Source organism: Hirundo rustica, chromosome 3 (assembly GCF_015227805.2).
Source record: "Hirundo rustica isolate bHirRus1 chromosome 3, bHirRus1.pri.v3, whole genome shotgun sequence".
Taxonomy (NCBI): domain Eukaryota; kingdom Metazoa; phylum Chordata; class Aves; order Passeriformes; family Hirundinidae; genus Hirundo; species Hirundo rustica.
In genome coordinates, this window is record NC_053452.1 from 108,403,388 (window position 1) to 108,475,476 (window position 72,089).

The following is a 72,089-nucleotide window of genomic DNA, read 5'->3' on the forward strand; positions in this document are numbered from 1 at the left end:
CCTCAGACTTGTCACATCTCTACCTCTCATATCTTTTTGATGGATTATATAAATTGTGGTCCTTGCATTCTCACCCTGATCAGAGTGGGTCATACTCTTCTGTATATTCCTGGTGATTTGCTCCCACCTTCCCCACACCATTTAAGTGATTCCTGTTCAGTGGCATCTTTCTTCATGACTGTATTTCCCCACAAGTATCCCTGTGCAGTTCCTCCATGTTGTCCTCCATTTCTGGGACAGGCTTTGGCTGGTACCTTCTTTCCTGTCTGTCAGTCTGTCAGTCCTCATCTTTGCTTTGACAGGTCTCCTCTGCAGTGATAAATTTCCCTCATTAGAAATTAGTGCAGAGCCTGCACTAATATAATTCTATATAATCATATGCATACAACACATCATCTTGTACAGGAGTCTGAGCCACTTTCCCCTCAGTGGCTGTTTCCTTCCATTTTCAGAGCAATGCCTGTAATTTAGTCTGTGTGGGTCCTATCAGCTGCAAAGAGTTAAATCCACATGTAAATCTTAAAAAATCTGGGGGTGCCTTGGCAAGTCTTAGGTTATCTATCACTCTAATCAGCCCAATAAAACTGATTACACATCTTTCAAATAAATAATGATGGGTTTAGGTTTGCCTGGAGCTTTTACTGTTTTTCAATCTGTATCTATCAGTTGAAATTTCATGTGCATTCAGCAATTGTTTTTCTGTTGTTAGGAATTCTGATATTGCTGGCTGCAATAACATTTATTTGAATGCTATGGATGGCAAAGATTCTCTGTTTCTCATGCAGAACTGTTAAATTTTAAGACAGCATTAGTTGAAAAACTGCCATTATTAAGAAATTAAATTCTCTATCATCACCTAAAATTCATATTTGAGAACAGCCAAGTTATAAAATTACTTGATATCATGATTTCCCCCCATTTTTAAAGTTACAAATCTTGAGTTAATTCAGATTAAGCTCTCACTCCTGTATGTGTCCAGAGCTGAGGTGTGTGAAATAATCTGCAAGCATCTGCACATGACATGTACTTGGACATGACTTTTAGACATGTCCATTTACAGAATCACTGCTATAATATTTTTAATTCTACATTCAGAAACAAGTACATCCACCTTTCTGATACTATTACCAAAGCCCCTTACAAACAGAATTGATGTTACTGACGTGAAAGAGACATATGTTTTACAATCTTATCATGTTTAATAAGTGAAACAGTGACTTTTGCACATTGAAACAGTGTCCTTTGGCACATTAGAGCCTGGCCCCCCCAAAAAAGCTCCAAATCTTTTCAAAAGTGCACATATTTATGCAGTACCCGACTCAGGGGACATAGAGGTGGGAGCAGAATGCCATTACTGTGAAGAACAATGTGAGAGTGAGAGTCATGAGAGTGCCATGTATGTCAGGCACTGAGGACTGGTTTCAAATGCTTACTGTTCTAGTTTTGTATCCAGAACTGGCAATCCTGGGAAGAATTTGGGCCTCTGATTGTCTGCTTCATCCAACTGGTGTCATAAATTTTTAGTGAAAAGATGCATCTTGCTAATAGTATTGTCAGGCTCCAGAGCAGCCGAGAACTGTCACTAAGACTGCACAAAGAATTCCTGATGAGATGCACAGTGAGTGACAATCTTGGCTGGGACCTTTATGTGTTATAAAAATTATAAATGTTATTCAAAATGGTGAAGTCAATGGGAAACTTAGTATTTACAAGGAGCTGTGAATCACACCTGCAGACAGCAGATCTGCAGAGCAGCTCACCAGTGCTGCAGTCAGGAGAAAGCAGGCACTAAATCAGTGACACAATACTATTCTGTAGTGAATTATATTGTTGGAGGCATAAAGCTCTTATATAAAATGTAAATGGGGTGCCTGGAGACTCATTATTATTAAAGAGCAACAGACATTTATATTTTTGAGCTATCAGAGGTATTGACTCTAACAGTCTGCGTAAAATCCAAACTATCAAATACTTACCTGAGGCATAAAAAGCATTCCTAATGAAATGCAAAGCTAATAACAATTCAAGTTTTTCTGTATTTTACTACAGACATCAATATGAGCTTATCTGAGTGGAGTAAGTACACATACTTCCAAGTAAAATTAGACGTCATACCCCAAGAAGGTGGAAGAAACATCAAATCCATCTGCCTCACTGAGTGAAAGTGATCACATTTCAACATCTTTCATGTTGAAAGGATGTGAAAATTCATGTTCATTTAGACATTTGTATTGTATTTCCCCTAAACTGTTTAAAAATAAAAAGATGTGAATTTGGGCAAGATAGAGAAGGTATTAGGGGAAAGCAATATAATTTAAAAATAGGAGAATATATATTTTGATTTTTAATTAGATTTCACACAACTTTAGAAAGTGCAGTATTCTCCACATAACTTCCCTTCACATATTTCACATTCTCTAAATCTTTCCATTACTTTCTGGGAAACTATCTGTTGTGGCAACCAGAATGGATTTAGATGTCCAGATAAGCTCTAATCTAGGTCTGCCTATCCTCAAAAGCTGAAAACCTAGCAACACCTGCATTTTGGAACATTAATTTCTCCCAAGAGTCTAAGCACAGTCCCCATTGTACACTCAGAAATAAACCAAATAAGACCTAGATATTTATCTGACATTTAAAAACCACTGGTAGTCAGGAACTGAGGATGGGAGGGCTCCGGTGAATTTTCCAAGATCATACCAAGCCTAAACACCACAGTGTCTGTATTTTCTATACAGATTAAGAGTAACTTTATTCAAACAAGAGAAAACACATTTGAGACTCACCTCAACATGAGCTGATACAGACCCCCAGCTTATATTTCCAGGAGACAGTCCTAACCTCAGTAGATATGACTCATACTGAATTAAATGCAAGATTTCTGGAATCAGGGAGACAACTGGCAGGGAGCATCCAGCAAGATGATGTCCCCCCCCTCGCCAAAAAATTTCTTCTCAGTAGAAGAAAAACTTTCCATTTTATTTCAGTTTTTTCCTGTTTGACAAATATTATCCAGCCTTTGTCTGACCTTCATCACAGATGCAATTTGTTTGCATTTATAACAACGCAGATGGGTCTGTCAGTCTTTCAGAGAAACTTTGTCATTGTGCATTTTGCAAGGGCTGAAAGGCTTTCAGAAATTAGAAATGTCACCTACAATGTCAAGTTGAGTTAAGTGTCCTTTTGTGCTCATTCTCACTTAGTCACTTAGCCTTGGAGCTTTCACTCTCTGCTGTCCTTCTGCAGCTGCAGTGGTGCTCACGTTGACAGGGAGAAATGACAAGATACATAAAGGATGAGCCCAATGAGGTTCTGAAGGCAAATAAGACCAGTGCTTGCAGAGACAGCAGCAAGAGCTTTGAAATAATCTGATTCACTGAGAAGTTTCAAGGGAAGAAAATCTACATGTGCAGAGAATAGTTTGAAATGGTCATGGTGCTGACAGTCTGAATAGGGAAGGAAATGAAATTTATGAGTCATTGAACATCCCAGGTGAGTTCTGGTGATTTGCTGATCAGCACAGCGGTTCCCACATGCTTTAGGCACTGTTCTCCCACTCAGTGCTCGCCCTCTGCATTTTCTATGTAGTATCTCCCTGATACTTTTTAAGGTTAACAAATTCATAACCAGTGATATAGTTCAAAGGAAACAAGACCTCAGGGTTTGGATGACAGGACTCCAGAAATGCAAGTAAGAGGGTTAGTGAGTGATGAATCTAAATGAATGCAGACAGATGAAGCATTCTTATTTTAGTTTTAATAATGACATAATGAGATAGGAGACTAAGTCTAGATCTGTACTGGTTTTTGAGTGCAGTGGTCTTGCAAGCCCATGTTCTAACCTTGGTTTTGAATCTTTCTGGAGGTAAATCAGGGATCATGACTGGATAACCAGAAAACTCTAAGGCAAGGGAAAATCACAGAGCTTGACCCTGTCCTGTCCTTCAGGGCAAGCCAAAAGGTGGCCCTTTCTACTGTTTATGAAAGTCAAATATGTCAAAACTACTTCTGTTGTCAGGGTAGGCTTTGGTTCCTGAAGAGGTTAGGAATCACGCCATCGTTCTGGTGTGTCTTGTTGTGTCTGGTCTCAGTGAAGAACCAGAAACATACATAATTTCTACTGAAAACCTAGAGTGCTTAAATATTCATATCATATACATTTTTAATGTAGAGACCAATTTACTGAATTTAAGTTCAGTGAAAAACATGTTCCTCACTGGGAAAAGCTGAATAGCCACAAAAGAGATGGATGGAGGTTTTTACATCTTGTTGGAAAAAGAGCTTCTTATCGGCCAAATATGAGGCAGCTCCCAGTGTAACAAAAAGCCATTTATTCATGGGCTGAAAGAAAAATCTCTAAATAAAGTGACAGGAAGCTAGTCTCCTATTTAGGGGGGGGAAAAAAAAGAAAGAAAAAAAAAAAAAAAAGACATTTTGGGTCAAAAGTTTCAAATTGTTTTGTCCTTCAAAAGTGGCTTCAAGATTTGGCATGGAAGATTCTTTTCTTGCTTTTCCACTGCAATACCTGGAGATAAAGGAGGAAAGCCACAGGGCACAAAATGACAAATCTGTGTTTTGAGAATGATCCCTCCCTTAATATTCCCCACGTAATTGCCTACCCCTGGATTTACCTAAAGGTCCCTAGAAGTCAGTGGAGATAAAAAGAACCATCTAAGTGCTGAATTATCACACTAAGGATGAATTTCACTTTAGAAGTGCATCTCTTTCCTGACCTATCTGTAAGAGAGCTTCAAGTGGTTAGTTTAGATGCAGCAATGGGATCAGCTCACTAATTCAGACATGTAAATTTAGGATTCTTTGTGCAAACACACAGGTCAACGCTGAAACACAGGTGTCCATCACATGCAAAGGCCCAAGGCACCAAGCAGAAGGCTAATCAGTGCAGCTGCTGGAGTGTGGAGGTAAGTCCACATCATTCTAAATCAGGTGTGAATTCAATTGCTTGCATGGCAGTGCCTGTTTCAGTCGCAGCTGTGACTTTCCATCTTGCAGCAGGCTGATTCTGCACAGGATCCCCTGCAGCACATGTGTTGCGTCTGCCAGATGAATAAAGATGTCTTGGACACCACAGAACATCTTCAACAGCAGTGCAGGTCTGAATTTATACAAATGACCGCTCCCCCCGGTTTCTAGCAGACTGAAACCTATTGAGAAGTTGTCCATAAAGCACAAGGGGAGGTGAGGCTCCAGGTGACCTTCTAGGCACCTTCATTTAGGTGTCCTTAATCCTGAACTGAATTCTTGCTCTATGTTTGCTCAGCTGAATTCCAACGTGGGAGCTTGTTTCAGGTATTTTGTCCTTAAGGCCTGGTTTCACAAAAAGCATTCTGGAAGTTTTGGAACACTCCAAATAGAGCTGAAAACCCATAAAACTCCATGACTTTCAGCTTTAGGTCTGTGAGCTTTGGGGTCAGACAGAGTTCTGTGACAGTGCAGGTAACCCCTCACTGTCGGACCTGCTGAGCTAGACCGCAGCCACGGGTCTGCTCATGTAAATTGTTTTTTTGCTCTTCAAGTAGATGAGCAGCAAGAGTTGAAAAAGATGGAAAAGTGCTCAAAATTACAGTGGCATTAAGGTAGGAAACTGGGCCACAAAATGTCTGTTTCTGTGGTTGCTCTTCAGAATGAAGAGCATATATGGAGCTGTACTTGACAAACAAGACTTTCTCAGGGGCAGAGCCCTGACCCTTCTGCCACAAATCTCTGCCCTAGGAGTGCACAGTGGCAGTACTGGGGCAACAGGAACCAGAACTATTAGAAAAGCCACACATTAAAGAACCACTGAATACACAAATTCTGGGATGGTGGCTTTAATATGATTTAGCATTTTTCTGTTCTTTCTCAGGAAAAGAAAAAATAAATCCCATTATCTTTAGTTTTCCTTGGGGAGACAGAGACATTCTCTTAATCACAGAGGTTTCCCTTTATCTTAGAAAGAAAATATTAGGAAAGCTACTTTGCTCCTGCTGCTTCATCTGTATCTGCCCTGTCTCTGTACTGAACATCTGAGCTTTAAGTTTGCTTAGAAACATATATATACATAAGTAATGCAGAAAAAGACAGTAACATGACTGAAAGCTGGAATACAGACAAGACAATTGATTTCACTGTATCTTTGTCTGCTAAGGTGCATTAATCTTGCAAAAGCAAAATTATATTAATGGTAATTTGAAAGAAAGAAGTAGGTTACTTCCAGACGGATTTATTTCTCTGAGCAGCTTCACTGCATGCTGGTGCATTTACAGCTACAGTCCAAGGACAGTAATGTATGCAGTTGCTGGCAAGCCAGGTAGCCAGACACATTTTTAGCTTGATAGACAAATGTCCATTTTGCCATGACTTCTTTTTTCAAAGTAGTTTCTTTTTATTTTCAACATCTGTTGATGGAACTCTAAATATAGGAATTATGCTAAGTCTTTGCTCTGACTACAATGCTTTTGTGATATGATCTATTGCAGAAATATCAAGCTGAAATTGGATCAGGAAAGAATACTTGCAATTTTGAGCTATCAGAACGATGTAGTGTTGTTATACAGTATAGTTTCAGAAAATACAGTGACAAAAAAGATCGCTGTGGCTATTTTTTAGTTGTGAGAATATAAAAGTAGAGGCTTGCAAGGCTTCTTTTTTTCCAATGCTGCAATTTGAGACTTTATGTTGACCAAAGAAAATATATTTAATGGGAATGAAAAAAAGTACTTTTTAGAAGAATAACTTATAAGAGCAGTTATTTAGGCTAGACTATCAATAGTCAGAGTTATTTTTCTTCTGAGGCAAAGATTCTGAAATGGACAGTGCATTCTTTGCCAATGTTCAGCCCTGTAATGGGACCATTAGAGTAAATCACTACATTTGCTTCCCTGAGTACCCATGTAAATGATTGTGTTAACGTCTCGTCCATCAGCTCAACAATATTCATTACGAAAATGTGTATTTCAGCTCCAACCCACATAAAAGGAGGTCTGATGAAGGAGCTTTTGTGGAGTTCTGTGCTGACAGATCCCCTAGCAGGACTGATATGTGTAACCGAAGGGGGCAAATTATCACTGGAATCGGACATTGGCAGTAATATGTTTCCAAAACCAGGGTTGACTAGATCTAAGACACTACTTCTTTACCTGTACATGGATCTGTTTTCTTTTCCAATGCTCCAAGCCTATAGTCACAGCAAGAGCTTACAGATAGCTATTTCAGTCTCTCCTGATATCTTGGTGTTTAAAAGAATGTGATGTTCTATGTACATGAAAGTTCAGTTTAAATATAGCTAAAGCTATAATGAAAACCATCAAAGAAATGTAAAGTTCCCCATAGAGTCACTCTTAAAATAAGAAATCTTGCTAAAATTTAGTCAAGACCTGCATTGCTAATAAACCAGAATGTCATTTCACAGTAGAATAAGTGAAATGGAACAGTTTTTAATCCAATTTACATTTGAAAGAACATGTGTTAGATCTGCTCTTAAAACTTGGCCCATTCCCACTCAAAATGCTCACCAGTCTGTTACAAATCGTCTCAACACCACATTCCGTGTTTTACTTTGTGTAACTACAGGGTCTGGGTAAAGTCTAGTCAGGATTTTCCAGTTCTTCATGCATCCAAATCTTCTTCTGGGAATCAGAGGCTACAAGGAAGCATTCCCCAGGTCAGCCTTTGGGTTTTGAAAATACACTCTCACCCCACATGCTCACTCTCCCAGCTGGAGAACTCCTCCTTAGAAGATTCTGCATTAATGTCTACTTGGACAGTGCAGGAAGAAGCTGAAAGTACAGCAAAAGGCTCAAGTTTAAAATTCGTCATCTGGTTTGGTGTGAATATCTCTTTTGGACAACATAATAACCTTGCTTTAGGTTAGATGAGATTAGATGGATTGAGCTAATGACATAAAATAAAATACACACGTTGAAAACGAAAAGGAATTTTCAAAGGCATTTGTAATTTGACAGAGATGTATTTCACCATGGCATTTCTTCCTGTAGTCCACTCACTTGGGCCAGGATTTTGCACCATGTCCTGCAAATGCTGTTTTAAAATTTCTGGTTGTCGGACACCAAATATTAGGAAAATAAATAGACATTTAATTATCCTACCACACATACTGAGGGACACGAACTTGAAAGAAAGAAAAGACAGCACAGTCTGCATAGTGTCTTCCATAATAACTTAATTAAATGCAAATAGGACTTCAGGGAGGAAATTCTTCATGGTAAGGAAAGTTATGACAATATGATCTGAAGACAATTGTGCAAAAGTGTGCTGAAACAGTTGAAGGAGAATGGAGATCTTGGTCCTCATAAAATCTAAGTACTCTTGGTTTTCTGCCCCTTGGTTTTCCTTAAAATTATATTTTAAACCAAGCATGTTTTTATCAGTTACAGAAGTTGTGCGCTAAAAAAAATTAAAAATAATAAAGCAAATATCTCACTTCTAATTCCCTAGTTTAGCAGTATGATTTCTTAAGGCATGCATGCAATGCTAACTGAAAGGGGAAAAGACAGGAACCCAGTTTATTCTGGAAACAGCAGGTAGTTTGATCTATTTTTACTGCAGATCATTTCCCAGGACACTGTGATTCTTATATTTTTAATCAAATGTGTGAATCGAAAACTGTGGTGTGACCTTTGGAAAAGGCACTGCAGGACATCGGCTGAAGCTGTGAATAGTTTAAGTGCAAACAGGAAGTTGACTCAGTTGTTCTCTAACAAAAGACTGTGGTAATTTATGGAGTTGGAGTTGCAGTTTCAAAACATTTTTAATTGCTGCATTTGATCTGCTATGCAGTATTGTGTGACAACAGCTAAGAATGAAATGTCAGTGCCTATGTTTCAGCATAAATTTATACAGTGTGAAAGCAAAGAACCCTGTTGATTCCAGCTTTTCTTTCTCTAATTATTTCAGGTTTACCCGAATTACTTTCAGGTTAAATGGGGAATTAAGAGGTCCTCAGTCTTGTAAAGCATTTAAGTAGATGCATAGGTTTGTTATTATTAAGTCTACTTATGATGAAAAGAAAATTTAATATATAGGGGAAATAAATTGAGAAGGCATTTCACAGCAACCTATGTACCTGGGAAAAATCTCTTTGATAAATGGGGCACTTTCCGGACAAAAATATATTAACACTTGTTATCTTTGCTTTTAGTTGATTATTATGGTAACTTGAGCCTAAGAAAATTTCCAGAAGTTTCCTTTACAGGAGTGAAGTTACACATGTACTTACGAGTAGCTAATTTATCTAACTGGAAACAAAACAAAACAAAACCTTTTGTCATATTTTATAAGAGATTGTTTTAGAAAACAAACAAACAAACAAATGGTCCTACAACTATGGGCTCAAAATCTCCTCAAAAGTTTATAAAACAGAAAACTCTTTCTACAGCATACTTTTAAAAGTCTCACTCATTTACTTCCATAGAGGACAATATACCATGCTGGTGGGTGCATGCTGCCTTTTTTGGCAATGTCTGTAGTATATACTGTGGGCCCCATAAACCATGAGACATAAATCCTCTATGAACAAATCCCTGAGTGATTTCCAGAGATATTCACTGATTTTTGATGGCATCAGAAATGTGTAATCCATTGGTAATTTTTACGCAGTAAAATAGATATCCCAGATAATAGATATACTATTAAAAAAATAAACTGATTCTGTCCCGAAATGTGTTAACATTTTCTTAAACAAGGAGGGAATTTTGAAGATAGTTGTCATTAATTATAGACAAGATGATGACTTTTCTGTGGCTAGACAAACTTTTATATTCCTACATTAATCAGGAGCTACATTTTGATAGGACAACCAGGAAATGCATGTGAACATCAAATATGGGGATATTTATGTACTGATGCATATTGTCATTCTCAAATTTCCCAGAGAGCATGAATCATTTCAGTTTTTCCTTATATTTCCTGATGTCTTTTACAAAAAATGGCTTTTGAAACAACGACAAAATTTCAGGCCTTTTTTTATTGTAAACGTTTTGGTCCTGTATTATCAGTAAGTAAATAATGAGAATTTCGGCCAGAAATTTTGCCAATTGGTATATTTGCAATTTAACACTATAGTTAGGACCAAACGCTTTTATACTTGTACAGAAATTGCTTAGATTTCAGTGGGCAAATTTTACTTGGAATGCATTATTCAGAATTAAAGATTTTTTTTTCTTTTTTGTACCATATTTTATAATTAATTTTAAATGGGATACTGTTTTGTCTGTCATTGTTTTGCAATTAATAAATCTGGAAAGCTCTATCTTTTCATTGTGGTGTACTCCATTGCCTCTGTAATCAAAATGTCTAACTTCAGAAATACCTGTTTAAAACCTCAACAAATCAGTTAAAAATGCTGCAATGTATTTACATACAGTAGTATCAACAAGAAGTTTGTTTTAGAGCACCTTTCATATGACAATTCTGTAATGACAAGAAACTCATGAGATAAATTTTTATCAACAGTTTCAGATATTTTCAGACTTGGATAAAGGATTTTTAGTAATTTCTTCTGTACTTGGTCTTAAGGAAAGAACTGGAAGCTATGCTGGACACTTTTGCTTTCTGCAAGAAGAAAAGGACAGTGAAGAAAACTGCCAGCCAGAAAAATGAGATGAACTACTTAGTAATTTTCATCTCGTAAATAACTGTCATGATGCTGAGGAAAGGTTTTTCTCCAGATGAATAAATACAAAACAATACACCTACATTTTATCCATGAAAAAGTCACAGCAATAATTGCATACATTGTCAGTAGCCAGGAATCTCATTTTCAAAATCCTGACTGCAGTGAGAATTTTAATAAACGAAGTCAAATAAAGAAAGAAATGCAAAAGGCAGACCCAAGCCTTTGACTGTCCCCTCGTTTTAAGGAGATCACTGAAAACCAAGGATTATTGTTCATGCTGTTATGCTACTGAAGGGAAATTCTGATGGCTTGTGGCTTAAGACTGTTTCTCAAAAGTTGCATGGAACAATAGGAATGAGAGTTTTCAAAGCAAGTAAGCATTAGACCAAAACTTCTCCTGTGAGTTTCACTGACAAAATATACATGGAGTGCAGTGGGGCATGGTCAGTCCCCATCATGGTGGGTGTTTTTCTGTAGTTCTTTTTTGGCTTGAAGAGTTCAAAATCAGAAGGCAGAGATTTAATCAAAGTATCAGACTTGGAAAAAAATACCAATTTTCCATTAGAGATTTCCAAATGACATTGAAATTCCTTCTGTATAGATGCTGCTACCATTCTGGACAGATCCAATTATTTCAGAACCTTGTTTATTCTTCCATGCTTATCTTTCTTGCTTTTATTCTTTCCCTCACATCTTTGTCATCTTTTTCTGTCCAGAGTTCTTTGCCCTCTAGGCAAAGCACTGTAAGATACTGGACAAGAAGTCATAATTGCTCAGTTAGAAGGAAGGATCTGTTCAGGAAAGTCATCTGTGCTTCCATCATTGAATTCTGATACTTGAAAATAAGGAAGTTCAGTCTAAGGTTAAAAGCCACTTTTGGTGGTCACAGAAGTTTATGTTCTTTAATCCAGTAGAGTTAGCAAAAAACACATAATAGGACAGGGTAAACATATCAGAATTGCCTGGACATTTTCCCAGTGAAATTAATTTTTAAGTAACTTCATTTTCAGAGAAGTGATTTACCAGTCTAAAAACTTAGTTTAACTTTTGTTGAATAATCGACTTCAGAATCCACATGTTATGACAGGTTCATCAAACTTGTGTCAAGGGACTTCCCTCATGCTTTTGCAGTCAGGAACCTTCAAGCCCCAAGTGCTTTTGCTGGATGGAAGGTTCCTGAGTTACTCTCCTGCCTCTGTGTTAGTGATATCTGGAGTCTGAAGTAGCTCTGTTTGAGGTGTGGATTTCCTATAGCCAGGGTCTTCCCTGACTCTGAAATACTCAACTCTATTTAAATTGCCAAAACTTTTCAAAAGCTGTGGAAGAACAGTTAACATTTTTGGAACAAGAGAGAGACTGGGAATAGCTGAAAAGTGTAAGTTCAAGGTTGATTTTAGAGGGCAATAAAATATAATCAGCAATGCAAGGCTGATTATATTTTAAGCAAGCAAATAAATAGAAAAAAAACAAAGAAAAAACAAACAAACAAAACACACAAACAAAAACAAACAGACAAAGTGCCAAACCCCAAACACTGGATAAAAAAAAGCAGAAAACTACTTAAGACTACAAAACATTTTTTTTCATTATAAAATGTGATTAAAATTAAAAAAAAAAAAAGAAATTCCATGTTTCAACCATTTCAAGAACATGGCATTCACCAAGGAAATAGACTCTTTATGAACGATAGTGTGTGACTAGGAAAAGAGAGGACTGCTTCTGTGTGCAGTCAGATCTACCACATTAAATCCTCAAGTACCTCCCATCACAGTGAGATCCCACAGATTTGTTAGACACTATAGTGTTGGAAAAGATGACTTTAAGGTATCTTGTGATGGTTGCCTCAGCCATTGAGTCCCTTAGTGAGATACCTTTTCAAAGAATATCTCTCTTACAGTTCCTAAATGTGTTGTTTACATTAAGAAATTTATAATACTGACATTTAGCATTTGGCAGTGAAATATAATGTTCTTTATGTTAATTACCCTTCCTATACACAGTGACAAGTACTATAAGATATTGTCTGTAGAACAGCTGGGACATTTTGTGGGGGTTTTCAAAACCCTAAATCTCTTGTGAGATGTGAACAATGCTTAGTGTGAGAAATGCTTTATGGCAGTATAGAATTATGTGTTTAATTAAGTGCTGAATACATATACTCTGCACTCCCTCAGCCCCATTACAGCCTGTTCCTTGCTACTGAATGTACTTTTAACATTTAGAGAGATTCGGCACTTACAGAACAACTTCAAGCAGTCGGTAGTCAACGACTTATGGACTGGATCCTGCTCCATTGAAATAATTGGAGTGACTTCCATTGACTTCAACAGGAATTGGATCATGGTTCTCAGCAAGTAATTTCAGTTCAGCAAACCTGCACAGATTGAAGAAAGGTTCTTGAAGCATGTGAAAGTCCCAAAGCTGGAGATTTGTTAAGAAAGCTTTCTGAATCACTCTGAATAAGTAAGGAGTCTGAGTATATGAATCTTTCCTGAACAGAATCCTTAAATTTATTCAAGTAATGAATAAATAAAGAAGAATAAAATGGCAAATATTGAAATATCAGTGAAACAAGTCATGATGCTTTTATACTGTTTTTCTCTTTACATAAAATATGCTTTCTAGATTTTTTTGTCAAAAAAGAAACAAACAAACATAGAAACTTAAAGCACTTGCTGAAAGATGAGTCTCTACTCATTAGTAGTATTAGAAACTGAAATTACAGGATTTAGTCAGCCCAAAAATGCAGCCCTTAGAGGGAAATGAGAGAGGAACAATCATAGATTGTATGTTCTGAGGGTCTCAAGTAGGCCGTCCCTCCCTCTGTTTGCTGCTCCTTCCTTCTGTGACCCCTTCATGTTTATTTTGACTTCTTTCTTTGTACAGCTACCAACTGCAACTGATTCTGCAAGTTGGTCTGACAACCAGAATAAGCTAGAAATTATTAAAAAGCTGTTAGATGATTAGCATTTCTGACTAGCTTCCTTTCTACCCCTAGAAGAATATAAATGTATTTGACCCATTCCTGTGTACTGACTCCTCTGTCTTCAAAAGTAGATACTGGGGCAAACTCGTGTCATGTTCTATTTTATACTGGTCCTTTGTAGTAACATGAAATGCACCACATGATCCAGACCCACTTCTGGAACTGCTTTCCTGCTTTCACTTAATTCCTCTTGTTTTATTGCCAAATAGGTCTGTGAAAGAAAGAAAACAACTGCTGAAAGTCCTAAGAAAACCGGACTATTTTTATGTGATGTCAATCCCATTTTAAATCATGATTACTTTATTTTGAACAAGAAGCAACAAGAGAGGTGAAGAATTTACAAGTCCTACTTATCAAAGAAAAACTTAGAATTACCTAAATAGTATAGGTAACAGTCTTTTATTTAATTATTTTGTGATTAAATATAAATTTAGGTGCATATATATACACACACACACTCTCTCTCTCTCTATATATATAGTGTGTGTGTGTATATATACACACACACATATATCGTGTATCTATACATACATACATATATATATACACACACACACCTAAAGGTATATTTAATTACAATGTGATTAAATAAAAGATTGTTGCTCCAACTTTAGGAAAATTATTCAACACTGAAGTATAAGACTTGAAAATTGAAACAATTATTCACAGGCTGGCACAAATTTGGAAATATATTTTTTAACCATAAGGCCTGAAATAGAATTTGTTTTTTTCCATAATAGAGGTAAAGGAAGAAATACACAACCATCTTTGGACAGGCTTATGTTTTAGTACAGTGGGATTGCATTTTTACAGAAAATATTTACAGTGTGAAGGTCATCAAGTCCATGAAAATGGTGGAAAATAATCGGGGGATATTTGAAGATCAATTTAGAAGAACAATGAGAACTGCTCTATCCATTAGACAATAACTTCCCTGAAAAAATTAGCCAAGTAGCTCCCAACAAACCATCTGAGCTGCCTAAGCCTACCTCCAAAGTCAGCAGACAGTGGCATCTCAGTGGAACAGTGCATAAATCCCCTATAATCCGGAACTCATTGCGTGATGCTGTGCACAAGACTGTCTAAACTCCTCTCTGTGATTTATGTGTCCAGTTTCATATAAAACTGGGTTGCTGTTGGTTTTTTGTTTGTTTGTTTACTCTGACATTGTCGAGTTTGTTAGCACTGTACAGAACAGGGTCTCCTGGGTTTTGTGTCTGTCCTCCACATTTTCCTTCCCTCAGAAATATTCTCCAGGGATAGTCAGAAATATTCTCCAGAAACAGAAAGCAAATTCAATTCTGCAAGAGGGTGACATGAACCAGAAGAGACAGACTCCGTTGCAATCCCCTTTTGTAGACACTGTTCCAGCTTTCCTTCTCCCAGTCACTCTGTTCAGTGATGCTACTTGTCACAGGGACAGGGAAAATCAGAGCCTAGCGCAAGGGGGAGCAGGCAGCTACCCCAGCCAGCCTCCCTCAGGGCTGATACAAAGGACACTGCCAGTGCTTTTCCTAATTTCTCTTCTCTGGCTTATCTGAAACTGGGGTCAGATCTTACTGCCATGTCTTAGACTTGCACTCACATCATGTGGGGGTCACTTCCTCAGCAAGACTACTACCCTGAGCCAAATTTAGAAGAAATTTGTTTTTCTTCCTTAGGGATTGGACACAAATAGGTTCTGGCAGGAGTAAGGGGAGGATATGAGGGGATAATAATGAAGATATGGGCAAAAAATCAAGCAAACAGACTTGCTGTAACATGGAGAAACTTCTGGTGTTGTACGTAAAATAATTTCCTGTTCTCAAATGTAAACATGACATTTGCCTCTCAGAGAGGGATGGAGTTTCACAAAGACCTCAGGCCATGCCCAGCTGCTGTCTCAGGCAGCTCAAGGGGGTTCTACCTCCTCCATTCCTGCATGCTTGATGTGCTCAGGATGTGAAAGAACAAATATAGAGGTCAACCCAAATGGCTCACAGGGAGGTTTTGGCAGATCTTGCACAATTCATACAGGTGTGGATCAAGTAGAGATCTAATTTTGTTATAGGGCTTCTTGTAGATGAAATAAATTTGAATTGGTTTGTAAGTTTCTCCCTATAGTTCTGCAACGGTCCAGTTTTTGTCAACTGGGAAGTTGATTTTAGGTGCATTGCACCAGGACTGCATGGGCAGCATATTGGATTTTTTTATTTCACTCAGGCTGCAGCAAAGATGTTTATGGTCTCCATCATTCAAGATAGCAAAGGAGCAACAAAGCATGTTATAAAACATTGTTTCTAAAAGTAGATAAAACTTACATCAAATAGTGAAATCCATCCAAACAAGGAGGCCTCCTGATAGCTTAGATGATGATTCCAATTTTCTGGTAAATTAGAAGAACAAAGATGAGAAAGCAATGGAGCAACAGTGGCATGTAAAAAAACCCAAACCAAACCAAACCAAAACAAAAAAACCCCACCAGCTTTAACAGATGAATAAAAACATGTGAAGATGGGATATTATGCCAGTTGCCATGCTTGGCAGGGATAGTTTGACAGTACTGCTGGGAAGACAATAAAACAGAAAGGAAAAACTCTTTTAATTTCAGCTGCCAGGCTTACCATATTTTAGGGTTTTGAGGTGATGCTTTTATATTTCTGTGCTTCTGACCCTGAGATATCTGAAAAGCAGAGTGGAGAGGAGCAGTACAGAAGAAGAGTGCAACAGCAGCATTTCTGGCACTAGCTTTGGTTCTGGGGGCTGGTTACGACATGAGCCTTGTGCCCTTGGTGTTGCTCTTGACCTTCCTTCTCTTTAAATCTCCCTTTCCACATTTTTTCTATCTAATTATAATCTGGCTTAGCTTGGGCAAACCTCTCGATTTATTTATTTATTTGTTTGTTTGTACATTTGTTTTTCTATTTTCTTAATTTTCCTGTTTGTTTTTGTTGTTGTTGTTTTTATTGTTGTTAACCCTGTGACCAGAAAAGCAGCTAATAGCAATGTCTTAGAAAGCTTGACACTGCTTCAAGTGTGCCAAGTTCTTGGAGTGGCCTGTAAGACTTTGTGCTGTGCTTGTCTTTCTCCAGCAGCAAGGTTACAAATCAGAGTCTACAGTACAAATAGAAGCAGGAGGGTTTTTTGACTGTTTTCCCTACTCTCTTTGCATATATGCTTGTTCTCTTTTATTTTTGAGGGAGCACGGCCAGATTCCATAAAAGAGACAAGTACAGCTCCAGCTATCTCAGCTGCTTTTTCATTTTATTATTCTCTCCCAAAGGAGAAGTTAGTATCATCTTAATGTGGTATAAAAAGACACTATCAGCCAGGGAATTTTGCCCATAAAAATGCTCTGCAGCTAACAGAAAAGGGAATAATTGAGGCTGCTAAAATGAAAGTCTCCTTGAACACTTACATAACAAATAGATGATTTCCTTGTCTTCTGCATTTCCCATAAAAGATTTAAAAGATTTTAATACTGATCCTTTGCTGTAAGATTTAGTGCCCACATTTTTGCAACCCCGTTCCCATGGAAGGTGTGGCCATCCTGAGCTCTGCAAAGTGAAATTCATGATGGCACGTTTGACTACAAGCTTCTGTTCTCCAAAATGCAAACAATTCCCAGAACACATGCCATGCCACCCTGCGGCCAAATTTGTTTGGATATTTATTTTGGTTTCTAGGAGTATTTATGTAGCATATATGTAATTTTTGCAACCTTGACACATGAAATTCTATCTTTTCAGAGGAGAAGCATAAGACTCCTCCAGGTCCTTAGCTGGGGAAGGTGTTACAGCTTGACACTGTCCTCTGAAGGATTGATTATCTCCTCTCAAAGTGAGCTGGTGCAGCTGAGCAGGTGCCATTGTAGGGTGGCAGTTCACAGGCCAGAGAGGTTGTCAGGCATTGCTGGTGTCTGTGATGTTTCAATTCAAAGCTCTGCATTATCTCTAATGGAATAATAGCAAAGGGCTCCTTGGGATGAAGGGAAGTGAAATATGAGGCTGTGTCACTGTCACTTGTGGCAGCATGAAGTTTTCCTACTGCACAAAAACACAGGTTATCAGCTCAAACCTGAAACAGAAAATGCTGATATTTAAGAAAATGTATAATTTATACACAGAAGCTGCTGGAAAACCCCGTCAAAACAGCTCTATTTTTCTCTTGTATGAGATGTAATGTATGATGACATCCGTTTTCTTCATCTTCCATTTTTTTGGAAGGGCAACAGAGAGTCACACAACTCATCAGTTGAGATTCACCAGTTAAGAATTTTTCAGTGCTGAACCTCTTTCTACCAGAATGTCTTTCTCATAGAAAGCACTACTTTGTCCTTTGCACAAGGGCCAGCAACACAAACTGGTAGTGCATAAGTAAAAAACACCAGTTAAAAAGCAGTAATTTCATATCTTTACAGAAGGGGGATTGTGTCCACCAATGAATAAAAAATGTCTTATTCAGTCAAACAAATCTCGTATAAGCTTTTATAGTCCTGTGTCCTGTCTCCAGCAGTAACCAAAACTGAATACTGAATGTCTGCAAATATGATTTACCTACAGAGACACACATGTACATTTATATGCATGCAACATCTGTGAAAGTCCCCACATCTGACATCCCACATGTGTCACAGAGATACACAAAGCAGTCACACGCAGATGTGATTTTGCAAGGCACAGGTCCTTCCGATCCCAGCTCACAGTTGAAAGCTGAGAGAAGAAGAGACCCCTTTGTTTATTTTTTTACTTTTTATACATTTGTGGGTCTAGCAGAAGATTGGCTTGTTGGGGTTTCTACCCCTCAGCCTCAGTGGCTAGACAAATTGTCAGTTACAATTGTTTTCAGGTTAGAAATATGCAAACAAAGGACAGAGAATGAAAAACAAAGGATTTGTTTATATTACTTCTGTGGGAAAAGTAGAAAACTGCTCTAATATTCTACAATAACTAAAAGATCTGACTCCATTCATGAAAATCAAAAGGCTAATAAAGAAACTCAGAAAAACTCAGGGTAACACACATGGGCAGTGATCTGCAGCTCAAGAACTTCTGCGTCCACAGTGGGATCTTTCACTGAAGTATTTCACAGTGAAAATAGCAATCACTGGGCATTCATGATGTGATCAGCAGACCAAAAGGGCAGTGCTGATGTACGATACATGCAAACCAGAAGCAGAATCAAATTAATTGAAATAAAATCAGGGTATAGTTATATAAGTGAGCATATTTCTAAGGCATTTTTTGGTGGAGCTGGTGGATAGGAAAAACCATCCATCAGTTCTTCATTGGAGGAAATAGGAAAATTCCACCCGATGGCAAAAATATTCACAGACTCTACTGAACTGTATATTTCTCTGTGTTGAAGGAACGTGTGACTAAACAAGGTGTTGAATCAGATGCTAGGAAGAGTTCATTTTTTATGCTCTTCTCCCTTGGCCTTTTTAAATTGGGAAGGGATCCCAAAGGTACCCAGCCATGTAATCTACAGCAGAGAAATTGCTATGGGCCCCAAGACAAAGCTTAAAGCACAAGATGGGAAGATGAACTCATTTCTTCCCATACTCGCTGGGCTGTTTCTGGTCAAGCTGTGCTTCTGCAGGTAGGAACTGTAAAGGATTCCAGGCACAAGAACTGCCATCTCAATCACGTATAGCGACACTTGGGGATTTGGAAGCAGGTGTCTCTGTGCAGAGATGCTAGTTTTCCCAGGCTTGCTTCCTTTGTCATCTCAGTCCCTGAGAGGAAAAATTAGCAATGAGAACATGTGTACATTAACAAATTGGATCAATATTAATATATTTTTAAAAAGCAAAGTTTGCAGGTAGCCAGCATGTGACCTTTCCTCTTGAACGGAATCAGTTATTTCCCAAAAAATCAGAGAATGGAAAAGATGCTTGAAATGGGGTCTTCATATTTGCTTTTAAGTTGTGTGGCCTTGTTAGTTGCCTTGGCAAAGGATTCCAACCCCTCCTGCCCCCAGCATTGTGTATCTTAGGGCTGTGGGACCTCAGTGTTCACAGTAAATGGTCTTCATAAATTTCTCAGAGGGAGTAATGGATGTTTTGTAGTGGTCTATTTTCCTCTGCAAGCACAAGGAAATTCCTGCTGGCAGTGTGCACAGCACATGACTCACATTGAGCTCTGAACCCACATTGGAGTGTAGCTGGGACTGAGCTGTCTGTGGTGTACAGAACCAGCAACCTCCTTATGGAGGCTGGACAAGGATTTAGCACAGAAAGCCAAAATAATGTAAGAGAGGTTCTGTGGAATATAAATATGGAAAGTCTAAATCATTCCTTTTCCTCTAAATTTCTACAAAATATATAAATGGTCCAAGCTGGATGCAAAACTCCCCAGGCTGTAGTTCGAATGCTAAGATGGACACCTACTTTTCACAAGAAGTTGACTATTTTCCTGTACTATATATTAAAAATTGGACCAATCAAATATATCAGAATTCTGGGATTTTTCGGTCACTTAGCAGGTGCTGTGGTTAAGCCCCACATAGCCACCCACTCACATTTTGCTGGTGGATAAGGGAGAGAATCAGAAGAGTAAAGGTGAAAAAACACATAGTTTGAGATAAAAATTATTTAATTGGTAAAGCAAACTTTCAAGAAAAGCAAATTAAGAAATCCATTCACCACTTCCCACGGGCAGGCAGGTGTTCAGCCATCTCTAGAAAAGGTGGGCTCCATCCCACGTAATAGTGATTTGGGAAGACAGGCACAATCACTGTGACTCTCCCCTCTTTTTTCTTCTTCTTCCCTGAGCTCTGTGTGCTGCCCATGATGCCATATTTTCTGGGATTTCAACTAGTTATTTGGAGTCAGGCTGTGTCCTCTCCCACCTGCTTTTTTTCCCCCAACCTCCTTCTGATGGAGTAATTTGAGGAGCATGAAAGAGCTTGACACTGCATAAACACTGCTCAGTAATAATTAAAACATTGCTTTAATACAAAACATCATATTAAACAACAACAATTAAAAGTGTATTTTGAACACTGTTTTCAGCACATATACAAACCATACTTCCATAAAAGCTACCATGAAGAAAAAAGACATAAGCCCAGTCAAACCCAGCACAAGAGGCTCTCCCTTCCTGGGACCTTCAATTAAGTTATTTAGCAGTTGCATGTGTGGACCTCTTTTCATGGTCCACAGGGGAACATGGAACAAGTCAGCACAGGGGAACTCAGGAACAAGTCAGAAAGTTCACTGAGCTGATTTAAGAGACATTCTGAAAAAAAGAAAAATATTTTCAGGTATCTCAAAAGGACCAAGCTGAAATCATCGGTCTGTGAAGTGCTGGTTGGCCCTTTCAGAAATACCAGTGCTATTTGGGGATCTTAAGGTGAAAGCTTCTTCCTGACCTAAGCGTATTTTGGCTCTTAACAGCACAAAGTCTGCCTACTGCCTACTGTGCTAAACACAGGTTACTGATCCTTACCCCAAACAGAAAATGCTGATATTTTGGAAATGATATAATTTATACATAAAAGCTGGGTTAAAAAATTGTGCTTTCTATATCTAACTAGAATCTAATTATTCTTAACAAAAACAAAACAAACAAACAAACAAAAAACCCAAACAAACAAACAAACAAAAAAAAAAAACCAAAAAAACCCCACCACCAATTGGCAGCATCAAGCTATCCAGCTCAGAGTAGTCTGTGACTCATTTCCTTAACACAGAGGATGGTCGTCCTGTGCGTTTTCCATTCAAAGGGAAAAATATTTTGTAATTGTCCATGATTGTTACAAGTCATACCATGCTGCTAGAACACATGAATTTGACTTTATTTTAGATTTTATAAGGATCTTTATTTCTTTTAATCTCCTTTTGGCGCTTTTTTTTTTTTTTTAAAGAAGTCACATTCAAAATAATTTCAAAATATAATTAAAATGTAGAATTACACTCAATAGAGTTTGTTAGAAAATGTGGAATCCTTCTGCTCTGGTTTAGTTGCTCTCAGGAACATGATTTGAATGATAAGTTCCATATGATGAATTTAGATTGACAGTAAATCACTGAAGTTCTGTTTTATTGTGGTCATCTTTTCTGTCCAAGTTCTGTTTAAGAGAGTAAAAAAACAGACTGTTGAGATTTAAGCAGAAGGCTCCAGTCTGTATTTTTATATCTTCATCCATGCAGACTCCCATTTTGAAGTCTATCAAACTTGTCAAGGATATCTGTCTCTGCAATTCTGATATTTTCCCTTGAAGAAGCTAACAGGAGAACATGGAGATGAGAGTCTTTCCTTCACTAATAATTTCACTGCAAATTTAGTGCTGACAATAAACAAGGTATAATGATGAAACTAAGCTTATTGTTAATCACATGTGATAAATCAGTAATGGTAATTCAAATCTCCAAAGGTGTAACACCTGTAAGCCTTTGTATCAAGAACTCTCTCTATGGTTGTATCACTCTGGCACTGTGGCTGTGCTCTTGTGTAAGTTGTACAAATATTTATTTATTATTGATGTGATGTGGTGGTTGATGATGTCTTATCTAGTATCAAGTAGGCAGGCACAAATAATTTGACTTAATTAGGCTACTATACAGCCATAATGTAACCAACACTCTCAGCCAGTGGTTAAAATTCAGGACGCTGAATAAGATTTTTAAAAATCTGTATTTTCAGTGACACTATGAGCCAAATCTTGCTAATAATTCTTTTTATTTAACCTCACAAAAAGTAGACTACTTGAAGACTAAGTTAGACCACCATGTGATTTATAAGACCCCATGGGGAAAAATGGGAATAGAAAAGACATAAAATATTGTATACATTTAAATATATATATATGTATGTAGATATATATACATGTTATTTTTAATAATTATTATCCATTTCTTTGTTATTTCAATTTTTACTCTTTTTTTTTATTATTTTCAATTTGAAAAAGTGGAATGACAAGAGAAGAAAGCAGTGGAGATGATGAAAAGCAATGGCTGGAAAATCACTACTTTTTTACCCCTTCTTTAAAAAAAAAAAAAATTAAAAATAAATAACTTTTTAAAAGCCTTTCCAGAAATCAGAAAATGACAGTTTTTCAAAAAGAAAAAAAAAAATCACCCAGCAATTCACTAATGCAAAAAAATTCTAGGTCTGTGTCTGTATTTTAATCAGATTTTATTCTGATGTCAATTTACTCCATCAGGTGAAATTGCTGATGGAGCAAACTGATTTGCAGTTCAGCAGCTTAGTGACATCAGGGATGGAAGGGAAAACAGACAAATCTCTTCCCAGAACCTAAAGACTGTGTTATAGCATATGTTAATTTTAAAACATCAGTCAAAGGGAAAGATGAGAAAAGTGTAAAAATTTGCTCAATCACCTTTCAAAACTTATAATGTTACGATTTCATCAAAATTTAAAAAATAATAAGCTACTCTGTTAGCAGTAGAGATATATATTCACGCTTGACTACATATCTAAGCATTTCCCTGAGATTTCACCATTGACTAAGGACAGTGTATCTTAAAAACTTCCATCAGAAAAAAAAGGAAAAAAGAATAATATGCTTTCTTACAAAATCCAAAAAGATTAAGATCCTTCTGGTTCCATTCCCAGTCTCTACAGCACTCTTCAGCATAGTTTGTGTTCACCTAAAGGAAATAGCTATTAGCTAAAATAAATATTTTAGAATTGCATTATCATAATGCACTCATAAAACTACCAGAGGAATTGAGTTCTAGAGTAACTTCCAGAGGTGGAATAAAGATTCCTTGAATTAACTTTTTTTTGGAAGATGCCTGGTTTTATAACCCTGAATTGTCCTTTGGCATAGCTGCATACATCAGAAAGCAATCAGCACAATGGATGGTACCATTTTCTTCAGTTATGTGCTAAATTCAAATATTTCCTTTAGAACCTTCTGACAAGGAACTCATACTTCAAACATTTATTACCTTACAATTTTAAAGAATACTGTAGTTCTGAAATTCTAAAATATTTGGACTGGTTAAGTATTCAGCATCCACTGGTGATGCATGGTCCCACACCCATGGAATTCTCACTTCTACAATGTGCCTGTGGCATTTGTATTGAGAAACCAAATCTTGTCTCTGCCTGATCTCTTTACCTTACCTTTATCCTGTCTCTTGGCCTTTTGGTGGCCATACTTTTGTTATATATTAATACATTTCCTCCATCAATAGTGATGTGTTATTGGACTGCAAATAAATTATAATATTCCCCATTACACTTTTTTGGGGGGGAAAAAATAAAAACAAAAGCTATGTTTGAAAAATATAAGAAAAATTTTACATTTCTCTCTCAGAGTAATCTTAGAATAAAAACAACTCCAGGTTCAGTGACAGAGGGATTCTGTCTACAATGTTTTACCTGTGATTCCAAGCTGAAAATAAAAGGACATATATAACGTGGGCATGCACTGCCAAGAGATTTAGATACTTTTAACAACTTGGTTTTCTGAAAATGAACAAAAATCTCAAAAGAAATAAAAACTTGTGGGGGAATATTTCTGTGTAGAGAATGCTTCCTGAAAAATTCATTGGTGATGATTTCACCAGGAACAAAATTCATGTGGAATTTTCAGATAGGTCTTACCATGGATAAGGAAACAAAAACAAGTCTCAGTGAACTGATGCTGTGCTCCTGCTCAGAGTTTGTTATGACCAAAATGGCTCCCTGTACATATTATCTACTACACAAAGTCTCTGCTATCATCATGAGTATGCAATCCTCTATACTACATTATTAGAATCAGAAATACCTTGTTCTGCACAGAAAAACGAATTGTTATTCACAATTTGATTCTACCATACAATAATGAAAATAAACCAGAGCATATTAGGCATAGCCACTTGGTCAGAGGAAAAAAAGTGCCTTTACTGTCATAACTTAACACTTTATCCTGACAAGTTCTGAAACTTTGCAAATTCAGTGGAGAACCTGTGGTTGATATTAGGAAAAGCAGTGCCAGATTTCTGGGATCCAGGTTTCCAGTTGCTTCAGATTCAATCTGTGCATCTCACTGTTCTTGATTGGTTTTGTGTTTTCCATACCCCCATGAAACAGGAATGCATTGTTGTTCCATTACATCCCCTACTGAAATGCTTTGTAAGTTACATTACTTTCTAAAGGTTAAACACTAAGTCACTTGAATTAAAATTGAGTGTGATATACTCTGGTTGAGCATCTTCCCAGTTAAAATACATTCTTGCACAAAGTGAACTGAGAATTTCTCTGCCACAATATATCCTGATTGTGAAGCTTAACAATTAGCTATTCATTTCTAAGCTATGCTTTTTTTGTCTTTATTTTAACATTGCCTTAAATTTGACATGAAAGGTTTTAATGAAGGTGTGAAATACTTGGCAGTTAAATCTGGCATATGCTCTAACACCTGTTAATTTCAACTGTTCATTTTAAGCTGTTACTTTATTCTTGGCACTCAGTCTAATTCATGCTGTGATTCTTAGCTTGAAAGAAAAAAGTACAAGCTGCTTATATATTCCCTTCTACAGCAACTTTTACTTAATATTTTGCATTTCTGCCATCTTTTTTAACATTGTGAATTTGTATGGAAAAGATGTTAAAATCAGGATCACAACCTCATGCAACAAAAGATTAAACTACAGGATGAGAAAAGTTAAAATTAATGGAAGTTAATGATTGAAGGTCCATCACGAATTTTCCTAGGAAAGCTTGGATTACCTCAAATCATTAGAGACTTGTGGCAATCTCCACCATTTAAATTTGATTTAAACATAGGTCTGGTTTTAATGCTTAGTTATGGCTAACACAGAGATCTGAATTTTGCATTAAAATTATAATTTTAGCAATAAGTCTCTGATTTAACTGAAGTATATTGTTGCAGTGAGGTTATCTGTGACAAACCTTTAGGTCCCCTGACTTCAGTGCAGAGGGTGGCAAGAAAATCATTGGGAGCATGCATGACCGTTGGCACTAGAAAAAGAAAAACACTTTAATAACAGATAAAAGAAAATAGGGATGGTGCCCCAAAACTGTGTGCAGTATCCAGGAGAACTCCATGGAGGCAACAGACCGAAGACCAGAACAATGGAGGATACAGCAATGTATATAACTTTAGGGAAGGAACATTCTAGCAACATAACCATATAAGGGTACATAACCATATTAAGAATTTAGGCTAATTAAGATAACATCCTTAGGGTCTTCTGGGTAGAGGTTTCTCACTTGACCTAACTTAAAGGAAGCATATCTACAGCCCTGAATTTATTCCTGACTCGTTGTACACAAGAGCTGGCTGGCCTTTGACCCACACAGGCTCAACTACCACAGTATATAAAGCTTTGTCTTTATTTTAAAGTGATGTTGAGCACTGTGCTCTTTGCAGTGTTAATTCTGCTGGTAGTTAGAGGCAGCTACATTAGTTGTGTTGTGAAATCTAGCACTGTTCCAGTCAAAATCAGTGAACATTCAGATAAGGCAATGATCCAATATTCAATGCTGATTCATAAGGGTACTTCAACTGCATTTTACAGAATAGCCTAAATATGTATCTCTCCTCTGTGTATATATCAAGTACTTCATTATTCTGTGGGTAAAATGGCAAAAGATGTACCGCTGTTAAAATAGGCTCCATAATTACATGTGAATATGGCTATAAGGTGACTTTGTATCATACATAGGTAGTAGACCTTAAATACATAAACAGCATCATAATAGAGTCCTCCTCAAGGTCATTATCACTTTTTACATTCCACAGCTGCAACATCTAGGACATTAATAATCTGAAAATCCAGGTATTTCTTCCCATTTCTCAGACTACAGAGACTCGAGACATTTCCAACCCCTTGATTAGTGCGTATTAGCTGTTGAGAGTAGAGCTCAGAACGCTAACACGGAGCTTCAGTATAAAGTCTTAGTAAAATAGGATTGAAGAAGAACTAGTGACAATCCTTTTACTCCAGGACAAAAGCAACTATTTTCACTTTATGATCTGTTGAAGACTGGGACATGGTATATAGCCAAGGAAAGTGAACCAGCAAATATCTGTTTAAAGGACAGGAGACACTTCTTCCTCAAGAAAAAAAAAAACAAAAAACCAACATTTCCTTGATGGATGTACTCTCTGAGTAAGTGGCATATTGCATGTCAGGAACATTTTCTTCTTTTGATTCAGTTGGTTATTTTTTTCTTTTGTAGATGGTTAATTCATGCATGAATATGCACATATGTGTGTGTCTTAAATTTTCAGCTCTGGAAATATTTACTGCAGAAGTACTTGGCACAAGTGAAGAAACAGGGAATTGATGGATGGACCACTAATTGTATGAGGAATTGGTGGATGGAGGCACTTAAATGGTTACAGTCCATGGGTTGATGTTCAAATTCAGACCAGTGATGAGTGGTGTTCCCCAGGGATCAGGATTCGGACTAGCACTGTTGAACGTCTTATCTTTGATGCTGACAGTGGGATCAAGTGCACCCCCAGAAAGGCTGAAAATGACATCAAGCTGCGTGGTGTGGTCACACACTGGAGGAAAGGGATGCCATCCAAAGAGACCTGGACAGGCTTGAGAAATGGGACCAGGCAAATCTCATGAAGTTCAACAAGGCCAAGTGCAAAGTCCTTCACCTGTGCTGGAGGAATCCCAAGCAAAAAAACAGGCTAGGCAGTGAATGGATTAAGAGCAGCCCTGAGGAGAAGGACCTGGGGATGTAGACTGATGACTCAGTGTGACCTGGCAATGCACACTCACTGCCCAGAAAGCCAAAGGTGTCTTGGGCTGCATCAAAAGCCACATGGGCAGCAGGTTGAGGGAGATGACTGTCTTCTTCTCTACTCCACTGTCATGAGATCCCACCTGGAGTACTGAATCCAGGTCTGGGGTCTCCAACATAAGGACATGGACCTTTTGGGGCAAGTTCAGAGGAGGCTGCAAAGATTATCTGAGGACTGGAGCACTCAATACCTAGGATATTACTCTGGGTATAACTGGTTCTGGCCTAGTACTTTTGAAAGAACTCTTTTGGAAATCAGGGGCTGCAAAAGGTTCAGTTCCATTTTGGAAACAAAGAAGTGTTTAAATATTGAACACTAACTTTGTTTGAAACTGTGGTTTACCATGAAAGATAAGCTTTTTGAAAATTGTCACCCTGAGTGTTGATTTATCCTGAAAACAAAAAAGAAAATGCAAACAGAATGCAAAGTCCACCATGCAAATTAAATTCCTCAAATGACCCAAGCTACCATTTTAAAATAACCACAATCCCTGTCTGATGATAGGTCTCAGAAATCATAGTTCTCAGATTTCATTACTAACGAAATTTGTCGTCTAGGTTTGGCAGCTGTGATTGCCACGCAAATGTGAGCCACTAATTAGATTGATTGTCTATTTGATGCCTGCTGATTAGCTTATGAAAATCCTCTGTATTCCTGACTTCATGATAGAATGTTCCTGACTTCATGATTGCTGATTGATGCTCAGAAAATCTGATTACAGTCTTGAATAGCCAAGTAATGGCTCTGTCAGTTTTCCAAGGATATAGATATTCACCTGACAAGGGTGATAGGCTAGGACCTTATATTTAGTATTTGTATTGAATGTTTAAATTTCTTTTAATTAGAATATTTATGATACCTTGAGCTATGAATGGTAAATATTTAGATAGGGATTCAAGGTCTGCAGGGAAACCATCAGGTGTCTACTTTCTGACTTTTGACTTGGGACAAATCCAAGAGATTCAGACACTACCAGAAGCAAATTCTCTGATTTGCAATTACAGGAAGAAATACACCTAGTGATATTCCATTCAGCAATCAGGTTATTTATGGTAGAGAACAGAATATTACATGAGATTTTTAGAACCATTTTCCTCAGTGAATTCAAAGAGAAGAGGTAATGCTGTATGAGGTTCAAAGACATTTTAATTATTGTCCTGGGCTGTTGGACACTCCACAAATTTACTATTGATATTAGTAATAGCATGATATTAGTGATAGCATGATATTTTCATCCTACACTAGTCTGTGAAAGTGAACATGCTACACTTGAGCATACATTTTGTATGTGTGTCTTACTGTTTCATAAGTAATTTTTCCACGATTTCCTGTAATTCTGAGGTCTTATTTGATACTTAAGCTTACAGAGGAAGCAGGGATTTAGTCCAATGGAGGTATCAGAAAGAAAACTGAAATCTGAAATTAGGCATACAGTGCTCACCTGAGGGTGCTGAAAATGATGTTTCTTTCACTGTGGTTTGAGCACACATTCATGTAAAGGTAAAACTGTGTTACACTGATGTCTATATTAACAACAAATACACTCTGATAATCATAATATGGTTGCCTACAGCACATAAACCTCACTATTACCCTTCAGAAAACAAAGAAATTGCATTGTGCTTATTACAAGTCTGATTCTGACATATTTGGCAGAATTAATCATACCCACAAAGCAGATACTGTCCCAGACAATTTCCAGTCTGTAGAACAGGTATCCTAAAATTATTGCACACTCAGTGTGCTAGGAGTGAAGGGGTGAGACTGCAGAGATAAGCAACTTAGCTTCTCCCTCTGGAAATGGCTCAGTCATTGATTTGCTATGAATACTTGGTCAAGTTGTCTAAATATTAGTGTCTTAATTTCCCATGTGTCAGATTGGATATCCTTGGTGAAACACAACAAATGAAAGTCACTATGTAATCACTAACAACATTTACTGCTCTGATACTTGCCACCAGCATGATTTTGTATGGCTTCAGTGTGTATCGTGAAAAAACAGTATCTTGTTAAGAGAGTGTAGCATGGTGCTTTTATAGCTTATAGATTGTCAATGACTATTAAATTATACTGGAAGGTATACTTGGTTGATATTAGTGACATTTTCATTGACTTTATTGGATTTATTTTAAAAGCCATTAACTTCAAGAAAATGAATAGAGTAGCAAGATGGTATTATGCCTTACAATACTGTATAACAATTATATGCAAATTAATTATCATACCAAAGATCATGGAGTTGAAGTGGTGCAACCTTTCAAATAAATCCATTGCAATAATATTGTTAATAGCAAAACACCTTTCAAGTCCTTATTGTCCTTTTAACACTTTATTGTATATGTGTTATGAGTATTGAATGAAAAATATGTTGATATTTGGATTTTATTATGACAGAGAGCCAGTTATGTGTGAAGCCCAAGATACTTTAAAAAGGCTGATTACATACATTGATTGATGATTGGCTTCAAAATAGTTTTCCTTGCCTAGATGAGAAAAGTGATGGTTTTGACCCAGCTCATTCAATCAAAATGTTAATGCAAAAGAAAGCATGGCTGCCTGCAGATTCAACAAGCCAGGAGAGAATCTAAATTATTCACTGTTTGTCACTAATGTACGCTTATGAATAAAATTGTCATTCATTCCCATCCTCTCTGTCAGTGCTGAGGCCCAAATACATTTTTGTCCCATTGCAGTCAAACAAGAAATTCTGAAGAAATAAAGGAACTGTTTTTAGTATTTAGTATTTCCCTTGAACTGGAATTATTTCTATCTTTTAAAATACTATTTTCTGTAAGAAGTCCAGGTAGGATAAATGCATATGACTGGAATGCCTTCTGCACACATTTAAAAAAAAAATTACTCAAAATATATTTACTGAGTTTTCCACATGATACAAAACAGTACACAAGTTACTTAAGAGTTTTCTTCAAGTCCCCTTTTCTAGATCTCTTTTTTTTAATCTTTTTACCTGCTGCTATTGACAGATGAGTTAATGTAACTGTACATCTTGTCCTCACAGGAGCAGGAGTTCTAACTTTCCTACTGAATCCTCTGTGAAGATGGAAGATAGTCTTTTATTCTAGATAGGAAGTAAAATGAAAAAGTTAGAAATTAACAGGAATATAGTGAAAATGTATTGTATAGTAAATATTAGCTGCTAACAGATTTTTAGCTTCCTACCAAAACTGAGAGACGCATCAGTTATTGCCAGTGTTTTTACTTGATGTCACTATTTTCTGTATTTGACCATGATTTTGCATACTTCTCCCTCTATGCAACCTTTGTGCATTTTTTTCTGGGCCCCACAAGAGAATTCAAAGTCAAATTAGCAGACTACTAGGAAGAAAATCTAATTGTCCAGGACACAGAGTCCTTAGAAAAGAAATTCAGGTATAAGTGCTTTGACTATAGCTTTTTCTTCACCAATAAATATGTATCATCTAAACAAACCAAGTTTGATCCTCTGTTGTCGTTAAGGGAGGTAGAAGAGTAAAACAACTTGAAGCACCCATAGGCCAACAGTTATTATGATTTGAGATGCCCACCAGAGCCACCAGAGTGATCAAGAGCCATGCTCAGAGAGCTCCAGAGAAGGACACATAGAGGAGAGATGGTGTTGACTACCCATCATAGGAAGCTGGGCTAGAGAGAGAGGTGGCTGCAAGCTGCAGCTCCTACCAGCTTCTTTCCAACCAAAACTAGTGACCCCAAACTACCCAGCACGACTGTCACATCACTGAACACCTGAAACAGCCCCAGCTTGGGAGCTACTTGGAAACCACAGGCAGCACAAACCACAGTTCACCTCTTCACACACATAGTTTAAAAAACATTTCAGCTCAGCTAACTCAGTGAAGGCAAATCTGCCTCACAAAGAGCGCTTGAACAGAACAAAGAGGCGCAGAGATCTCCAGGAGAAAACTGCCGTATTTGGCAGAGTCTGTTGACAGGAGCTAGTCAAGATTTTTCCAGTGTAACAGGTTGCCAGAAGAAAATGCCAATTTAAAAACACCTAAATGATTTCAAGAATGTACCAATTTAATTTAAAACCTGGATGGGAAAATTACCAAAATGAGACATTTTGATAAGGTCAAAACATTTCATTTTGACATTTATTTTATGTTATCATTTAATATATAGTAAAAGTAAAAAAAAAGATGAAGCAACTTTTTCAACTTTATCAGAACTAGAGTTTTCTACCTTATTAAAATGTAATGCTTTAGAGCAGTTAAACCAAAGTTTTCTGAAACTTTGTGCCTCACAGGAAAACCTTCAATTTTGACTTCTGTTCCCCTTTGGAAATGAAGGCACATTTAATGTTTGAATTTTGCACGCAAAGAAGTTCCATTTGGAAGACAGTTCTAACACAGTGTTCACCTTTTGATCTTGTAATGTATTATTTCTGAATCAAATGAACTGTTGAACAGCTTCTGACAGCAGATTATGAGGTTGCATTAGACCTAAAGGGTAGAATTCAGTTTTTGATGAAGCTACTTAGATGTATGAGGAGCTGTCTTAAACCGAATTGCCCCAAAATGTGTAGAATTAAAATGTAAATATTCATAAAAAAGTAATAAGAGTATTGGGCTTCAAGTTTCCCAAAAAGAAAGACTACTGTATGATTCCTGGGGTCACTGATGAGGAGCTATATGTACCAAATTAGTGATGTTGTTTGAAACATGCTTAACAACAAACAGGCATTTAATTTGGAATGGCCAGAAATTTTATAGGTGGCAGTTACCTATGCCAGGTATTTTCTTTGGCAATACTAACTAAATTTTATAATGTACAAGGATTTATATTCAGTTGATATAGAACTCTGCAACATTATCAAAAATTTGAAATATCAGTAACATGCATGTGTATGCTTTCTTATAATGCAATTAATAAACTCTGAGGTTTCAGACAGATATGACATTTCCTTTGAAATAATTTTATTATTGCATAGGAATTTTTCTTTTTAAACTTACCAACATTGCAGTAGAAATTCAGGTTGTAAGTCAGGTGATCGGAGTCTGTAGTTCAGCACAGTTGTCTCCCAGTCATCATGGTGATGACCACCTTGGAAATTCTTGTCCACCATTTTTCTCATTTTCACAGTGGTGATGTTGAAAGCATGGCTCTGCTATATATGTCCTGCAAAAACCTTCAAATCTGCAAGTGTTCCTCAAACTTGCATGAGATATAGAAGCTCTTATTTCAAAAGCAGATAGTTGTCTTCCCTGTTGTAAAACATGAGCTTTTAAAGATGCTATCCTCTGGAGGTATGCAAGGAAGGAAAGAGAAGGCAAGAGATCAAGAGGTTTGGTGGGGATTTTTGTTTGTTCATTTTTGTTTTGTTTTGTTTTTCCTTTGTCTGAACTGGGAAAGGAATGCTGCTAGATATTCTGGGCATTCACAGCACTAAGGATCAAGTAACTCTGTTGAGGGTTGTGGGTACAACAGATGTAAGGTTTTTTTCCTCAAAAGTGCAAGTATCCAGTGAAAATCCCAGTGCTTTTTTCAGCCTGCTGACATTCCCAGGAGACCATTGCAGGCTGTGTCATGTAAAACAAACCACTGCATCATTCATTTCATTGTTTTGTTCCAAGTGGAGGGAAATGCATCTTCTGATTTCTCAGCAAACTATGCCCTTAAGTTCAGAGAGTCACAAAGTAATAAAAAGACATTGTTTTGTTTCTGCCAAGTTCTATCTTGGTGGGGTATGTGTGTGTGTTTTGTTTGTTTGTTTGTTTGTTTTTTGTTTTTATTTTGTTTGTTTTATTTTGTTTTGTTTTGTTTTTCTAGGTGATTTTTTTGTGGTTTGTACTGCAGACAGCAAAGCTGGGGTGATGCATCATGTCAAATCATACAGAAATGCTCGTGATGTCCAGTCACACCTCATTGGATGCAGCACACTGTTAGGAGGGGGTATTGCATGACAAATTCTATGTCTATATCACTACATGTATGCATGAACAGGTAGAATTGGGGGATTAATTGATGCTTTTAAATCAGCAGCTGCTTGGATAAATATTATTTTCCCTCTAAGGAGAGTAAAATGAACACTGAAGGAGAAAAACCAACACCAAAACAATATAAAAAGTGATTCATACTCATATTCTTGGGCTTGAGATGATGTAGAATGAATAAAATGAGATGACTGGCCAAAAAAAAAAAAAAATTGTTTAAAGTCATTGATTCTCCTCATGAATATTCAGCTGTGGAGTGTCATTTTGTGGTAGATTTATTACAGAACTATCACTGAAACTGGCCACCACATAAAATCTAGTAGAAGATGTCCCTGCCCACGGCAGGGGATTGGAATGAGGTGATCTTTAAGGTCTCTTCCAACCCAACCCATTTTCGATTCTTCTTCATTACTTTCAACATTGTGTTTCTCTTCTCTTTTCTTAAGCTTGGAGAGGTCCCTGCCTCACTGAAGATTATATTCCTATCATTGCATATATCATATTAGATTTGTTTCTAATTTCTTCCTATCTACACACAAATTTTTCTCACATAACCTTGACGGGATGGTCTGGGCTAACTGGCTAATCTGGGTTCTGCTATCTCTTGGGCTGATGTGGCAGTGAGAGAATTGTTTTATTAGGTTTTTTATAAGAAGTTTTATGTTATGGTTCAGTTCACTGTATCCCCAGATTTGTAACAGGCCATCCCCTTTTTTGTTTTCTGTATAATAAGGTGTTTTGTGTCAGTCCTCCCACCCCTCACCAATCCGTGTCCATCCCCTCTGCCCCGCCTCGCTCTGGGGCAGCCTGCCTATCATTACGGGACCCCTCCCAAGGTTGAGAAACCATTTGGAGAGGGCTTCAGGTGATAGGTCCCCCGGGGGGAATTCCTTTGCCCTTGGTGTCAATGGTCAGAGGCTTGGGGGTGGGCACACCTTGTTACCCCCTGAATCCCCTGATTTGTTGTCTTGTTGTAACCTCCCTTGAACCCCTCCCCCAGTTATAAGATGAAGGGAAGGAGATCCAAAGTCTCTCGCTCTCTGGCCTCTCTGGCCTGAGGCTTGGACCAGCTGCGGACTTCCTGCAGCTCAGCCTGAATAAACATCTTTTAACCTGCTAAGCTGAGAGCCATCCTTTTCTACTGCCGCTGCTGTCATGACACAATTTAGTCCAGCTGCTGCTGAGAAGCTGACCAGCAGGTAAAGATAACCTGCCTGCCTGTCCGAACTGGGAACATCTTGTAGATGTGCAGATCTGAGCCAGCCAGAGGCCGGCGTCTGCCCAGTGCGGAACAGACACAGCCACAGGCTGACAATCCACCATGAAAACAGCACATTGTCCTGCCCCCAGCAGGACATTTAAGATCTTTCTTGATGGATTGGGAAAGAATGATAGTTGACATCTGTATCAATGGACTTTAAGTTTTTCCAGTCAGCAGGTACCCATGCAACTTGCCCTTGCACTCTATTGTTAGTCTTCTTCATGTAAGACTTCTACATAATCAGCTTTCAAAAGAAATCCCAAAACAACAACAACAACAAAACACACACACACACAAAAACAAACAAACAAACAAACAAAACCCCTCCAACAACAAAAATCTCCCACAAAGACCAGTAAAACCCACATGTGGGACCTAGATGTGAATTCAGGATTTTTGTAGAAGTCAAGATGGATCTGGAGGGTATATCTCAACAAGCTCCAGCAATGAAATATAAATTCTCTACAAATACCCTCTTTGCAACTGAGGAAGAGTATGTCCCTGGAATACCAAAGGAATGAGTAAGAATGGGCAACCCCAAGGAGGATATTTGAGTATGGTCCTGCAGTATAGGCACACACATACAACACAGAAAGGCTAATTTGGCTGGTAAAACCTGAAAAAAAGCATCTCATTACCTCTGGAATGGACACATACAGTTAAAAGGATTCAAAGGTTTGCTGTTTTTCTGTTATTGTTTTTAAGGGAGAAAGAGAGTTTAGTGAAACTTGAAATCTTGCTGTTGAAGTCTGATACTATCTCTTGCTAGATAAAGCAAAATAAATGGACATAAAAAAATATAGAAAAGAACAACAAAGGCAGGTTCTATCTCTGGGAATAATATTGTTTCTTGGCTTTGATGTGGGAGAAGCAGACCATGCACGTTGAGGTCTGAAGTGCTTTCTGGGTTGCTGAGCTGTACAGACAGGTGCTTCCATCTAATTTGGTCCCAGGTTAGAGGCACTAGAAAAGGTGAATTTTATTCTAAGAAAATAAGCACTTTATAGCTGAAAGGATGGGTGAATTGAAATACATGGCTGAAGGACAACTGTGGAAAAGAGGAAGTTTTATGGGTGAATATTCAAGTTTTAGCACATACAACAAAGGTTGTAGCACCTAGTTCCCTTCCTCTGTCCTTTTGCAGACAGAATGCATTTAATGACCTGCCTGATGAGTTCAGAGTAGTAATGTGGAATGTCCCAGAATTCTGGGAGACAATAACCACAACAATGATAACAAAAGTTGATTCTTCCAGCTTGATTCAGTCCCAATAGTCCACAAATATAATCCTAAACCAGATACGAGTCTCATCTTATTACAGTCAAATGAATTTCAATTTAAAATTTTCTGTTAAAATTTTTGTCCTATTTGCAGAATTTCTCAGTTCATTATTATACTCTTGACATTACTGGGAACTTGGATGACTTCTGATGACAGTTTTCTTTGTCTGAATGAGTCTTTATTTGGAAGAATTTAATAAATAGCTTCTCTCTGCACACACTACAGCCCAGTCTAGGATTTCAGGCCTTTAGGTACCCCAAGGATTAATCACCAGTGCAAAAAGTTAGCTCAGAAGGGCGCATTCAGATGATCTGATGCCAATACAGGGCATCTAATCAGGAGAGTGTCTAAAGTAGCTGAAGTCTTGCAGCAACATAAGGATTGTAGCCCTCTTTGCACTGCTTTCTGCCTCAGTGTTGTACTTGAACTCACTCATGTTAAAGTCGTTTGGATGGGGAGAAGGATGAGCTGAGAAAAGTCAGTACTCAGTTCCAGTTGGGAAAGCTTTCTATGCCTAAGCACTTGCACTTTGCTACTAAGGAAAGGGGAGGAGAAGCACAGTTTTAACAGTCAGTAAAGGTCAAATGCACAGCACACACTTGGAGCAGGGAAGGTTCTTCTCTCCAGAAAAAGCAAAAGGATTTTGCTGTTACATCAGGGAAATAATCTCTCGCCTTGTAAAAGGAGAATTTGAGTCTTCTCCAGACTTGTCTTAAAAACAGAGAAGATTTTACTGCTGTAAATTTGCATATGATCATTTGTGCTAAGGAGTTACAGGCCACTACGGGTTGCAAACATTTTTTGCTTCCTGCCCTGGAATGCCATCAGCTATTAAGGCTCCTGCACCAGAAAAACTGACTTAGCCATCCAGGTGGACTGGCTGGTGACTTACGTGTTTTGTTTCTGGCAGCATTACACCCAAGTAGATTGACACTAGAATAAGGGTTAAATATAGCAGGATTGATCTCTGATCCAATTGGAAAAAAGAAAGGAACAAGAGATCAAAGCATCACATATTCTAAAAGCAAGAAGAAAATGGACACAAGAGTAAATCTATATGTACATGTAACAGGACTTTGTAAATGAGACATGAATGTAGGTATAGAAATATATAGCATGTCAGGTGAAAGTAGATTTTATTCATGAATACATAGTTAAGAACCACATTTTTTCAGACTAAACCAACTTGTTGTTATGCATTAAAATGGATTTTTGTTCATAGGTGTTTACAAGCATCCTTTAAGAAGTGGTTCTTGTCTTTTGTAGAAAGTGAGATGAACTGTGACAGCATTCACAAGGAAAAAGGAAAGTTTAGAATGAAGTTGAATTGGCAACCCTGATTTTTATTTTAGCTATCTGTACAAATGTATGAGTCCTACTGAAACAAGAAGAAAGCTAAGCTGAATTTGAAACTAGCATATGGTTCATTGTTTGCCCATCCAAATGAAGTTGGAATGCAGCTTCAACTTGTCAGATTATGTTATAGAGGACATCCAAGATTCTATTATATTCTTATTAGCTGTCCAGAACTTAATGAGCTCAATAGAGACAGATTGCTTAATAAGACCCCTCAAAGTGTATTTTGTCTGTCAGGAGATGGGGAAGTAATTTGACCGATCTTGCTGTTCAGGAGTTCAATTTTTTAATCATCTAGATGATGAAAATAGCCCTTTCCCAAGAACATCTACAGGAGTCAGATTTTTCTGTTAACATCATTTATATACTTGTATATATATAGTAATTACACTCCATTTATTGGGTCATGGGAACTGACATCTAACTTTGAAGTGAAATGAGCAACAATGAATTCATTTCTAATAGTTTCCCCATTACTCCGACCTTGCAAAACTATATTGAGGTTTATTTTTTGTTGTGTGAGTTTACCTTTTGTCTTGCTTAACACCCGTTTTGGGCAGAATACAAAACAAAAATCAGATGGAAATAAATAAAGTGTTAACTATATTTTACACAGATCCCTAATATGATCTTTGTAAGCTACTCATGCTCTAATCAGGAGTGTTTTGGTTTCTCATCCTATGAAATGGAAGACTACAAACCTGAGCTCACTCTGTGGGCCTTTCCTGAATCTTGGCAGACCAACCAAATTTGCAGTGGTGGATAAATCTGTATGGATTATATTTCAGAGTCAGAAAGTTTCATCCAAAGTTGTCTGCATATTCCTTCTTCCATGACAGAAAATATAGTGACTTTCCTGGTATCAAAGGCTCTCTCCTTACTTAGAAGCAGATTAAAAAAGTAAAATAGAAAAAAAAAAACCAAAAAAAACCACCCCACACCAAAATATTATACGGAACCCTTTTAAGATAATAGTCCTTGCAATAATAAACTACTGTGTGCCTTGTTACAGTAACAATTTTTCTCTTGCCAAAGAGAAGCAAAGTCAGATAAACCCTTGTCCTTGAAATGTGCAATTTAGAAACAATTCATTATTGTGCCATTTTTAATATAGTTTTCCTTTGTTTTATGGTGACAGAAAAATTCAACCATTGTGTGTAGATAGAGACTAAATTTAGCTTTAATTGAAATTTAACCTTAAGTGAGACTGAAATTTTCCTGGGATTTTGATTTAACACAGTGATGTTGATGATATTTAAATCTCCCAAATGACAGTGATATCATAAGTTCAGTTAATTTTTAGAAATTTAAACCTTTCATACCAAGCTGTTTTGGACAGGTAATGCTAACGTCCAAGACAGATCTATTCTTATAGACACCTTCTGGACTCCGAGTGTGAAAGCTAAGCACAACTCACACACATGATTCTGGTTAACACTCAAATCATCTTAGATCCATTTATTTCAGAACACCTGGTAGCTGAATATATCACTAGAGAACTTTGCTGTAATTTGGAAGTGATCATCACAGGCAGAATGTTACAGTACCGTTGGGAGATACCCCTGGGTTAAAGTTCACTTCAGACTGCAACCAAAGCTATGACTTTCACATTTTCTAGGTAACATGGTAAATGTCTGCTTTCCCCGAAAGCATCCTGTTTAGTCTCATCCAAAAAGTCTTTTTTTTTTTTTTTTTTTAAACTCTGAAGTGAATCAGTTTTGGTTTTTTAAAGCACCTCATGATGAGACACTGCTTGACTCTTGACATTGATATAAGTCAAAAAAAGATTGCCATAGAAGACAAGTTTAAACCAATAGCTATTCTTTCTAATCTATGCTAGAAAGTTTAAAACTGTCCACCAATCAAGCAGGCAAGATTTGAAGGCCAATCTGCTTTTCAGACTCTCGATATTTCAACATTTGTATTTTTCTTACAGCCCAGCAAAGGCCACAGTTGCTGTACTGGGCAGCATAGAAAATCAGGCCCCCCCAAAATCCTCCTCTGTGGCAGTGCTTAGGGCTAACCTTTGCATCTTTGGAAAAAGGCATAACATTTCACTATGCACTTATGACAATTATCCACTGGAACAAAATCCTTTTGTGTCATCTAAGAGGCCCTAAGAATAAAAGTGGTAAGATGTCCAACAGATGGCTGTCAAAACTCAGGGTTCAATTGCTTCTTGTCAGAGTATAATTTTATCATACATTATCTATTATAATATCTAATCAAGCACTAATGGCACAGAAAGTGCTCCCCCCACACAGTTAAAGAGCTTTGTGTCCTCTTTAGCTTCTCCCAGGAGAGCTTTCAAGCCACATTTCACATGCATTTGCTATTTTCCCAGACCATTTGTCTTTTATCAGAATAAATCTTTTGATTTTTGACTAATGATAGAACATGTTACCAAGTTACTTTTACTTTTTTTGCATTTTGTTTTCCTTTTTCTTCCCTGAAATAGGCATTACACACAGTAGCAAGAGAAATAATTTTATTGGATATTTTACAGCTGAAATATTTGTGCCTGGTAACACGACAATAGAGGGATTAATCTTCAAGTGTGATTAATGCTGCTTCTGCTCTGTACTTTACAGACAGAGTAAGAGAGTTCTTGCACTGAAGAGTTTTCAAAAAAAAAAAAAAAAAAAATCAAAAACCAAATCAAACCAAAAAAACACCCTAACAAAAATCAGCAACAACCCAAAAAATCAACCCCAAACATTCAAAGAATGAAAGAAATTAAAGCAAGTGTCTCTAATTTTAACAAAAGGAAGCTTTGTGGAATGGATATCAAAGAACCGCTGAAAATTTAGTAAAGCTAGAACCTTCAATAATTAATAATATAAATCTGGGTGGCAAAATATTAAATTTTAATTGTAAAGGTGATAATGTGGAACCTTATAATTGTGGTACTAGGAAAAATAAGGGTAATATTTTTTTTTAACATTGAATCAATAGCTTATATTGATAATTTTGATTATTACTCATGTAAATAATTATTTTGATGTGTTTGGTGCTTAGAAGAACAATGAGATGACTCTTATTTTGTAATATATTATGTTTCAAATAAGTGAGATACAATTTATGAAACAGGATTCAAGCCCAATTTGTATAGGAATTAATAAAATAATAAATGTCAGAGATAAAGAATAGATGAGAAAATGGAAGTAAATTGGAAAAAAAAAAGTAAAATAAAGGAAAAAACTTTTTGACTCTATTTTCTTTTTTTTAATTAAAAAGGTTCACAGAGTACATAAAAATATTGTTTAGGAAGTAATTTAGAAAATGCAGGGTTTTTTAGTACGGAAAAGAGAGTTTTAAGGACTTAAGTTTTTAAATTAAAAAAAAAAATCTAATTTTAGCAATGAAAAAAGTTACTGATACTTTTCCAAGGTTCAAGAAAAGGAAAAAAATGTACAAATATGGCCAAGCATTAGGTTAGACTTCAGGGGAATTATACAGAATCTGTTTTAAGATATTTTATTAAAACAGAAAATTAAATAATCATCTGAGTGGTATGGGTATTACTGACACCGTCTAAAAAAATATTTCTTTGAATTCTTCATAGTTCTCTTTCTCTCTGATTGCATTTCTTTGTGAGAGCGAGAAACTTATGGATGGAAGGGAAGGGGAAGGGGAAGGGGAAGGGGAAGGGAAAGGGAAAGGGAAAGGGAAAGGGAAAGGGAAAGGGAAAGGGAAAGGGAGAGGGAAAGGGAAAGGGAAAACTGAGGGCGGTGGTAACAGGAAGGCAAATAGAGAGTCTAAATGCTGATCAGATATCCCAGGACAAATGTTCAGTTCTACAGATGAAATGAAGTTCCCATGCAGTAATCTTTCTTGCTGTCTTTTTCTATTACAGTTTCTTAAGTGACTATGAATAATTAGTGGCACAGGTCTTGCTTGAATTTGCAGTTTACTCTTACCAGTCTCAACTATATATGTACAGAGTTACAACAATTTCACTGCCATTGTTGTCTCTCTTCTGCAAATCTGACAAATGCAGATGCAGGGCTCTATTGGGTTTATGTGGCAAGGTTTTGGTAGTGGGGGAGCTACAGGGGTGACATCTCTTAGAAGGTGCCAGAAGCTTTCCACACACGTTCTAGAGCCAATTGCAGCCAGCTCCAAAATGTACCTGCTGCTGGGCAAGGTCAGTCCCACCAGTGACCATCAGGTGGTAGCACCTCTGGGATATGAAGTTTAAGGAGGAAACAGCTGCAGAGGAGCAACTGCAGCCTGTGAGAGGAGTGAGAATACGTGGAACAGCCCTTCAGAAGTTAAATTCAGAAGTGAGAGGAGGAGCTCCAGGCACCAGAGCTAAGACTCCCTTGCTCTCCAGGGAGGTTAATAGTGCAACAGATTTTCAATGTTTTACTCTGGTCAGAAACACAGCCTCACAGAGCCTCTTACTCACTTGCTCCTGATGGGATGGGGGAGAGGATGATAAATGTGAGAATTTATGCATTGAGACAAAGACAGTTTAATTGTTAAAGCAAAAGCAAAACAATGTGTACATACAAAGCCAAACAAGGAATGAATTCATCCCTTCCTATGGTCAGGCAGATGTTCAACTAATTCCAGGAAAGCTGGGCTCCAACACATGATGATTTGGGAAGACAAACACTGTATCTCCAAATGTCACCTACTTTCTCCTCAGGGGGAGTAGGCAGGGAAGTTGGGACTGAAGCTGAAGAAAAGGGGTTGTTTTCCTTTCCTATTTTGGATTCTTTGGATTTCTTTCCTATTTAGGATTTCCATTATCCTACTTTGAGTGACAAAAAATTACTTTCCCTGAGTTTACACCCTTTTGCCCTTGACAATAATTGATGAATAATCTCCTTATCATTATCTTGACCCACAAGTTTTTCATTGTATTTTTCTCCTCCTATCCAGAGACAAGTGTCTAGGTGGGCACTTGGTGTCCAGCCAAGGTCAGTCCATCAAAAATTCACTTGAGTGCCCCCAGAAGACTTGAGTCTCCTCCCAGAAGAGATGTTAGAGCTGAGCTCTTAAACTGACCAACCCTTTGCAGAGCTCAGAACAGGTGTCTTCAACAGACCTTGCATCACTAATCAGTTAACATGAATCATTGCTGCAGGGAATATAATATGGAGAAGATCATGTAGATGCCGGAGTTTTCAGATGAAAGTCTGACATTTTTGAAGCCTGCAAGTATATTTTACCAAGCTTTTAAAAATTAAATTCAATGTTAGACCAATGGTAATGAAATACTTCTATTATTTCTACAAAATTGTCTCAGATTGAAAACTTGAGTTTGGGGTTTTGTACTGATCTGTTTTGAAATTCTGAAAAGGTGGGGCTGCATTCATTCCCAAAAAAGTTGTCAGAAAAGTTCAAACAAAGATTTTTGTTGTGCTGAGGCAACAGTAATCATAGCCTTACTTTATTTCTGACTAACGTGGCTCCCAAAGAGATCTCAAGGTCCAATAAAGATGTGACAATGATTGGTGGGTTGTAAGGAAAAAACATATTCCACCACACTGCACCTCCAAAGCAAGTGTTGTCTGCGAAGTTTACTAGTGACATGAAGTTGTGTTTCACCTAAGTTGTAGAGGAAAAGACAAGTTAGCATAAAAGAATGTATGCCTGATAATCAAATGGCCATTCCAAAGGGCCTTCTGTCTCGGTCAGTGGATTCCCATATCTGTATGCTGTTGAGGAGGTAGATAGAATTTTGATTACAGAATAAAGCACCTCCAGAAAGTGTTATATGCAAATACTGAAGAGCATGGGTCAAAATTTTATGCTGCCTGGGACTGCCTAGCATATTAACAGGTCTAGGGAAAAATGACTGTCGTTAAAAATTAATAGCACACTGACAAGTATGATTTAAACCTATCCAAGTCTAAACCAGCCAGCCCTAGTAAAATCTTCAAATCCTTAAGAGGTAACCCATAGCCAGCGGTGTCAAAAAGTGCTATGAGGATTGGGAAATTAATTTGCACTTCTCTCACATAGCAGTTTTGTCCTTGTGTGAAAAGTAAGTGAGGGATTTTGTTGCCCTTGTGTCTTTTATTTAACCTCTATTAGCACTGCATGTAGTAAAATGCTACTGTGTTAAATAAACATTACTTCTTTGAAAAACAAATTAGATTGCAAATAATATGTTAAGAGCTGACTGAATTCTTCTTACCCATTCAGTTGAGATAAATCTCCTTTTTCTTCTGTCAAGCAATTGCTGCTTGGAACTTTTAATCAGAAAGTTGGTTGAATCTTTTTCAGACACTGGACAAACTGGAAATTGATTGCTCCCTCTAACTGGCATTTATGGTGTAGCCAGGTCATCTTAATATCACGGCACTGATTCTGTTTACTAAGTAGGTGACAAAAACTTCCATAATTGGAAAGCAACCATTGAGTTATAGTTATTTACAGAGAAAATGTTTGGAAGTTTTGAAAATTTTTCCCCTCTTCAGCTGCTGTCCATACGTTAATCAATCATCTGACCTTACACAATACAGCAAGCCAATCTTGATTCAATTATTAATGAAAATCCTTTCTGAAAATTCTCTGCCACCTCTGTATATATAAAAAACATTGATGGCACTGTGCAATACAAAGATTGCAGCGATAAATCAGGCTGTGGAATGAATGGCAACAGCTGTATCTGGCTCTAGATCCAAAATGTCATCTGTTTTGTTATTTTCTTTATGGTAGCACGCTGTATTTGTTAAGTGCTTTGCTTTCAGGGAGGACAGACGAAGATCCTATTTAAAGGAGTTCAAGTTGAGGACAGGCCAGTAATAAAAAGATTAAGGAGAAAAGAGGCAATAGTAGATGATTCATACAAATATCGTTCGGGCACTTTGCTGGAAAATTGTTGGGCGCTTTTTTTTTTTTTTTTTTTTTTTTAACAGAAGTTTAGATGTGGAGTGGAGAGAGGTGTTTACTGGTAACTTCACAACACTTCAGTTGCATTAGAAGTTGATTTCACCAGTTGATTCACTGTAATTTTAACCTGTAATCACAGCCTATTCCCAATCATTGTGTTCTTATTCACTAATTGCAAACTGGGATTCACTGGCTTCTGTCTGAGGTTTAGACAGGTGTATTTTAATTCTGTTCTGGTTTGGTCATGTCTTCTAGCTGCTTCCAACAGCAAACCAACATTAGAGATCGGCTTCAGAGTGGATGTGCGGTTTTGAGGTATTTCAGCTTTCTCCATTTTCTTTGCTTTGGTTTGCTTTACAAAATGGTTCTGGTACATAGGAAGCAGACTTCTGCCAGAAAGCAATAAATGGGAATTTTTTGTCCACGTGAAAGTTTGCTGTCCCCTAATGGAGAACAGAGGGAAAGAAAGAATATCCAGTCACTGAGACAGCTTTGAAACATCCAGAGGGTATACTGGGATCAAGGGGCCAGAGTAAATTTATCTGAAGCACACTCTTGAATCACTCCAAATTACTTCCAAACAGAAGCATATCTTTTCTGTGTCCAGCATGGCTTAAGGTGGCTTCATTGCTGTTGTTTACCCAATGCATACATTAAATTAATAATACCTAATGAAGATGGAAAGATAGAAAAGATATTAAATTTACTGATATAAAGTGCTTTTATAAAGTGCTTTGAGAACTTTGGAAATTAATCTCATAAAATGGCAAGTCATTACCACATGAAATAAATGCCTTATTCTCTTGAAATCCAATGAGGTAAATAATATAACTATTTTAACATTAAATATTCAAAAGCATTTAGTATTGCTTAATAAAAGAAGCAATAAGAAGGAAAGAAGGAGTGCAAGTAAGCTACTGCAATGCCTACAGCAACTCCAGGGTTAGGCAAAGAACTAGGGTGGAAAGAAATCTCATTATAAAGAGAAACAATATTTGCATTTTTACTGTTTCTTTTGTTGAGTGTTATATTTTTAAAAGGTAATCTATCAGTATTAGATATATGACTTAGAAATTTAATTTAAATTGGTTTTTCTTTCCTTTTCAGTTCACCCATTTTTTATTGGATTTTATAATAGCATAATCATATAGGAAGAAAAGAGCAAGACTGGATAATTATATGCACAATTATTTTTAAAATACCATAACAATAGCAAGGATGTGCTGAAAAGTGCTCATACACTATTACAGTGTCAAGGCATAGTCCACACTTTAGGAACAGTCAGAGGATTAATATTAACGAACAAAAGATACCTCTTTAATATTCTAGACAATGAAAGACAAACAGATATTGAGGGGATATATATATATATAAATATATATGGTTACCAAAGAAATTGCAGTGCTGGTTGGCTCCTTGCTCCCTTTCCTAGAATATGCTGTGAGCACAGCATCAATGAGGACTAAAGATTTTCCCCTCCAGCCACCTCATACGCACATGAGGCACTGAACCAGCAACCTCCAGGTTCCAGAACAAACGGAACTCCTTTAGCTTGACCCAAGGAACCAATATGTATGCTGCTGTCAAAGAAAAGGTGCTGCCCAAGTGGGTCACATCCATCACATCTATTCTTTCCTGATCAGGGTGATCTCATCAGTTCTCGGAAGCCTCGGACGAGACTCTGTTTGGCATTTCTATTTCTTTAGCTAATATAAATTCTTACATTTTTTCCACGAAGAAGAAATAAATGACTGCTTAGTTGTATATTCAGAGAGGAGACTAAAAAAATAATCTTAAGCATTAATTCACTGGAAACTTGAAGATGGGACTAGATTTTAGCCAGAGCCTTGCATTCTTCACTTTAATACTGTGATTTGACTTTCAGTACAGGATAATTATTTCAGTAGACATCAATCTTTACAGATTACACATCCAGAAAGACACTGAATTTTAATGGCTGAAAATGAAGGGGTTTTTTTTCAGTTCTTCTACACCTTGGTCGAAAAATATGCTCTAAAATATGTAAGCCATGATAATTCTTTGTAGTCAGACAGCCAGTTATACTAGTCATCTGAGGCTTAAAGCAAAGCAAAAATTTAAATAGTACATTTCCTAAAGAGATTAATTTTAGAAATTTTTATCATGTAATGTCAAAAGAAAGAATTTAAAAGTTCTCAAAACTTAATTTCAAAGTCATTAATTTCACCTTGCTGGAGTTAAATTATAATAAGAATTGATTTACTGTAGGTTCTTTTCTCCCTCCAAATCATGGGGGTTTTTTCCAGGAAGTATTTTGCCTTAATAAGAATATTTTTTTCCACAAGTTAGTACTTATTGAAGGCTACTTAGAAGAATAAATTGTTCTAGATTGGCACAAAAGCTTACAGAGTTAAAGATGAAAAGTTTCTTCCTTACAGAGAGATTTCCCCATTAGTTTTAGTGGCAAAAGGATCACTTTCATTCTGTAAAGGGGATGTTTGATCCAAATAACCTACTCAAAATATCCCAAGGGAGAACACTAATTACATAGAAGTGCAAATATGTTGTTTCAACAAATAGGAACAGAATAAAACTTCTAACACCCACATAAATGTTTAAATAGGATTCAGCATGTTCTCCCTTTCCCTGTGATTAGATAATATTTAAGTATTTTAGTTCCTCAAGGTCTTTCCAAGTTTTTAATGTCATTTTCATATTATTGAAAGAATTTTTTCCTTCATTTAATTCTCAGTTTCTCAGAAGCAGAGACATTTTGCATTGAAGACTGCATTACCAACTGCATAGCTAATTCACCTGGGGACCCTGTGTCTTAAAGTTTACTTTTATTCTAATTCAGCAATAAGACTGAGTCAAAGAATAATTCAGAGAAGGAACATCAGAGGCATAGTCATCAGATAAGCATACATATGCACATATATGTGTGTGTGTGCTCCTTTGTGTTCAAACTCAATTCAGTTTTGTCCTTCTTCAACACTGCAAGTATTAACCTAAAACTTTTTAAAGTCTTATTAAGTAAAATTTTAACATTTCCTGCATGAAGTTCCTTTAGAGCAGAGTTCTTCTGCTTTGCTAGACTCCTTGTTGGAAGTTTAGCTAATTTTACCAATCTTTTCTCAGATTTTCTGAAGTTATGAACCAGTTGCTTTTGGATCAATGTTTTCCCACTGTCTTCTTTGGCAGCTACTATTGTTTCCACAGAGGTGCAATTGCCCTCTAACCTTCGTTACTTTCAACCCCTGGTACTTCAGTCTGAGCAAACAAAAGCATTTGTCACTCTTGGCATCGCTTCCCAGGACTGAGAAATGAGAAAAGGGGTGGAGGGGGGTGGTGATAACTAGTCATCATTTGGAGCTGATAGGAGGGAAATGCCATGTACAGGTGGGACCTCCTCATGTGAGTACAGGGAATGTGTCATTGGCAGGCCTACAGTAGGGGTGACGTATTGGTGTGTTCACTAAAAGTTGAGAAGAGGGAAATTTCACAGTGAATGGGGTGATATGAATAACTTCCTGCCTTTGGGATTATTAGCCAAACTTTAATTCACCTAATCAAACTCCTACACACAGGGTCATCAGAGAGAGTTCATAATGAGTGGAAGAAAAACCTTCAGTTTCCCCAAACCCAAAGTCTTCACCCACTGAGAAGTAAAATCTAGTTATTTTGGAGCTTTTGGAGTTGGCAGTGCAGTGAGAGAGTACAAGGACCATTAGTAAGCAGATCAAGGCAAAAACTGCATTAATGGCAATTATGCTCAAGACATCTGGTTCCACCAACCAGCCAACTTTTCTAACTTCCTGTAAAAAAAACAGAAAAAAAAAATCTTTGTGACTCCAGAATTGACCCTTATTCTTTTCCCAGAATTTCATTTACCATGATTGTCCACCTTTCAGAAATTTCTTGAAGGACACCAATTTATCTTTTTGTTCTATCAAAAGCTGTATCCCATCAAAGCAGTTTCCTTTTGTGCGCTGCTCTTGGTCTCAACAAGCTGAGGAACCCATTTTCTGAACAAGATGGGAAAGACAGGAGAGATGAGTAAAAGCAACATGGAGGGATAAGACAAAAGAGTAAAGAAGATTGTAATAATCATTAAGTGCCTCTATATAGATATGTTTGCCCTAATGTTATAGACCTCCTTTTACTGTCACATTCTCAGACACATCACACTGGAGAGAAATCAGAAATTACAGGCTTATCACCTCCCAGAGAACACAACAAAATCACACAAGAATTTGCAACATATTTATTTATGTCTCTTCAATGGAAATATCTGATTGCATAGGAAAAACTATTCTTACGGCCCACTTCACCTCAGAATACAAAGAGGGCTGTGGCGATGTTGACAAGTCTGGATATTAGGAACTTTATTCATTTAATTCACAGCTCTAATATAGAGAAACAGAAAAACAAATCCAAATTATAACCAGCTTTCTCTCCTCTGCTCATTCCATTACAAGGCTCATAAGTTGCCTAAGCATTCACTTTGCAGCCAGGTGTGACCAAAGATCTTCAATACATTTCTAATGATCTTTTTGCTAAGCTTGAATATTAAAGAATCATGCACTGGAATTTTCCTTTTAATATGCTATGAAGACATTTTCAATTATAAAAGTTTTTCTGTTTTTCTTATCATAAGGTTTTGTTCTGTGAGTACCTGTTATCATGTCACCTTATGTAGCACACTCAAAAATATATTAGCTTGCTTAATGACCTTTATTCTTAAGGATGTCTCAAGTTAACCCAAGGCATTTTAACAAGAATATGGCAATTATGTATCATAAAAATTGAACTGTAAATGTGTTCATTGCATTCTTTGTTTTGTTTAATTTGAACTGTCTTCTTCTGGTGATTGTGATATTTATTTCTAATTTTAAAATAAAATTAATACAAAAACCCCTCTGGAAATCAAATAAAAATTGACATTAAATATAATCTGCATAAAGATTCACATAGACCATATTATGAACTTTTCTTACATAGTGGAAAATATTCAGTGTCATACAATAGAAAAATCAATCTCATTGGGATTCAGGTAATTTGGTTCAAATTCTTCTAACATTGTAGACAATCTGCTGGATAAGATTACAGTAATGACTCCAAGTATTTGCAAGGTTTCCACTCTTTTCAAAATACTAAACAAAAATGAGTTTATATTAAAGACTTTGCCTGTTTTTCTAATCTCTCTTCTTTATGAACTTGAACATATTTTCTTGTGTTGTGTAGAAGATAAGTAATATGATATAAAAAACATGTAAAAGTATATATGTAACTATATCTACGTGCATATTTATAAAAATTCACTTTGGAAACTCTTGCTTGCAACTCCACAGGCAAATGTATGTTAAACAAATTGAAACTGTTCTAGTTTGCAGATTTTGTTGTTGGTGTTAGGTCCAACATTCCTGGCTTTCTCTTTTCTTCTTGCTGAGTTAGTTTAAGAGTTTCTTCAATCCATTTAATAAAACATCCAGTATTACTCTTTCCTGGATCTTCCTAGACTATCACGCCAAATAGCAGGAGTAGTCAGTTTTCTGATTGTCTTGGTAATTTACAAAAAATTTCCACGTAAATTGTCTGAGGGATGCACATGAAATGTCCTTCAAGATATAAACTAAATACCTGAATCTGATTAAAAGGTCTTATTTTTTCTCTTTCCTTTCTCCACATGAAGATAATGCTCTGGGTTCATAGTGTCTTTCGAAAGTTTAGTTTACCTAACACGGCCTTACTGTTTGATTACATTTCTGAGATAATAATTGCATGACAGAAGGAGATGGTGATGGAATTTCAGACCTCTGAGCACTTAGTTGAAGAAGTTGCTTCATGTTAAATCATGAAAGGCTTGGAAAAAAAGCAAACAGAATGGATATGTTTTAAGCATGGATATGTTTAAAAAGGAGATCAAAAAGAAATGTAGAAACAGAGATCAGTCAACCAGCTTGATGTGGTGGTGCATGTCTTTGTTTTGTTAATTTTATGAGTTTTATATTGAAATTTATAATGGTTGGTTCCCATGTAGCCCCTGGTTTTTCCCAATGGTTCCTTCCCCACCTGTTTGTTATATAACGTTCGGTTTTGTGTCAATCATTCCCATCCCTCACCTGTCCCTGTCAATCCCCCCTCTCTCCTCTTGAGTGCTCTGTCTGTCACTCTGGGGCCCTTCCCTGGCTTCTGGAAAGTTCAGTGGAGGGCGTTGAGTGATAGGTTGGTGTCTGGGAAATCCCCCACCCACCTCTCGTGATTCGTTCCCTGTTAAGAAGTTGACACCCCCCAGTTACGCCCTTCGACATCCCGACTGGCTGACCCGTTGTAGCCACCCTTGATCCTCCCCCAGTTAAAAGTTCATGCACTATGCTTGGTTGAGGTTCTCTATGGGCAGCAGTGGTCAGGGGTGGGGGTCCTGGTCAGTCTTCCTCCTAATAAATCCTGTTGTACCTTGCTCAAGAGAGTCGGCTCTTTGCTGCCAGTGTTGTGATCCCGTCTAGTCCTATCGCCGGTGTGGGGGAGCCAAGGCCCCACAGGGAGGAGGTTGCCTCCCTAGCTCGCAACCCCGACCTCAAACACATTGGCCGCAGTGCAGAGGCTGAGCTAGCCTGTGGTCAGCGCCTGCCAGGCGTGCGAGGACACTGCGACAGCTTTATTGATTTCCCAGAAAAATACTGTGCAAAGATAATCAAACAAATTGTAGGTACTAAATAACAAAATGGTGAATAACAACCAGTGTAATTTGTATCAAAGCAATCTAGTTTTAATTTTTCACAGCAGGGTAGCAGACTTTATGGGAAGAGGAGCAGCATCATATGATTCCATTGCCATATATTCTCATTTTCTGAACTGGTCTTGGTTTGTTTTCTCTCATGCAGCATTCTTAAAAGTTTGATATGGAAACATCATTTGCAATATATTAGTGCAGCGTAGGTGCAAAGATGTTTCAAAGCTGAATATAATGAACAGTTTTCAATAGTTCATATGCAGAACATTAGATTGTACCAAAATAGTCCTGCCAAGATACGTCTTGAGTGGAACACATCAGTATTACATGAATAAGCATTAGAATAAAGACTAGATGTATTAAATCTGTCAGTTACTGAGGTCAAAGGGACTGTCACTATATTGGGATATGCAAATAAAACCCAAAATTATCTTAATACAGGAGAGGGAGAACTCTCCCAGGAAAGAAAAAATAAATATGCACCATTTGGTAGGAACAAGTGCAAGATGCTATTCTCAAATGAGAATGATCTGCATATGAATAGGGGATGGGAGAGAACTGACCAAGAAAACTACAAAAATGGATTTGGGGACTCTAAGGGATAAAAACCCCTGAATTTTATTTCAAATTTGGAAAGAAATCAGATTTCTAAGGATATCAAAAGCAGCATCTCTAGAACTCCTGAATAAGTCTTTTCACTTTTCTTGGCAGATGAGAGAATTTCATCAGGTTCTCTGAGTGGCACTGTGCTTCTGTGGCTTTAGTTAATATTCTGTTATAAAAACTTTCATGACTTTATTTCAGTTACCATGGTTTTTTACATACTGCTATGATTGTTTTTAAGATGATTATTTTGAAGGCTTTTTTTCGGTTGGTTGGTGGGGGGGAAGGGGTTGTGGTTGTCAGGTTTTTTGTTGTTGTTGTTTCTTATGGGGTTTTTTTGTTTGTTTTGGTTTATTTTTGATTGGTTTTATTTAGTGTGTGTGTTTTTTTGTTTGTTTTTATTGGGTTTTAGATTGTTTTGTTTTTGGGACGGTGTTGGTTGGTTAGTTTTTTGTTGTTCCCCCCCCTCCCCTCCCCCACCTCATTTTTAGCCACAGTTTTTGTCTCAGATTTAGGACTCATACAAACTATTTCCTACAGTCTTATTCTCTCTTTTGCTCCCTTGATGTTAATAAGTAAGAGGAAGAAATATGTGCTATCAAAAAAGGATTTCCTCTTACCAGCAGAAGTTCATGCATTGATTTGTCTCAGAAAAGACTAATTAAATCTTGCAAACTGCTTTAGCTGTGAACTTTAAATTCATATATGGAGAAAAATACGCTTGCATACTCACAAGAATATTTTTCCATGATATACAAATACCAGGGTATTTTTCTTTTGGGTCTGAGGAAATTTAAGGTAATTTAATAGTGTTTTACCATTTCAGTCAAAAATACATAAGGATATTTACTGTGTATTCTCAGGCCATATAATGAAGTACACTCTTCTATTATCTATTATATTAAGTCTTTGAATCTTTGAAAGGCAGAACAGATGAGTCATTTATTCTCTGAGGAGCCATGTTATAATTTTAAGACTGGCTTTGAGTTTTCCATACATATATATATATATATATATATTCAACCTTTTTGTACTTTTTCACTTCAATCACTTGACTATGTCTCTTAAGAGAGACTACTATGAACACATTCTCTGAGTTAGATCAGATTCAAGACCACCATTTATAATACATAAATAACTTTCATAACAGATTTCTTTCCTTTCTGAAATAATTGGATATTGGTATCAAGAAGATATGGCACATGCCGTATCTTTTCACTCATCAGAGTTCCTTGAAAGCTTTCAAACCCCACTTCTCTAACATGGAGCTATTCTATAGTCTAGACATAATGAGGTGAACAGTCTTTTGCTAAAAAGTCATTGAGGCTGATACTTTTGCAGTGGTGAAAACAGGGGGAATACAAATAGAAAATGCTATGGTTTGTGGCTATGTTTATTTTAATTACAAAGCAGTGCCAAGATTTTCTTTCTGGTCTTAAAGCCAAATGACAAAATTACTGCACATTCATTTTACTAATTTTTCTTAGCCTTGGAAATAGTGTGGCCACAAGCAATGTGCCTAATGAGAATGATTCCTGGCCCAGGCTGCCTTCTCAAATACACCTGTTGTTTGAAAGAGCTGGTTGGCCTGAGTTAAAATAATTTTGGTATTTTTCCTCTATACTGATGACCGAGTTCCAGTACAAGGGCCTGTCCTTTCACACTAATTTGCTTTTCTGAGAAACTGAGATGGATGGAAATTTGGTTTGCTGGCTGGATATGGAATTAGAAATAATTTTCCTTTGACACTGAAAAAGATACTTTGGTTTTGTTAAATTGTTTAGTTAAATTCATCTGACATGTTGATTTCCTGGTTTGGAATGTGTTTATCTTGAAATGGCATGTGCAGGCTAGGCTGTTTTCACACCACAGATTTTGTTAAGATACTATAAGATCCCCTAAATAGAATTAGCTATCCCAACATTCTGCGCATGGTATGACCATAGATTTAAATGAATATGTAAATTTCAGCTTGTGAATTGAATTATAGAAAGACATTTTAAACACTCATTCCTTGTCACTTTGCCCAAGATTTATCTTTAGCATCTGCTGCTCATTTGCTCTGCCAGGCCAAGGACTTAGAGGATATGAAAAGAGTAATATGGTTCTTCCTTTGTATTACTGTAATTATGGATTTCTACTGCTAAAATTCCTAAATTTTGGTAATACATTTAATATGGCAATTACAATTAACTGAACAAATTAAAATGTGGTACTCAGCCTGAACATACTCCTTCTGTAATTTGAGACATTCAGTATTGTTTGTTCTATCCCTCTTTACAAAACACACTGAATTCACAAATGTTACTCTAGATTTTGTACTGTTTTTATTTGCTGACACTGGACTGAAGACTTAAGAATTTTCTCAAACATAGATTCAAAAGTTATGTTTAAAGTTACCATGCTTTACCTTCAATGATATTTTGACACAGCTAATACACTTTCAGCAAAGGGCAAAAACACTAAGAAAATCTTTTTATTGATATTTAATTGAAACATTCCTCCAGGAACTCTTGTTGATGAAAGGCAAGCCAGGTTTTGCATTCTGATTCTGTGGCAAATTCTATAGCTATACAGTTAAACTTTTACTTCCATACTTTCTAAACTTTTTTTTTTTTTTTTTTTTTCCCTTCAAGCCTGAAGATACTGCTTCTAACCCTGAGAAGATGAAGAAGCAGAGGGCTTCTCTTTTCTCTTTTCTCTTTTCTCTTTTTTCTCTTTCTCTCTTCTCTCTTCTCTTCCCTCTTCCCCCTTCTTCCCTCTTCCCTCTCTCTTCCCTCTCTCTTCCCTCTCTCTTCCCTCTCTCTTCCCTCTCTCTTCCCTCTCTCTTCCCTCTCTCCTCTCCTCTCCTCTCCTCTCCTCTCCTCTCCTCTCCTCTCCTCTCCTCTCCTCTCCTCTCCTCTCCTCTCCTCTCCTCTCCTCTCCTCTCCTCTCCTCTCCTCTCCTCTCCTCTCCTCTCCTCTCCTCTCCTCTCCTCTCCTCTCCTCTCCTCTCCTCTCCTCTCCTCTCCTCTCCTCTCCTCTCCTCATATGGAATTAATCTCATAGCCACTTTTGAAGGGTATATATCTGACTGCTCAAATATATTGTGATATTGTGATCCTTGCTGTCCCATCTACATTAAACTTAATTCTTTGTATCCTTTTTCAATAAAAAATCCAGACTTACAGGTGGATCCAACCTATGGCTAAAGTTTTGTAAGAACTAAGGGGTCACAAATCAATGTTAAACATGGTTTATGTAGTTTAGCTCAGTGGAACTGGCACTGTCCTCTGCCACTAAAACAGGAAGAAATCCTTTTTGGCTCTTGAAAATGGATTTCAGGTTGATACACTTCTCTTGATGCATGCAGTGTTTCTCCAATAAATGTCTAAGTCTGAGTGATTTCTGGGGTTTTTTTGGGTTTTTTTTTTGTTTTGGTTTGGTTTGGTTTGGGTTTTTTTTTTTTTTTTTTTTGTTTTGTTTTGTTTTGTTTTGTTTTGCTGTTTTGTTTTGTTTTCTTGGGGTTTTTTGTGGTTTTTTTGGTTGATTTTGGTTGGTTGGTTGGTTGGTTTGTTGATTGTTTCTTTCATTGTTTTTGTTGGTTTGGGTTTTTTTTTTTTGTTTTCCTCACAAAATTAACTGAAGATTTTTAATTTTAGCCAAATAATTTGAATTTTGAATTTATTTGGTGTACTTCGCCTATATGAAGTAAAGCTGAGTGTGCTGTACACTTGAAGTGATCCGTTTCTTCTGTTTCTGCAATATGCACATTTTGCTCTTCACCTTCTTTTTACACTTTCAGAGTGGAGAAGTAAGATTACTTTTATCTTTGTTATTACTGTATATCATTTCACCAAACAGAAAGCTTCCCAGCAATCCCAGTTCACTCTACCTGCCTGAACAGACATTCACCACTTGAAGAAGCTCTTTTCTATTGTCGCAGACACATCTACATTCCCTAAAGTATTAGCACTGCTCATCTGAATGTTATATTGACGTTTTCTAGGGCCATCTTTAAAACCTTTGCTTCCTTTTAAAAAGAGAAAACAAATGAAGAACTCTAATGTTTGTGATCCATCAACTAGTAAAATCAGATAAATAAAGAAGATTCTGATCCCCATGTCCAAGGTTATACATTTTTTCGTTAGAAAATCTTTCCAAGAAAAAAGATGAGAAATGACTTGTTCTTCTGGGCCCATGGATTCTGGAGGTTTAGACATTATTTAAAGTCTGAGGGGAAAGGTTCAAAGACCCAGAACAACTGTTGTTTTCCACACTACCCTGGTATGTCTGAGTAAGCTCAGATTTCCCATTTCGTGGGCAAGTGTTCCAGCCACCCGCATAATGCTTGAAGAGCATATGGCAGCACCACCAAGAACAGCAGCTTTCAGGAAAACAGTACTCTTGCTCTTTCTGCATAACAAAGACAAGAAAATAAAACTTAAGATTTTTAATCTCCTTTTAGAAACAAGTAAGAATGAAATTCATCTTCTGGCCACATTTATACACTAGGTATCTAATCTAAGCAGGTCATCAGGCTTCTCTTCATGGTGAAAAATAAGAATTAAATACCATCAAAAGTCAGCCCATCCCATCGTAAAATGGTTTGGAACAAATTATCTACTATAAATTTTTATCTTTCCAAGATAGAGCTTAGACACTTTAAAATTAAAATCAGCCTTCAAACACCTTACTTTTACATCTTACTTTTACAGGGATTAACTTAATAACATAAATATGTACTTTGCATACTATTAGGCTGGGACGATATAAAATTAAATCTTTTTATTGGTTTGCATAAATTTTGCCCCCCCCCCCCCCCCCCCCCAGCTTCTCTCTTTCTTATGATGTCAGGATTTTGTAAATGAATAGTCTAGAGCTGCAGAATTGTTCAGTCATTGAAGGCTACAGCAGACTCATGAGGCTACTGCCATGTATTCAATATTTTTCATTTTAACTGGTTATCAATGAAAATTGGATTTCCTGAATAAGAATGGTTTGTTGTCTTCATTGTGGTTTACTGAATATGTATATAATTGCCAAGAATAGGTTTGTGTTCTGTCTCTAAAACAAATGAGTCTGCTCAAATCTCATTTCTCTCTGTTACTTTTGTGGGGTTTATCATATACTAATCCTCCAATATGTTTTAATTGTGATCTGCCTCTGAATTCACCAAATTAACTAAAGACTCCAGATTTTTAAGCTTTACAAAACCTGTGGTTTTAATTTCAACGTTGCATCATCAGCATTTCTAAACAGTTCTGTGATAAGGATAAGGAATCATCTCCAAGAACAATTTGTCTTCCCTATCATCAAACTCTGTTAAAGGCTTCACATCACAAAGGAATGCTGTGTGCTTTTCAGATCGTCAGCACTTACTGTGATTGAGAAGTGGATGATGTTGTAATCTCTGTCAGAGTCAATGGGCAGCTGAATTTTTTTTTTTGAACTCCAAATACTCCTTTGATGTTAGTTTCTTAAGTGAAAACTTAGAAAAGAAAATTGCTATTGTAAGCATCTTTTTGACTCACATAATCTGTTTTTATTGGTAAATGTTGGCTGGAAGGTTTGTACTCTGGATTTAAGTGCAATCAGTTTTCCCCTCAAAAGCATCTGCTTTTTGTTTGTGTGTTGAACTCTGCTAAACAAAGAAAAGATTAATTTTTCCATATTACCGGAAAAGATTTATTTTCAGTTGCATTCAAACAGCAGCTCCACTTTTAGTATTTCACATGTAAGGACAACTGATTGACGTTCCTTTTCTGATGAATTGTGTATTAAGTCATGAGAGATACCCAAAGTCACATGCTCTGCCAAATTGTCAAATTCTACCTGATAGTTGTTCATCACTTTTATTAAAAAACCAAACCAAAACAACAAAACCACAAAAAAACCCCAAGCCAAACAAACTAAAAAGCCCCTTCATTTCTCTAGTTGTTCAGATGCATTTTTTGCATGTTGAGGATGTGCCATCATGACCATCAGTGTTCCATCTTCTTATCAAAATTGAGGAAATGTATTATGCATTTTGCTTGCTGCTTCTTTTTCTTTTTCCTTATTTCAGTAATTCATCTAGAAACTGTTATAGGAGAGGCTAATATGATTTATGCAATGAAATTAGACTTTCATTAAGATATTTAAATCTATTTTTTCACAAAGTATGTGTGTGTGTATATATATATTTATAAATATGCCTATCTTCATGAGAACTAATATTTCATCTCCTGTTACAGTTAACAGATAAATGGTTGATGTAGCCCTTGGAATATAGAAATCTGACTGCCCCTAGATACATCTCTATGAGCAAATGAAACAGAGAGATGGTGGCTCAGGTTTGGATGTTAATCATTCATAGTATTGAATTGTCCTTCATCTCATTTTAGATTATTTCTAAGAGTCCTCATCTGAGGATAATTCCCAGTCATGCTTTGAAATATAGCATAGGTCAGACATTATTTACAAAAGGTAATTTGGATGGTTCCAACCTGTTTTGGGCACATAATTATACCACACTAGTTGAACTCCAGGTTTTCAGAGTTCAGTTATAATTTTAAGTTTCTTGTGCTCAGTAAGTTTTCTTTGGTTACCCACAGACTGGTATTTGCTGATACCTGAGATGTTCCAGGCCCTGTCCAGTTCTCAGAGCTCTAAAATGACATGGAACTCCCCTGGATTCTTTGCTGCATCTGTGAGCAGCCAGATGTTCCATGTAAACTAGTGTACCTCAAATGATGTTAGATATTAATGTGAGGCCAACCGAATCCAGACCTACACCTCTTCAGGGTGAGCTGAAAGCTGTCTAAATTCCATTGATTGTAATGTTGAAAGCGTCTCAGATGGCACCAGATTACTGTGTTTGGCCAACTGAATGTGTTCTAGGAAGTTTAAGTATTTTTTTCTCAGGCTTTCATAGAGTTTAGGACAGTTTAAAATAGACTAAATTTAAGGTCGCCTTTTCAGGAAAGGAATATATATTTGTGGGTTAGTATGAAGGCCATTTTGAGTAGTTTGTTTTGTCATGACATGGCATGAATCCTACAAGTGCTCTTCCTGTCCAGAAAATATATTCTATGCAACTAATTAAGAAAAAGGTGCCTATTCTGCAGATATTCAGTTATTAGTCTACTTATTGCATATCAGTATAATGGCTTCTCTTTCCAGGAGTACAGACAGCATTACTAAGCTGCTTGTTTTACCAGTGTACCTGCAACCACATCGATGTAGCCAATGTTATTTTTATGTATGTAGATCTCCTACTTGCCTTGGGAGTTCAGCTGACCTGCCACAGGCACTCATGACTACTTCTGATGACAAGGCACTCATGGCTACTTCTGATGACAAGGTCAATCACTGCTTGCAAGCCCTGCCACCTCCTTGCAGATTCTTTTTTTATTTACCTCCAGTTTTCCACTTGTGTGACAGCATGTGAGTATTGTGTTTGCGCCTTTTTCAATCCTTAGACATTTTCCAGCTTCTCTACTAACTGCAGTGGCTCTGTTGCCAGCTGCTCCAACAGAGGCACAATCATAAACTGGTTGTTACACTGTCTACTTGGGTTTGTTGCTTTTTGCTAATGTCAGCGTGAGATTGAATTGGAAGTTTTCTGGCAGTTTCTGGCTCTTTTATACACACAATATTCCTGTCTCTTCTAATTTCCTCATGTGAGCAAATGTGTTAGGGTGCACTAGGCTCTCTACAGCTGTTTTAAACTTTATTCAGTTTAAATTAAGCATGGGATCTTCTCGTATCTTCTGGGAAGGTGAATATCAAACATATAAGGCTTTGACTTATTAGTTTTACCCACTTCAGTTAGCAATTCCAAGAATTTATTGGTCACATTTTTGACTGCAAAAATTTAACCTGTATCTTCTAGGATTCCTGCTAAACCCATATAACTCCAGAGTCTGACAAATCTGAGCATAAAATGAGATAATATTTATTTTAAAGATATCTTCCTTAAATTCTGGAAGTTTGGAAATGTCCCATAAGAACCTTTCTGTCCACATTTTGGTCTCAGCCTCTCATAGGTCTCTGTCCTTTATTTCAATGACTCATGGAAACAAGTATTACCGACATCCCTGTCTTTCTGTCTTTCTCTTTTTACCCCATTTGACTTTCTCACAAATGGGTAAGATCAGGAAACATCATTCACCTATTCCCTTATCTTCGCCTTGAGGAGTCAAATAAAATCCTGTGCTTCCTGTACACCCTCTGCATATTTGTTTTAAAAAGAAAATGTGTCCTTCCTCCTGTTGGGTTCCTACCCCCATCTACCCATTTTATAGTGAGTAAAAATAAGCCTCCTTGAATCTCCGATGACATCTCATCTTTATTGAAATTGCCATCTCATCTGTACTGAAATAAATCCTATATTTGGAATATTTTATTTCATTCCTCATTAACAAATATTTTCACGATTCTGTGAATGACTGTATTATTATCTTGAATGTATTATGCATACACATATGTATAGAGACACAGTGTAAATTCGAAATGATTTGTGACTGGAAAAAGGTAAGGTGGATAGTGTAAGACTAACTCCAGCCCAGAATATTAACCCTGAGGACAGTATGTACTTTCCCAACCCCATTGTATAATGTCCATTTTTTGTTAACTACTCCAAATTTCCTTCCTCTTCTTTTTTGGTTTGTTTGATTTTTTTTTCATAGTTCCAATGAGAAAATGCAGGACTTCATTCTTAGCTCCACTTGACAGCAGCTGGAGTTACCACAAAATCATAAAGTTTGGGAAAGGGCCTCAGAGACAATGCTTGATGCTGGTCGTGTGCTAGGCAGGTAACTCTGACATGGAAAAGAGCACCCCTGGAGAGATGTATCATAGACTGGGCAAGGGTGAGAATTCCCATGTTGTCTCATATCTGGTTCTTCAGGTACCACTTTTCATGTGAGGGGCTATTGGCTGTGAATGCCAATTGCATTCCTGTTTCTTCATATTTCAAAAGTATATTTTGGTTGTTAAGATTCAACTCCATAAGCCTTACTTTTAGTTTGACCTTTTTCACAGTCCATGCCCTGTCATCTTCCACCTAATTAGCTATTTCTTCAGAGATATTTTGTGAGTGTGTCTCACTTCTCAGTTTTAGACTCCAAGCCTGATTTGATGAGCTAATGATCCTATTAGTAGACTCAGCATGGTAGTGACATTTTCAGAAATAGTTTATAGGAAAAGATTGGGAAATAGTTTGCGTTTCTTACACATTACTTATTTTCTTCATGTTCCATCCTTCAAAGAATCTGCATTATGATATTTTAAGGATAAATAGAATAAAAATATTTTATAACTGGGTGGTAAAATTCTGCTGATTCTCAGCTTGCTTGGGAAAACTGCTCTTGAGGTCAGAATGTCTTGCTTCATTCTTAATCACCTAAGGAGTTTTTGGGTATTTTTACTGTTTACAAATTTTTGCTGTATTTGTTTTCATTTGAACTAAATTGTGACTGGAAATGTTCTTCCTATCTCCTATTATGCCAATTTTCTACCCCAATTTTTATGAAAAAGTCAAGCTCTGACTGTAGCAGCTAATCTGTGGCTTGAGCAGCTAAAAATACAATTGGTATTCAGGGATATGTTTCCAAATTTTAACTATTAGTTCTGCAATTAGAGTGAGACAGTTTCCCTGTGGAAGAGAGAAGTGGAAGCAAGGAGCTGCAGGAAATAGAAAGATCTAGAGATGTGTTTTATTGCTTTGATAGGGGCTGTGATTTTAATCAGTCTTTCACCACACTGGACAAAATCATTCCACTTCTGAGCAGTGGTGTAGATACAGAGTGAATGCAATACTTAGCGGGGTACTGTGTGCAAGCAGAGCTCACAGAAAACATGATGTGACATTCTCATGGTTAGCACACGTGAAAATTGCATCTGTATATTTCCTGTTCAAAAATAATAGAGTACGAACTACTGCTGTTATCAATGTTATCAGAAAACCTAGTAAGTAATAAACATCTATAAGTCCTTATGTTCACAGTTTCATCTGGTCATGATTTTTCCTAATTAATACTGTGATTGGAAGGAGCACAATAATAATCCACACAGATTTTCAGAAGAAATAAAACCGTAATGTGCATCTAAATTAGACCAAAGCATTGATGAATTTGGAAATTTAATTAATTAATTTTCCAGTATTTTCAAGTGTCTGGCAATGCTGATTGAGTAAAAGACACTGGCTTATGATAATTTCAGATTTCCATGTCTCTAATGCAGCTGTGATGCCTGCATAGTGCCAAAGCATCACATAGAATTGGTATTATGATTATGCACTTTCAATTCCAAAGGACTTTTTAAGTTTCTGACATAAGTGACTGTATTTATTAGTCTTCTATTTTAAAGTCAATTGTGTCATGTTAAAAAAAAAAAAAAAAAAAAGAAGATAAAGCACATTCCCCTTCTTTTTTAAAAATGAAGCTGTTTAAAAAAAAAAAAAACTATTGAAAAAAGCATAATCTTTTAATGGTCTAGTTCTCTTAGAAGACCTCATCTTGTCTAAAATTGCATTTTTCTCCTTACTGTGGTTTTTCTATCTTCCACTTCACTGATAAATTCGTAGAATTGTATTCAGACTGTTCCCCAGACATCTTGTTTACAAACACTTTAATATGACTGACTATGTACTTCATCTTTTGGACTTACACTTTGCCTATCCTCTGTGCTGCTTCAATGTGTCATGAGCAAATAGAAGTCTGTGTAAAAACAAGACAAAAAACCCACAACAACAAAACCCCAACAAGACCTCACTTCTCTAAACTATAGCTTGTCTTTTTTTTTTTTTTTTTTTTTTTTTTTTTTTTTTTTTTTTATCTTAAACCTATTTTCTACACCTTCTCTCTTGAATGTTCTTTAGCTCTTGGTCTAATAATGTCTAATAATGTACCCTTTCTCTTTGGATTTACTCTTTGGAATAGTACTCAAGGTCTTTTCAGTTCTCTTGTCTTCTCACACAATTTAGTTCTATTGTATGTTTCTCTTCCAGAACACCTAGAGAGCTCTTCGACCTTTTATTTCACTTTTCTTTTCAACCTGAAGCCTTTCACATATGAACCTGTTATTACCTGGCACAATGCAAACATTCATAGAAGCATATAATGGAATGACTTGGGAAGGGACCTTAAAGATCGTATACTTCCAACCCCTTACCATTGGCAAGAATGCCACCCACTAGATCGGTTTGCTCAGGGCCACATCCAACCTGGCCTTGTACACTTTCAAGGATGGCTCAGCCATGACTTCTCTGCACTATCTCCTCCAGTGACTCATCACCCTCAGGGTAAAGAATTTCTGTCTAACCTGTAGCCTAAATCTCTTTTCTTTTAAAACTGGCCCCTCTTCTATCACAATCTGCCTGTGCAAAAAGTTATTCTCCATCTTTTACCTAAACTCCCTTTAAGTGATGAGATGCCCTCAATCTCCTATTCTCCAAGATGAACTTTGTCTTCATAGGAGAGATGCTACAGCTCTCTGATCACCTTTTTGACCTCCTCTGCCACTGCTCTAAGAGGTCCATGTCTGTCCTGTTTTGGAGGGCTCCAGAGCTGAATGTAACGCTCCAGGTGGGGTCTCACAAGGGCAGAGCAGAGGGGCAGAATCCCCTCCCTTGATGTGCTGGCCACACTGCTGTTGATGCAGCCCAGGATGCAGTTGGCCTTCTGGTCTGCAACTGCACATAGCCAGGTCATGCTCAGATTTTCCTCCACCAGAATCTCCCATACCATTCTCCACAGGGCTGATTTCAATGAATTCACTACTAAGTCTCTACTCATGTGTGGGACTGCCCCAACTCTAGTGCAGCTGCCTGGACTTGGACTCATTGACTATCCTTAAGTACATGTGGGTCCCACTTATCAAGCTTGTCCAAGTCCCCTGGATGGCATTGCTTTCTTCTGTTGTGACAACTGCACAACTCAGATTGGTGTCATCTGCAAATTTGCTGTCATCATGCTTCTCCAATTCTTTGCTTGTTTCTTCTACTTTTCTCCACTCTGCCCGAAACATGTAGCACTGCAGGGCGTTTTTTGACCCTAGTGCAGGAAGGACCTTGTTACCTGCTGACATCTCTGCAATATTTGTGCAATTCTTTTCAATATTTTATGAAATTAAATATGGATTCAACATTATTTAACTGACTAATAAAATTGTCATGTGTTTAAAAAATTGAAGTAATTCTTCTTTCTCTAGTCATTAAATCTCCTTTCTTTGTGTCTGGTTCCGTCCCGCACCGGGCGGGAGCTGACCTCCGGCTAGCTCAAGTCAACACAGCCACAGAATGGTCCCGGTTCATTTCGGCTTCTCGGCTTAGCAGCTGGACCCCAAAAGTGTTGTGACAGCAACAGCAGCAGAAGAGAAAAGGCTGGCTCTCAGCTTAGCAGGTTAAAAGATGTTTATTAGCTGCAGAGTTTGAGGAGCAGAGAGGCTCCAAGCTCCGAGCTGAGAGCTCTGAGGCTGAGAGAGGCTGAGAGGCTGAGAGAGTTTTTTCCTCCCTCCTACCCCCTATATGTGGGGGAGGGGTTCCAGGGGTAACAAATCAGGGTATCCAGGGGGTAACAAGGTGTGCCCACCCCCAAGCCTTGGACCACTAAAATCCAAAGTTAAAGGAATTCCCCCCAGGGGCCATCACCTGAAGCCCTCTCCCTGAGATTTCGCAACCTGGGAGGGCTCCTCAAAGTGATAGACAAGCTGCCCCAGAGAGGGGGGGTGGGAGGACTGACACAAAACACCTTGTTATACAGACAACACAAAAAGGGTTACAACATTGGGGATACAGTGAAATGAACCATAACATAAACTTCTTATAAAAACCTAACAGTTCTGCACCACCACATTTCTTTATCTGTGCTTTTCTGTCAGAGGAAATGTGCATTTAGGAAAGAAGAAGTATGACAAAATGTTGCTGAAGATTTGCTCTTGATAAGCTCTAGAGCTAGCTCATCCAGTATTTTATTTCATATGTCAGATACAGTAGCTATATCTCCATGCAACTTTGCAGTCAATGTTACTAAGATATCAGTCCAAATATTCTACTAATTTACTTGTATAGCAAATTATGAAATAGCCTTTGTATGACCTAGTGAAGATCTGCATTGCTTTGTGTTAAATTTCCTCCCACTTTTGTTCTCAAAGTATTCAAATTATGTTCAACATTCTTGAAATGTAAAACAAAGCAGCATAGTTTTTTTCAGTATCTATTTCTTCTCTTCTAAGTCCTGATACACATGATCACATTTATCAACTTTATCTTACAGAGTAAATGAAAAAAAGTCAGAGAACGTGGTCTTTACTTATACCATTCTTCTAGCTGTACCTTTACTTAGCATGTTATGTGGATGGAACCTGAGCAAATTTGTTAAGATTATTAACAAATAGTTGTAAAATCGATCCTTCAGTGGCACTTTTCAATTACGTAATTATCTTACTCATTCTCTCTTCACTTCATTTTTATAAATGTGGCCTCCTCATGTATTATTCTAGATGTAATTTTCTAACCATAGTGCTTTCAAAATTTTGATTGTTGACTGGAATTCAATTTTGCTCAATGTTGAATGCATATGGATCAATAAGGAAGCAAATCTGTCTCTACTAGGAAAAGTATAAGAATAAGATGAAAGACAACCTATTGACAAAAATAGAGGGGATAAAAAACACAAAAGGAGACAAATTTTCCCTGTTTTATGAGTATTATCTGACTTTACAATTTTTATTTTGAGAATGTGTATTTTAATTTGATTGATGAATGTTGGAGAAATAGACTTTTTTTTTTTTTTAAACTGCACTGGTTTTACATTTTAAAAAATATGACTAGTTGTTTTTTTATGCTTTTAAACTTACAGCTATGAACTCTGATATATTATAAGAAGAATTTTTCATTAAGAGGACATTGTCCATTGTCATAATTGGCATGGTGTTGGCTATGTTTTGCTTGTGTGTCTCCAGCTAATGACTTTCTGGTCTATGGCATTCTATTAAAGGGATAGGAATAAGCCAAATTTTCGTCTATAGTTGAGCTACTTTGGGAAAACTGACATATTTTCAGGGTCTTTTTAATGCTGTTGTATTTCACAGTGGTTTTTTTTTTTTTTTTTTTTTTTTTTTGAGGTACCTTAAGCCTGTTTTATCTTAATATTTTCTGAATTTGAATGTATATTATAATTCTTATTTCTAGACCACTACTTCCAGTTCTGTGTATGCTTTTAGACTTGTATTCTTGAGCCCATTATGGTTAAAAGCTGGATTTTCCCACTGAGCTTTGGCAACAGGTAGTTCTGACTGACGGTGAAGTTTTGTGTTCTCACTTTCTTTGGTAGTGTAGCTGAGCCATCAGCAATAGTACCACAGTTTAGAACTTGTACAAGCCAGCCCAATGCCTGCTGTTTGACAGAGGGAGGATGAACAGATAAGCAACAATTCTGGGACTGTTCCTTTACTCAGCTGTAAAATTTTGCTCAGATCTGTGATGCTGGTTTTGCACAGCCTGGATTTTGGTAATGGGGGGCCCACAGAGGTGGCTTCTGTAAGAAACTGCTGGAAGCTTCCATCACATCCAGAAGATCCAATCCCTGATGGCTCTGAGGATGGATGTGCTGCTGGCCAAAACTGGGCCTGTTAGAGAGGTTGGTAGCATTCCTGTGATACCAGATTTAATAAGAAAATCTAAACTAAGTTGGGTATGCACAATCTTCTCTTGTCAGAGAAGAGGAGGAGGTGAGAGCGTATGATGGAAACAACATGAAGACACCACAGTCAGTGCAGAAGGAGGGGCAGGAGGTGCTCCAGGCGCGGCAGCCGAGATTCCTCTGCAGGCCATGATGATACCATGGTGAAGCAGCTGTGCCCCTGCAGCCTGTGGGGATCCATGGGGATGCAGAGATCCACCCACAGACCATGGGGGATGTGCCCAAGCCAGAGTACCAACACCAACTAAAAATTCACAATCATTGTTCTTCCAAATTCTCTACCGATCACACTTTGGAAATTGACATTAGAACAGACTGTGTGATCCTTGTCATTCTTGTGACCAAGGTGAGGAAGGACAAGGAAGTGGTGAGTGTAACTCTAAGGAAATGCAATCTGTTTTAAACACTGATTACTATAGAAATAGCACAGATATCTTTGGCTCATCTGGACATCCCTGCATAGATACTCTGTGTGGATGGCTCCTCTCAGGCATAGTATGTGTTAAGGAGAGCTGGGAAAGCAGCAAGGTCAAATCTAAGCATAGAGCTTGCTCAGAAAAATTTTTTTAGGTATGGGAAATTTTAACTGAATGTTATAATTTGTTTGCTATCCACATTAAATCAAAAGCATACCTTTGCACTATATGTCTAGAGTTAGATCTTAAATACTGTAGCTTCTTAGGGCAATTGGTGTTCCTGTCAATTTTCCAAATAATCCCTGCCAATAAAATGATGAGACTGCCATCTCCACTGGTTGGTTGCAGAGGACTCTTGAGCAGCTGTATGAATGCAATTTGAGTTTTTCACAGTTTGTGAGATCCCTGTTCCTATGGCATATCTACCAGGAATTAAAATGGTTCCCTGGAAATCCATCCCTGCAGTCAGTTAAACCCAAGATGTTCGGAATGAGACAGTTGAGCTCAATGAATTGCGTGTTTCTGTGTAACTTTATTTTGTCAGGGCTTATTTGACTAGCTGTACATGTTGGCAGCTGCTGACAGACAAATACATTATCAGTGGTCTAAACAGTTTGATTGTTTTAACAGAAAAAATGGATTGAACTTGATGCATTTTTCAAGTGTTTCAAACTAAACTCTTCACACTACAGAAATGTGCCTGATGCTTTCACAAAACCTATATGCTGTAATTTAAAATATTCATAATCATTCCCCATTTCCTTTCTCATTTCAGTTCTGTTTTGTTCTGTGTAGATTTTGTGATCAGAGTAATGTTGTGTTTTGGATACAAATAATGATAGAAAGAATTATATGGAAATCTGTTATCAATTTCAAGAAGCTGGGGTACCTCATTATATTGGGAAACATAAATTTGAGCCTGGATCTCCTATAGCCCAAGCAAAGTTTAAATCCAGAATGTAGTGCGTCATGACCATGAGTATTCCTATAAAATTCTACTTTCAGACAGCTGCTTTAATAATACATATTTTCTTCGAAAAAGGAATTAAAATAGCCATAAATTAATTAAAATTACTGGGGCACAGAGATATTCTCTACTTTGCTTCATCCACAGACTGTTTGGCCTGTGTCACAACTAGGGAGTAACAGTACTGTAACTTTGCCACAGCACCTCCAAAACAACTGCTTCATCTACAACTGCTTTAATGCCCATATCAGAACCACTGCTTCCCCACCAAAACCAGTGCTTTAGGAAGAGAGATGCCATACACTAGATCAAGTTACGAATAGATCCCTCTCTCTAAAACACATCAGAGTCATTAGTACAGACAGATGAACACTGAAGGATCTGAAAGTGTATCAGAAAACAGACTTTAGAATTGAAATCTATCAACGCAGAAAGAATTATTGTCTCACCCCTTCAAGGCAACCTCTCAGTGATGGTAGGTGTTCCCAAGATGCAGTCCTGCCTTCTGTAATATAAAGTCATCAAAAGTGGTATGTTGCTAAAACACGTAGTTTCTTTCTATTTCTAATATGAACAGGCTTGAATTTATGTCATTCACTGAAAATTAACCTCAAAGTGTTAATCCTGTGTTATTCTTTGATTTGTAAAAGTTCTAACTGTTTCTCAGATATCTTCAGCAAGCTAATGGCTTTTTGTTTGCTTTGTTTTGACCTTACCAGTGAGATTTCTTAGAGAAATAAATTTTAAGTAATCATGTTGTATATCTCTCTCTTCCTTCCGCTTGTCCATAATTTTTTAACCTGTCCACCAAGTTCAATGAACTTTGACATAGACACAGTAATTTCAAAGATGCTCTGTTCCTAGACATATTGTGAAAACAGACATCTAAGTACTTGAGAGTGAACATACAGCTGTCTGCAGTATGACCTCAGTCCTTGTCAAACAGCAGGAAGGACTTGTCAAACAGCATAGAAGGACTGCATTTAAAACTTCAACCATCATATAAATTTTATGTCAAAACCATATCTTCCTAGATAACACTGGAAAAACTCCATAGGAAATGAAAATATATGGTTTAACTTGTAAATGAAAATATTGTTTTTACATTTAAAAATGTTTCTTTAAAAAAACATTTCAGTTGTATATTTCACTGTATTACATTTTTTAAAAATACCTAACATTACATTTCTCTTTTTACATTCTCACTGTTTTCTTTTTGCTTTTCTCAAGAAACTTAGAAATACTCAGTTCATACTCAATACCTGGATATGGAGCTGTAGAAGCCAAAATGAGGTTTTCTTTGCATTTTTTGGCTTCTAAAGTATCTGAGCCCTTACATTCTTTTTCCTTTCCTACATTAGCACTAAGGGAGCTGTTTTGGAGATTAACTTTACCATCTGATGTCCTGCTTTCTATAAACTATCCTGAATCACCTTTACAAGATCTGTGCCATGCTGTGAACCTAAGTGTTGCAATCTGGACAGCTGTTTGCCTTCTAAGCCACAGCCAAAGTTTTCAAGTTAATAGCATGTAATTAATGAACAGGAAATAGTTCTATCTTGCGCTGAGTTTGCTTTTTTCTAGACTGTGAATTCATAATGGAGAGCCGAAACATTCAGGAAAAAAAAACCCAAATAAAACAAACAAACAAAAAAAAAAAAAATCAAAACAAAACAAAAGCAAAAGGGAACGAATAAAATTAAGGTCAGGCATTTTACTCAGTTCAGATGGAGCAGATCTTCATACAGAACATCCTGAGGCAATCTACTCAACAGGCCACCCCATCTGATGAAGTACATCATTGTACTTCCTGAATTTTTATAAGGCAAGTCTGCTTTTAAGTCTCTTGTTTATGCTTCAGTACTTGAAGACTATGGAATGATCACAGTTGTCTTCTTCATCTACCTGTATTTATTGATCATGCATAGGAAATAGAGGGCAGACAAAGGTTCTCATCCTTGTAACACTGAGTGAAGTACCAAGCTCAATGTGTGGGAAAGGATTTTACACAAATTGCAGAATAAGAATGATATATCCATAATAAAATTGCTTTTACTGTAGCCAAGAATCAAAACACCTACAGAGCAGGGTGGGCTCTTTATATGCACTTAGAGTGAATCACGTGTTTCTTTGCAGGCAAAAGACATCTCTGTTCCTTCTAACCAAACTTGCACAGAAGCAGCTGTTCCCAAAGTACCCTTGTGATATAATTCCATTCTACGTCTGAAGGCATTATCAGAGTCCTGTTGTCGTGACAACAAAACACTCTGTTGTTAATGCATATATCTCAGAAACAATTAGAGAAGTACCACTATCCCCAAACTGACTTTAATTAGATTAGCTCAAAAGTTAGTCTCTAATACCATACATTGAGGGAAAGTTTGCAATAAATCTCTTCTTTAATAAATGATTCCAGGCAGAAGGAGTTTGGTTCAGCTGCATTCTCCCTTTATATTATTAACTTTTTAGTTGAACCTAAGAAAAATAGGTGAAATCAACAATTCTATTCCTACTACTTCAGAACATGAAATAATCACATTTAAACAGAAAGTCTCAAAAGGAAAGTGGACATTTCTTGTTAAATGTCTTGCTTCTCCTTCTGAATATTTTAAAATGTTCAGATCTAGAAAGCTTTAAGTTCTTATTGCAATGATTTTTTTTTCACCTTGCATTACAGTGCTAAGATAGGAATTCACTACAGGATGCATCTGATTATACAAACCTATCCCTTCATAAAAATGGGGATCATTTGCCATAAAGTTTTCAAGCCTCATTCCATATAATTTTTATCCCACCTACATTTTAATGATATTACTTTCAGTTTTTTTATCTCATATTTTCTCTTAGTTCTTTATACTAATTTACAGTTTCATGGTGATAATAGAGATAATACAGCAGAATACTGTTAAGGTTAGAGGGACTATTACCCTTCCAGGGGTGTTCTGCCAAGCCAGTGGGTTCTTTCCAGTCCTGGACTGCTGCACAACTAGGATGTTTTTACCTGCCATGATGTGGAAGCAGAAAATGTTTGGTATTGTGAGCTTTATGTATGTAATCAGACATTACAAATTCACCAAATAAAAAAATATTCTTCAAAGTGAATTTATTGTACGATCAATCCTGCCAGAGTTGCTGGTTCTGTGTTATTCCATTATGTTTCTAAACCCCTTATTTGCCAGGTGTCACTATAACAACATGCAGTTGTCATGTCACAGAGCAGCAAGTGTAACTGTCTTGAAACTAATTTCTTGTTTATTTAAAAACGTGTTCCATGTGAAACATTTTTTTTTCCTTAAGTGGAAAAAGCCATCATTCAAAACCAAGTAATAACAATAAAGTTCATTGCTTCAAAAGCATTTTAACAAATTATAAAATAAAAACAAAAAACTCCACAACTGCATATCTTTGTTTTATTTTTTTCATACCATAGCAATAATAATGACAACAATTACTATTGCAATTCAATGTACAATTCAAGCTGCCTTACTTTATATTCTCACTCAGTGACTGAAAAAATCACAACTGCTAGACTTGGTAGAGTTGAAAAATTATATTATTAAGCACTAATTGTTTCCTAACTCAGTAATTTTTCTAAGATGCAATTAGATGAAGAAATTAAGTCTTCACAAAGAAAATGGGGCAATTCCTAAATACCCCTCAGCAAAATTGATGGTTGCACATGTGTGATAAAAACCCTTCCATAGCTGAGAGAGAGTGGATCTAAGCTCTCTCTCATTTTGTAGCTGAAATGTGCATCACTGGTACAGATTCAGCCCATAAAATCAGCATCAGTAATGGCATAGAAAAAATTCATGTGTTCTTGAAAGACCCATGGCTGACCCATTTTGTCAGAATTTTGCCGCTTTTGAGAATATGTATCTCCAAAATAAGGACTGGCTCAAAAGATCTAGTGACCCTAGAAATCTATCTACAGCCTTAAAAGAGCAGATCTATGCATCATGACCACCTCCAATCACTCAGAACTCATCACTGAAATCAGATTATTCAGGACAGATGATCTGGTGGGAAATGACATGGAACTTTTGCAGTTTCTCAGAGATATAACAAAGGTTGTGTACATGCAACCTTTGAGGAAAAGTAATTCTTTAGATACTATCAGACACTTTTTCAGGTTTGGTGAAATCTGTAAGTCCCTCATGAGAATGCACTAGGAGCTCTGCCAGTAGGTGCATGTAGAGTCCTCTAAGAACCTGTCACCTGAGTAAATTCACTCAGATGACATGGAGCAGTTTCACATAAAAATCCCACTTTGACTGTCTTCTCTAGAGGCTCTATCTTGCAATAGATTTCAGAAGGCTTACAGAATATTAGGATTTGTATACAAAACCATCTTTGGATGCTTTTGTATACAAAACCTGGAACTGCTTGTTCCAGGGCTGGATAAATGGCAATATGTCCCTCATAGGTTTTACAGGCACAATGTTCATCAAGAAACTCACCTAAGTAAAGAATCTTCTTGTTAAGTTCCAGCTGTGCATGGCTTAGAACTATTTTTAAGACATGAGCATTAGATTCATCTTTTCTCTCTCCTTGTGGTTCCCCCTTACCTAATTTAGACACCTGAGACTACTCAATATTTTTCATGTATTTTAATATTAGCTCATGAACTGCACTTGAAGACTGAACAGATGTTGTGGGATAATACACACTTGTTACCCTCA